This window comes from Micropterus salmoides, unplaced genomic scaffold (assembly GCF_014851395.1).
Source record: "Micropterus salmoides isolate LMB-PRFRI ecotype aquatic unplaced genomic scaffold, ASM1485139v1 Ms_hic_scaffold_9, whole genome shotgun sequence".
In the NCBI taxonomy this organism is placed as follows: Eukaryota; Metazoa; Chordata; class Actinopteri; order Centrarchiformes; family Centrarchidae; genus Micropterus; species Micropterus salmoides.
The window spans coordinates 26,471,735-26,541,303 of record NW_024044681.1 but is presented as its reverse complement, the minus strand read 5'-3'; the positions used below and the strand labels follow the sequence as shown (position 1 = coordinate 26,541,303).

Sequence of the window (69,569 nt, the reverse complement as noted above, 5' to 3'; positions counted from 1 at the left end):
TTGATGGAGCTCCCAGAAGAGCATATTGTAATAAAATAAACTTTTCACCTTTAAACTGATCAGTGGTTGTTTACTGTATCTAAAATTACAATCATGCATGCACATGTGACTATACTGTATTTCTGCTATTAGGAGCAAAGCAATGATGAGTAGTCTACTGCCATCAAGTGGCTTAATACTGAAAGGACAGATTGATTTTCTACATTTCTGTGAAACAATCAGTTTAAACTTTAGAAAGTTCCGAGGCCATTACAGACTGTTCATGTATACCTGATATTAAAAGTGATTTCAGTGTGCAAATGCTGAGGATTTTACTGTATCTGTCATCACAGCTTACAGAATCCATGTCAACCAAAGCACAGTTGATATCCTGAACAGCTTGAAGCTGGGATACAAAATTGATGTCAGAGGCTTGACAGAGTTAAAGGTAAGATGATAAAAAAAGACACTAATAATACACACAGAAGATACACAGTGTATCTACTGGACTGCAATGTTAGCTAATGAATGCTAATGATCATTTATTTTCAGGGAAAAGGGATTGAGAACACATTTTGGTTGGTAGGGCGGGAGGATTTCACCAAGCCTCTGCCTATTCCTCCAGACACTCAAGGGTAAGAGAATGTTTTGGTTACTCCTCCACACATGCATACATGTGATTTGCCTGATTTATCTTTGCATATATACTTATACTGTATCATTTTAGACTATTGCAGCACAACTTAATGTAATCAAACAACCTATTTGTATGAATGGAATGTGGTGCTCTGTCCCAGTCATGGTGAATTAAAAGTGGTATTTTCTATTACAGGGGAAGCAATCATGGTATCAGTTTAGAAGAGATACCTGTTGACAGAAGACAAAAGTTCTTGGATCGACAGAAGAAGATGGGCTAGTGTTTTTTTTTTAACAAATGTCCCAGAATGAAAACTGATATTTTTCATTGAAAGAATACACAGATGTATTAATGAAAGGTTGAACATGCCATAATACCCTATAATTTGTGCTACGCTCAAAGTTAAATGCAGCACCAGTGACACTGGAAATCATTTCTATGCTAAAATAATCTTTCATTCTCTTCATTCACAGTTTTAGCACATCTGTGCCACAAAGAAAAAAACAACTCCAAGATGCAAAAAATTAGCCAAAAACATTACATTACATTACAGCGTGATATGCATATCAAGGTTGACTTACAGGTCTAAAATATGTTGATTTAGAGGACAGCAATTGCCTAACAAGAAGGGACTGTGATGGGTGTATCTACAAAAATCGCAGTATCATTTGTAATACCGGTGTACTTCATGTACTGTATGTATTTGTACTGATCTTTGTGCTTTGGAGAGATTTTATAATGAACACCCCAAGGGTGGAAGCTTTTACTGCTCGACCATTCATCTCTGGTATAATAGTCTATGCTGCACTCACTTTAGAAGCATTAGCCTTTTACAACAACACAGAATTAATACATTAAAACATTTTCACAGTAACTTAAGCTGGAAAGCACTGGGCAGGTCAGTCAGGGTTGAGAGCTCAGGTCTGGAATATCTCTGATTTTGCTTTTGTGGCAGCATTGCTGGGATTATTCACACATTTGATAAATGAAGCCATATTATCAAAAATGGTCTAAACAAAGCATCTGGTTTGTTTATTTAATAATACAATAAATTATTAATATAGAATTTTTTATAAACTCAATAATACTTGACTACGTTTCTCTACTGTGATAAGCCTATTTGAGTTGATTTGACTGATGGGTCTGGTACTAACTTATTAAATTTAATTAAATATGCTCTAAATTTTAGTTTAGATTACTTATTCCAATTGTAATCACAAAAAGAAAATGATGATGGGGCCAAAAACACCTGCAAAGCTGAAATAGATAAATATATTCCAACATTTAATGACAAATAGTTTTGACAATAGAAAAATGCCATGGGACCCACATGATTGACTAATGATGTGCATATATAGTATGTTTCTCTCCCTAATGCTGTTATAACACTACATACAGTATGTATTGCTTTTAACATTATGCTGACATTTTCTACCAAATAGAAGACGTATGCAACAAACAAGACCCAAACTATTGCTTGCTAACAACAATGTAGTTTTACTATAGCTTCACCTACAGTACATTTAGCCTATTATTGTACTGTATGTACTGTACAGCACGCTGTGTGTTCAATGGGGTCTAAATAGGACAGCAATAGGAAGACCTGATTTCTGTGACATACATCTGCTTTGCACTGATATGCAGAATGTCGAAGTCAATTGACTGAAATGATCATCTCCAATAATGTGCTTCAGCAGATTGAGCCTTTTCATGTGTATTGCCATCTTCCAGAGGAAAATGTCTCTCAGCCATTATCTTTTGTTTTGGGCTCTGCTGGACCCCATACAGCGGCTGTATCTGAAGGTGCACTGAACAAATGTCCCTCCCATACCCACCCCCAGGGGATCCTAGTTGAATTTTGAAGAACGTATGGGGGGAAACATGCATATAAAAAGGGGAGGGGAGTCATTTCTCTTTGGCCTGGTGTATGCAGTGTATATACTGTACATGTGTACATAGTTTGTCATTGTCCTGTAGGGACTTTTCAGTGGAGTTTCTTTCTGCTTGAGTTCTCTAAATCCCTGAAACAAAAGGGGAAACCAACAGAACACAAGGGTTTAATCAGAGTGCATTGAAAAAGCGAGCAACCACATTGTGTACTCACTCTCCTTTGGCTCGCTAATTGTCTGCAGCAGCACTGATATTGAAGCAACAACAGGCAGGCAATGTCAGGGTGTGATGTTCCTCTAAAGAGTTTCAGGCTGTGGCCATTTTTTCCTTGGGAGCTAACTGCTGACCACTTCCAACATACACGACTTGTCACAGTAGCTCAGCGTATAGACAAAAAAATGGAGGTCTGATGACTTGATTATCGGGTTGCTTGTGTCTTAGTCTTTCACACCATTAAGTATTTAGCACCAGCACTGGCTCTTCAAGCATGATTAAACCCCTGGCGAAGAGGAAATGCGGGATTCTAAATCAAGATGAAGGACATGGGGGAAGCTGTCTGAATGTTTCCAAAGAACAAAATTAATTATTCTATTGCATAGGTAGGACTTACCTTTTCTAGATTTTTAATCAATTTGCCAAATAGCTAGATCTCATCAAAACTGAATGGACTGTATTGTTAATTTTAAAAGTGATCTCAATGTGTTTCTATAAATAAATTATGGTTTTAGTGAAGTTTGTGTCTTTGTATGTTTGTCTTATTCCCTACTGTTGAGTCTATAAAATTGGCTATTTTCCCAAATGGTGCCAGTAGGCTACATTAAATTCTGAGTCAAAACAAGCATGATATTTCTATGTTAGTGGCTTTTATCTATCAAATATGATTCACAATTTAAGTTTTGAAATAGCAGTGTTGTAAATGGGCAGGGCATTACAAAGGACAAAAGGATCGACATACGTACAACTCCACTCAGTTGTGAAGAAGAGACAGTAACTCAATGGACGTCTTACCTCACCATTTCACCATAACAAGTTGATGCTAACAAGCTTTGGGCTGGTTTTACTTAGTCCAGAATGAATGTTTTATTCTGCTGTGGAACACTCCAATGAAAATGTAAGGAGAGCTTTACATAATGCAATGTGGTAAACACACACTTTGAGGGTTTGTGTGTCAATGTCAACTTCAAAGTGATTCTTATTTCTGCCACTAACAGGGTTGGCTATAAGGACCATCTCATCAATTTGACAGGTTGCTATGCCCATTTTTTTTGTCACTTTCATGGAGCAATCACATACCTGGGATTTAACCACAGACTATATCTTCTACAGTATAAGACTCTAGTCTTAGACTCTCTCACACTGTATGCATTTAATGGCTGTATGAAAATCGACAATACTACTCCACAAAAAATGCATATAGCTGCATTAGCCCTGACCTCTCAAACAGCATGTTTTGCAGTTTCCTCCTTTCTGCCTTCAGTCAGTCGAGTACCCCCCCCCCCCCCCCCCCCCCAAAAAAAAAAAAGCTGATTTACACCACATAGCCTGAACTGTCTGATCGTCCACATGATCACGAACGAAATCGTCCTCGGCTGAACACCGTGTTCTTCTTAGCACCTCATCAGTCCAGAAGCCCCACTGGCATTTGACTGGCACCGGCTGCCAGTCAAGCAGAAGCTGCGTCAAGTCTGCCAGAGAGAGCCAGGGGGAGACCGGAAACTAAGCAGAATGGCTTTCACAATGTAGGTTGTTTGTGGTCACAATAAAACACATTGGAATCCTGGATTGAATCATGAACTTATGAAGCTGTAGTTGATAAGTAGACGCTGTTATTGTTATTACATTTTACTCTGAATGATCAGTTGTTCTTACAGGAATGAGATGCTGATCTGCTCACTGTGACAGAGCAAGATAACTCATTTGGGAGGGATGAAGGGTCAACCTGCTGCTTCTCTCCAGTTAGAGGAGAGTAGTAGTTTTGAATATCTCCTCACATGTCCAACTTTCGGTGTCACTGGCCTATAGCGCTGAGGGAGCTGGAGGGAGAAAGTATGCCTGTGCCTGTGTTGTGATTTTCCTACTTGCCATGTTTTCCCTTTCCCCCGAACAGGATAAGTGATGGAAAAATACAAGAATGGATAAGCAGATGGATAGTTATTGAAGTTGACGGTGGTTTTATTGTAAAAATATTTACCGGAAGTTGTGTTTTTACTCCGCCCAACTTGACAGTGGTGGTTATAGACTGACTGGGCAACCTCAGACAGGTGGAGGAGACGTCCTTAAGCAGCTGAACTGCACCGCGGTTGGACTGGGCTGGGCTGCAGGACGAGCAGCGGTGGACTCTGTGCACGCTCGGTGCGCGGATCCTCCTGCAGATGCTGGATTCACAGTAGGCTATGGAACCAGATCCAAAACATGGTCTGGCTGATTTTCCTATCCTGAGCCTCCGCACACATGCTGGACACTTAAATGTGGACACGGGGAGGACGAGGGATGTAGTTGCAATGGATTAATGAGGACTAGGCTACACATGGATTTTTTCCCCTGAGATTATTGGCTTGTCATATTTTTCGCCCTGCCTTGGCCATGGAGAACCAAGCAGCCGAGCTGCAGAACTATGAAGATGTACAGAAAAGCGGCTATCTCCGCAAGCATAAATCAATGCACCGGCGGTTCTTCGTGCTGAGGGCGGCCTCTGAGCATGGTCCTGCTCGACTTGAGTATTATGAGAACGAGAAGAAATTCCGCAGTAAATCACCTGTGCCCAAAAAAGTCCTGAACCTGGAGACTTGCTTCAACATCAACAAGCGGGCAGATTCCAAGAACAAGCACATGATAGTCCTTTATACCCGCAGCGAGAGCTTTGCCATCGCTGCAGACAGTGAGGAGATCCAAAATGAGTGGTACCAAGCAATGCAGGACCTTCAGTGCAACTGTAAGATATGAAAAGTGTGATGTGATTTCAACTGTCTGTCTCTGCATCAGGCCTCTCCTACCGTAGGCTGTTTGTTCTCCATACACTATTTGGCTCCTCGGCCATTCCTGATTGTTCATTGTAGGCTACAATTCTGGCTCGAATTGTTTGACTATTTTTTGCTACAGGTCTGGTTTCCTCATTTAATTCGAATAAATTAGTCTAAGTAATGCAGTTTGGACGGTGTGGTTTTAACCAAAGGGCAGGTGGATCCGACTCAACGGGGACAACACGCTATGGGCGGCATGTGGTGTGTTTGTACTGCACAATCTCAATAAGCGTTGGTTTAAAATTGTTATAACCTGCGGATTTTCTGGCAGAAAAAAAAATTTGATGCATTAGCAACAGCATGTAACCGTAATATTTCGAGGATCGCCTTTTCTGACTAAAATGCAGCTCATTTCACACGACGGTGTGTTTTTGCATGGCGCAGTGGGCATATAGCAACCATCTAACGAATGCATCATATAGTAGTAGCCTATCGTGGTGCACTCCGCTGGAGCCTGTGTTTTTGTTTTTCTGCACAGCTCTGACTGCCGTTCGCCTAACCTACATTTCTGTTGAACGGCGCTGCTGGTAGGGAGGAGATGTCATCGTCAGTGCGCTCTCACTGGAAAATGCGTTTCAGTTGGTTATCCTCGTGTTTACGTTGTTATCCTTATGCTGGAGCCTGAACATCACCACCCTCCCTCCCTCCCTCCCTCTGCAGTTCAGTTAGTTGAGACTGATGGGCTTGCCCAGCTTCAATGTTGTCACGTTGTGGTTCCCTAAATAGATACACGTTAGAGTACAGACCCCATTTTGTTGAGCTTATTTCTCAGGGACAGCCACAATAACACTGCTCTTAATTTAATTTAATTTTACAGTATTTCTGTCCATAATGTGCATAGAGATGTTGAAATGAAAAACATGTGGGTATAGTAATTCCCATGGGGATCATCTCTAATAAATGTAATATTTTTCTTGAGGATGGGAGCAAACCAGTACAGTTGTCAGTTGTTCAGTGAAGACAACAGTGACTGTGTGGCAAGAAAAAAACAAAACAAAATTATAATTCTGTAATTTGTTATGTGATTGGCATTGGACTGAAACATGATGCACTATTTCACAATCAAACACACTGCTTTTCAGTAGATGTTGGCCTGTTCTATACCTCCTAAGATATTATAGAACTGTAGCTTAAACGTGATGGTGATGCATTAGCTGCAACACAGTTGCCTGTATGCATGTAGCAGTTTAGTAATAACAGAGTAACAAAAGATGAGTTATTGGTCTCATTTTGGTTTTGATCAATATTTCAACAGGTTATCTGTTTTATGTGCATTCTGAGGTTTGGGGTATTTATCTATGTACATATGTATGTACCTATGATGTGTTTAGTCATTTGATGCAATTATCGTTTTTCTTTATTGTTTTCCTAGGTAAAACTCCTGAAGACTATGGCAGTAGTGGAGAGTGTAGTTCTCCTTCTCCTGTTCCAACCTTTAAAGAAGTATGGCAGGTCAAGGTTTGGCCTAAAGGTCTTGGACATGCCAGAAACTTAGTCGGCATCTACCGGCTGTGCCTAACTGACAAGACAGTCAACTTTGTCAAACTCAACTCTGATGTGGCAGCTGTGGTGTTGCAGCTGATGAATGTTCGCAGATGCGGCCATTCAGAGAATTTTTTCTTCATTGAGGTGGGTCGCTCAGCGATTACCGGGCCTGGAGAGTTCTGGATGCAGGTGGATGACTCTGTGGTGGCTCAGCACATGCATGAGACCCTGCTGGAAGCCATGAAGGCCCTAAGTGAGGAGTTCCGTCAGCGTAGTAAATCTCAGTCTGTGGGAACGTCGTGTGGGGGTGGAACTGCTTCAAATCCCATCAGTGTCCCGAGCCGTCGTCATCATCCAAATCTGCCACCGAGCCAGGTGGGCTTCTCCAGGCGAGCCCGGACAGAGACCCCTGGAACAGGTGGCAGCAGCACAAGCACTTCACCTACGTCACGGCATGGATTTCCAAGAGCACGAACTGCCAGCATTGGGGCCAGGTCGGAGGAGGGCGGTGCAAGTGCCAAAGGCACATGGGCCAGCTCCAGCCCAAGTCTTAATGGTTCCTGCTCAACTACGCCGACACTGAGGCCCAAGCCCACAAGGGCCCCAACCCCTGCTAAGATAACCCTTAGTCTTGCACGTTACACACCTAACCCTGCTCCCTCTCCTGCGCCAAGTCTTTCCTCCAGCTCTGGTCATGGCTCAGAGTGTGGCCTAGTGGGGGCAGCAGTTGGAGGCATGACAGTCTGTTCCTACCCTCGTGTTTCTCAGAGAGTTTCTGTGTCAGGTTCACCGAGTGACTACGGCTCCTCAGATGAATATGGTTCCAGTCCTGGGGAACACTCTCTGCTTGTACCCAGTCTTTCTGGACAACATGTACATGGGGAAGGCTCCTCCAGCTATATAGTGATGGGACAGCGAGAGGGTCTCCTTGGTTCCCATCATCGCTCAAAAGGCCGTCGGATTCTGCGGCGCGCATCCAGTAGGGAATCTGAGGCAGAACGCAGACTTCTAAGTAAGAGGGCTTCCCTGCCTTTGGCAGCCCATGAACGACTGACCCAACATAGAAAAGATGAAGATGATGATGATGAAGAATATGCCATCATGTCGCAAAGAGCTAACCAAGAGAGAGATGATTTGCACCATAGCTCAGGGAGCCTGGCAGTAGGAGGTGTGCAGGATAATGTAGTAGGGGAGAATAGGAAGAGGGCTGACAAAAGCAGGGGAGAAGTGGGCACAGGAGCTGCTGTGGATAGTGGCTACATGTCAATGTTGCCTGGAGTGACGTCTCCTCCTGTTTCGCTCTCTCTTGCGATAGGTATGTCTGACGCCAATGCTAAGTCTGGGGCAGATGATGAGTATATGGCCATGACCCCCAACAACAGTGTGTCCCCCCCCCAGCACATCCGCCAGCCCAGCTCAGAGGGTTACATGGTCATGTCTCCCAATAGCAGCAGCTCCACAGACCTGCATGGACTGAGCATGTGGGATAGCAGGGCCAGCATGGAGAGCCGGGCTGCCAGTGACTACATGAACATCTCACCTGTTTGCAGCCGCTCTGCCTGCAGCACACCGCCTTCCCACCCCGAGCAGCACCAACTGCAACCAAAAATGTTCAATTCCTACTTCTCCCTGCCACGAGCTTATCAACATACTCTCTACACTCGCTTTGAGGAGGACTTAAATAAAGGGGATGTAAAAAAGGACAGCAGTGGGCATGATAGTGCTGGAAGGGTGGGGGGAGTGGGATACAGCAAGAGAAACAAAATTGCAGTGGGCTCTGCAGGAGGCTGTCAGCTTTCCATGTCTTCCTCTTCTTTCTCCTCCAGCTCAGCCAGCAGTGAAAGCCTGGAAGACAAGTCCATATCAGCAGGGAGAGGGTTAAGTTTATTAAGAACTGGAGCAGAGTGCAAGAGTGCGGGAACATGCACAAAAGACGGGCGTCCCCTTCAGAAATGTGGATCAAGTGGTAAGAGTCCAAAGCAACAAAGGAGGGGTCGTCCACTTAGTGTGTCTTCAGACATTACTAAAGCAAACACCCTGCCCAGGGTGAAGGAGAATCTGCTGCCATCAGTGTCTCAAAACGTTGGTGAGTATGTCAGTATTGTGTTCAAGGAGGACAATAAGTATGGCGGAGGACAACATGCGGGGTCTGAACATGGACAATCTATGATCCATGGAACTCTCCGGCCCTTGAATCGACCACTCCTCTGCCACGATAATCCTGCTAACCTTCCCCGCAGCTTCTCTGCTCCGTTGTCCACCTCTGCTGAATACGTCACCATGGATTTAGGGAAGTCCTCACTGCCCCTGACTCCTGTTAGATCCACATTCAGCACCCCACAGGGCCCACCAACTGTTGCCCCCAAGGGGCGACATGAACATGGCACGTCTTCTTCTCTGGCAGCAGAAGGCAATGCTGGGTACAGAGCAAAAGTAAAGATGGCAGCAATGCCACTAGACACCCCTTCCCCATTTATAGATAACAAAGGTTCAGAGCCCAGCATTTCAGCAAGACCAGCCATTCACTCTGGTCAATCCTTATCCATGGAGCAGGAGACAGGCTTGGGCTTTTCCCCAGTCAAGTCCTTCCAGTCTCCTGAGCGGAGCAGCAGACTCGTCCGAGGAGACCCGCAGGGACGGCAGAGCCACCGTCCCGAGATATTTAACTCACCTCCATCCGTACCACGCCACGCACCCTCTTCTACCTCCCTCTTCCCAGAGGGCAGCCAGGCAGTGAGCCACCGGCATGGTTTGGATTGCTCGCTGTGGGAGAACAGGCAGGGAACTAGTTTATCTGCAACACCTCCACCACAAGCCTCCACCTCATCTGCTGAACAAGGCCTTAACTATATAGACCTTGACTTGGTTATTAAGGAGAGCCCTCAAGCTGGAGTGGAGCGTACCACTGCCCCCTACAACATTGGGGGGAGTGCTATGGGCAACAGTGCTGGCTCCACCCTCAACACTTACGCCAGTATTGATTTCTATAAGTCAGAAGAACTGCGAGCACACCAGAACAGTAGAAAGGATGGTCAAGGTAAGTGCCTCTGGAACTGCAAATTTCACATCTTAATATAATATCTATTACACAATGGATGGGTAAAGAACATTTTGATCATAACATCTGAGATCTGATCTGACTGATGTATATTTTGTGTTCTGATATTTTACAACTGAGGCTCCATACATTCTTGGAGATATATATTTTATGATATTATAATTTGAGACATCTTGCATAAGGATGCAGTGTCTGTAGTTACGCCTTCATTTGTTCTTTTTGTAGACCAGCTTATTGGCCTCACAACTAAAATACATAGTGGTTACTGCAGCAAACAAGACCACGAGGGTACTTAAAATTCATCGACATAGCAATTAATACTGTAGTTACTTCAATTTAGAAAACATTTCAAAACCATGATAAAATTGTTCCTGATGGGATTTTTGATATATTAGGAGGAAAACACCCACACATGTCTTATATTCCTCGTATTCCTCAGTAGAACAAGCTTGATTAACTGTAATTGTTTAAATTTAGAACACCTAATCAATAAAATAATCTATCTATCAATCAATAATGAAAATAATTGTTCATTGCAGCCCTAATTTTATAAATATATATTAGCAAAAGTAAAAGTTTTAGTCCAAATTACACTCTGTTCTTCAATATTCATTGTCAGCTGAAACGTTAGTCACTAAACAAAATAATTGTCATTTTCTTAAGCAAAAAGGCCAAAATTTAACTGATTATAGATTTATAGATTGGTTATAGACATAGATAGAACACAAATATTTGCTGCTTTTCTTAGTCCTCTGTGATAGTAAATTGAATATCTCTGGGTTATTGACTGTTGATCTGACAAAACAAGTAGATTAATTCAATTCAACTTTGGCTTTAGGAAACTAGGATTTTTCATTAATTTCAAGAAAATAATCAGCTGATTAATCAATAATGAAATAATGGTTTGCTGCAGCCCTAACAAGTGAAAGTGAAAGAAGTCATTCAAAATGGATGAAAGGAAAAACTATATAATTACTGGTAATATTTGTCTAGCTAGATGTAAGCTCTTTTATGTGCTGTGAATAATCCACAGACAAAACTCATATCTGGGTCTTAGTCACTCCTTCTCACTCTCCTTTTCATCCTTTACTGATGTGTACCTTCGCTTCAAGCTGGAGGACCGCTCTGTGTTTCCAGGCAGTGGGCTGTCTGTAGAGTCTCTTATTATTGCGTGTGGGTGTTCCAAAGCCAATTGATTTGTCTGCTGGTAATGAGCCATTTCACATAAATGGAGGTAGAGGGGACAGAACACGGGCCAGGTGTTTTTGTTCATGTGTGGGTTTGCTTTCAGCTGCAGGGTTTCACATGGCAGCTCTGAGGTTTCCCTTGCATTAGACAGATGACAATTATTTAATGATTAATGTTGGTGGCTGAATGACATTTTTAATGGATGTACAGTGAAATACATAGGAGATTCATTGCTTTCACATGTCATGAAATAAAAGCTGCAAGAGGATGTATGCTAAAATGTAATATACAAGTAAATATAAATATTAATCAGAGGACTAAATGGAACAAAGAACTTATGCACTTTATTTATTCAGAGCAGGTACAACATTTGCATAACTGATTCATGTAATGTTATTCAATCTCTATGTGTACATGGATAATCATAATAATTGCCTTATTATTTCAATTGGTATAGTTTATATACGCATCTAACATACATATCAAGGGACAGCAGGCTATGTTAGTATTATAAATGTAATTTTTAAATTTTGTTTAATGATTGAATGTGCCTCACCTCCTAAGCTAAAAACAGGGTTGGATATAGGGAGGATGGTGGCTGCACTGCACTTAATAAAACCTCAAATAAACAGATTTGGTTCTCAAATGTCCAATCAGCACTCATATTATTGTGCTTATATCACATTACTCAACCTGTTTAATTACATTGAATTAAATGTTTATTACAATATCAAATTTAGATAAATGTGTTTATTTGTGCCCCATGTTTTAATTATATCATTGTCACATCAGCATTATATGAATATAGGTGAAGACGTTTCAGCTCTACTGCCACTGAAAGTCAGTTAGTCTGAGCAAGATGCAAAGTCTGATTCAATGATGTAACTTAAATATTCCAGGCTGTCTAATGTTTGTAAATAGTTTATAATCTTTATTTAATCTATTTACAGCAATATGAGTAGTTATCAGTGAAAAAAACTATAGCCGATCCATTTCTAGCACTGAGGACCTTCTTTTCATTCTTTAAAAAAGTACAAAATTGTAATAATGAATATCTGCACTAACACAAAAATCTATATACATCAGTGTCATCAGCTTGTTAGAAAACCATAAAATGCAGAGAAGAACCTTTCAACTTTTCTTTTTACACAGCAGTGTAAACACAAGTGTTAAGGTTGCAGACAATGATTTGACTCTGAAAGAGGATGAAGCAAGTGGTTAGACTGACTCAGAGCTACTCAAACCACAGGTTGGGTTTATCAGTACTTGTGTCTGAGCTTCCCTTGATGCACAAACTGTGGTTATTCTTTAATAAAGTTATTCTGTAAGGTAATATTTCTTGTCTGTAGAACATAATAGAAAAAAAATCTTTGTAGCAGTGAGCTATTTGACAAGACACATAATATTGACATATGCGACAGTGTGCATGAGACTCCAATCAGAATATCCTTTTAGAAAGATATCATGCGTCATGTGATATTTACCCAAGCAGCAAGCAGGATCTCTAGATTCAACATAAGCAATATGCTTTTGAGAATATATAATCTAGTCTAATCTGCTTTACCTTCTGAAACATTTTGTGCGGGGAGACTTAAATTAGATTTACTGTGAATTATTATGTAAACTATAATAATGGCTAACACACTAACACTTTAAAAATCCAAATTATTGTTAACAGTAGAAAAACCTTTGTTTCGAAAATGTGTGATTCAAATTCCTGCCTACTTTTGATTCTTTTCTTCCAGATTGTTGATCTCCATCCGCCTCTTTTATCAGAGCGTGACGCCGGTGTGACAGCTCCACTCGGCGGCCCGATCTGTTGCCACAACAGAACTGTAGACTGAAGTCTGAACGCTGAAACCCCTTGGAAAACTCATCCCCTTCACGTCTGCTGTTTTCTGTCAACCAAATGTGTGCCAAACACACACACACACACACACACACACACACACACACACAGGTTAAGGGAACGGTTTTTTTTTGGACTTGTTTTGAATAAAAATGACGTTTGATCATCATTTAACTTAATATCAGGGAATCACACAAATGGCAAAAAAAAAGTCCATCTGTGCATCTTTCAAACACTGTTGCTTGTGATTGGTGCATGAGCCAATCTTTTTGAACTCTTATGAATCACTCTCAGCTGCATTGTGGAGTGTTTTTATGTATTGGGTCCCATGGCAAACTTGAATCTTCAAGGTTTATGTTTTACATATACCCTTTATACACATCCTTTGTCCATATTTGAAGTTAAATGATCATCAGGAGTCATTTCAACTCAGAAAAAAGAAGGAAATACAACTTGGCATAGGTTCGATATCCTCATACACGCTGTCAGTGTAAACATATATGATTTATTATTTACAGTTGCCCAAAAAAGCCTTTACACTTCTTGACCACTTTTCTTGTGCTACTGAAGGACTTCAAAATGTGCTTAAAGCTGGGGTAGGCAACGTTGGAAACACTAGCAAGAGGCAGCTAGATTTTGAAAGTATCCCCCCCCTCGCTTCAGGCCTCTCTCAAAGCCACTCCCCAAAAACACATTTTCAACACATTTTTGCACAGGTAGGCAGTTAGGCAGGTAGTCAAGCCAGCCAGTCATCTGCCACAACAGCCATGATACCGTTTTTTTCCTTCATTTTCGTGTCAGTGCATTTGATTTATTGTGTGCTGTCGAGATGTAAAGAGATGAGATGACAAAAAATGCTTTTGAAATAAATTGCCTACCCCAGTTTTAATTTAGGATGTATTATAAAGAAGAGTTTATGGACATGGCAGTGTAGTCGTGTTATACAAATTAAATTTAGACATCATTTTTATGTTTCCCATCAGCTTTTCATAAACGAAGAAAATGGCCGTGTGAAAATCCCACACATCTTATGCAATAGAGTTTACAATCCACAGGAGTGTAAACTGTATTAAATAGGACACAGTATGATTACAATTTCATTTTCACATTGCAGTTGATATCCCATTGTTGTACTTGTGCTCAGAGTTGATCTTTGGGTTGTAGTTGAGGGATGAGAACAATGGCTGTCTTTTTATCCTCAATTTTCTGTGTTTTTTCCACACAGAATTAAGTTTTATCCCTAAAGCTCCAGATCTGCAGTCGCACACAGGATACATGTTTATACAGCCCCAGCTTTGATTATGCATAAATTAAACATGTCCTTTCATGTCCTGTGGCTCACTCTCAAATGGTGCCAGCGTGAAAGTCTAGTCAGTACATCTCAGTGGAGGATTCAATGATACCGTAGGTAGGGCTCACCTATCTGTACAGTGTACACACAGTGGGTATTCTGTCCTTTTTATAACTGATTCTCCATTGTATTGCATTATAAAACTGAACAAATCTTAGTTATTTTTATCCCAAAATACAAGTGACCATATTTACATATACATTTACATAACACATTTCAAACCATCAGTAACTGCAGCTGTAATTTCACTGGACTCACATATGCTGTTATTTGTGCTGCAGCTAAAATGCAGCAGGAAAAGTCACATGAAAGTCATGCAACATGACAGCATTTTAGGGAAACGATTGATGTAATAGATCCTGGTGCATAGATACACAACAATACCATTTATTCAATAATCACGTTATGCAACATTGCATAAAAACGGATTAACATAGCATTCTTCTGCTACGCATGTAAACAGTTTAATCTAATTGGCTTCCAACAGCCAGTATGGATAATAATTAGATTGTATGTATGTAAATGTTCTCACTGAGATGTGCTGAAGGGACTCATAACAGACTCATAAATGAGGGAAGCTGATTACTACAGTTTTGAAAAGAAAACATATTAAAACATTTTAGGGACGGTACGAAAATGATTGGGGTGGGGAGGGGGGCTGAATGTTATTTTTAATTTTATTAAAAAGCAAAATCCCACTCTCCACACATCTCAAAACATAGCGAAACTGTGATTATTCCAGCCACTCTTTATTTTTGAATAAACAGCTTCTAAGTCAATGGCACTTTTGACCCCCCCGGACTCCACTCAATAACAATATATCAATGACATGATGCCTGGATCACATGTAAATAAAAATATTAATCAGAGGACTTACAAACAACTTCTTCACCATATTTATTCAGAGCAGCAACAAAATTTGCATAATTGCATAATTGATTCATCTAATGTTATTGTTATTCAACCTCTATGCCCCCCCCCAATAAGTTTTTATACATATTTAATAGTAAGGTGACAGAATATAAATCAGATAATAAATTATTTTTTCTCTATTTGAATTTTAAACCTTTCTGACTGTCTGTCATTTCCTTTCCATCTCTGTATAAAATTATTTAGCATTTGAATTGATTTCGATAAAATAAAATCTCATATTAATGCATTTTGACCTATTGTGTAGCACAAAATCTTTTAAATAGTCAAAGTGTAAATACTTTTTGGGCAACTGATCTTTTCTATTATAACTGTATATTATACTGTAGTATATACTACAGTATACAAGTAGAAGGACAGAAACTATAGTACATACTGTAGTTTGTTTTCAGTTAACACAATAATAATATAAAGTGACACATTACAATGGTATATAAAATATACAGTATACATACAGTATAATGACCAATACTATATAGCCTAGATATCTATATACTCTTTTATAAAGTGCCTAATTTTCGATTGTAGCTGTTTTTACACACATCTTAAAATAGGTTGTGAAAATGGGAAAAAAGTGTTGTAAAAAAAGTCTCTACTAAGTCTAAATTGCGAATATGTTGAACTTTACAGAAGACAGACCGGAAACTTCTATTGCTATCAGTCAGCCATAATCAAATTGCCTTACTGTGTTTTATCAGAAACATGAAGAAAAAATCCAGTTTTCTTTGCAGTGCCTAACACTTCAGCCACAATGTAAGCACTAACTCGCTCTTTTGTTTGGCTTCGTCAAGCTAAGGTTTGGCCCCCTCCCAAAAAAACAAATATCTCTCTACTTTCACACCCTGGGACGTGTCCACTTCAGACCCTACTGTAGCCCTACCTACCTACCTACCTACCTACCAGCCACTTGTTTACTTTTAAAGCTGATGGCCTGTTGAGGCAGATGCTCCATCTGAAGCAGATTGTTAACGGACAGTGTGCAGCAGTTAGGTTGCAGAAAAAAATAACAAATGTACAATATTGTAATTATTTTCTGTCTTTCAACTTTCTGTTTTTACCCCAAGAAATGAATACAGCTGCCCGTGTATTTCCTATAAAATAAGTTGTCCTTAAATAGGATTGTCCTAAACTAGGATCTTACTCAGTATTAGAAAGAAAATATAAATATGATAAATACGTGCACTAATTTACATGCAGTACATTTTGAACAAACGTGAGGAGGTGATTTTAACTTCTCAGAGCAGCCAGTACTGGTGGCTGACTGCTTATGTGGGCTAAAACAGTATTAACTTGCTTGTGCGTTGCTGTTATTGTTTGGATGCAGATTATCTGGACGTGGCTTCAGTTCCCAGAAGGTGTGAATAGTGCTACTTCTCTCACGCTCTCTCTTTTTCTCTCTCTCTACACTCAAACACGGGACTAAACGATGAGAAGGTGCCATTCCTGCTCACGCTCATTACTTTCTCATTTATTCCATTTTAACACTCTGCTGCTGTCGAACATATTGCCAAAAAAAACAACAAAAAAAAACGTCTTACAACAATTCAAAGGTCTACTATAAAGCTAATTTGCAAAGAGTAGACACAAAATCAGTCATAGATCTGATTTTTTTTTTGATTCTCTTTTTCACTTGACAGCCACTAGGCCAAAAAATATGCTGTTAAAATTTAAATGGAGTCAAACTGTTTTTAGCAGTGTTTTTCTTAAGGTAGTGTGACTTATAGTTTATGACTGGTTGCGTACTGTATCCAGAGCCGCTGATGTAGAGTTTGGCCATGTTGTGACATTGGTGATACTGTACATTGAACAAGGACGTGTTAATATAAACAAATTGTCAACTCGATATGGTGTTGAAATGCCAAACACATCACTAACTGCAGTGACCAAAATCTTTCATTCCAGGGCTCTGGCTGTGTGTATACAGGGTACAAATGAAGAAGGCTTTCTTGATGTATTTTTGACACTGGTAGCTTTTCCCACATTTAGATTGAGTTTTTATTTTTCACAGGGCCGTGGTTCGCTAACCAAATCATTTTGACCCTGTTGCAGATATGAAATGCTCAACTGCTACACAAAAAAAACAAATTTGGGTGTTTTAAAGAAGTGCATGTATCTACTATGCTCAGTCCAGATGTTCCTCACTGACTGACCCAAAATACTGCGACAGCCACAGAGCATTTATTGATTTCTGTTGGGCTGTAAAGAGAATTTCAATAAATATATAACAACAACAAAAAAAGCTTCTGAAATACGTTGCCTACCCCAGCTTGAACCGTGTTTAAATGATCGAAATGCATAGTTAGAAATTCAAACTTGCTCCCAGAAAAAAACAGTCTTCCACACATTTCTTCAGTACTTGGAGATTTCCTTTGCCAAAGTTTTATGGGCAAATAGTATTCTCACTTGTGACCAGTGACCACGATGCAGGGTTCACACCAAGCTAATGCAAAGTTTCATTTCGATAGTCAGTCTTTTTTCTTTTTTACAAATTTGCCAGGCACTTATCAGTCACTGTTTTTAATCCTATGAAGTAGAAAATGTATATTGATTGAGCACAGCCCACTACTGCCAACAGTTTGTGCTCAGTACTGAGATCTTTATTGCCAAACTCTTGTATTACAAATCCACACAAATCAATGGAGTATTCCACTTTTATAACTTGTGTTACTCTCTTGCTGAAGTGATCTTTTATATTATCTTTGTCATTCTTTCAGTGTTACTCTTTTAATTTGGGATTACCGATTCTCTGACTGTACCTCATAATCTCAAACTCGAGCAGACGTAACAGTTGGTAGTAAAGCCCCTTGTAGAGTCTGAGAAGGGTTCAGGATATTACTGACGTCAAATCGGAGGAACGCATAACTAAAAGCTGTGGATTTGGGTTAATATAATTTAATGAATTGTGTATTCAGTACTACACTCTCTACAGTGTTTCCATTCTCACGACAAACAGCGGTTGTGCAAAAATGCTTCTCATCTACGAATCATCAGAAGTATTTTGATTTATTTTGAAATGCAGAGACTTGTGTTGTCTCTTAAGAATATTTTGTAACAACATGTTGAAAACGAGGCACATAAATTGCTCCTCAAACTCTAACTGTGGGAAATGATACTGTATGTACAATCAGGATGGCGATTATAATAACAATGGAAAGAGCATTGTATGTATTTTAAAGCTATTGATACTACTTTGATAATGATGAAAAATGCAAAAAGACTGGACAGGAATTATAGATATGTAAAGTATACTGTGTATAGAGGAGTTTGCTCCAGGGGAGGGATGGGCATGGGGTTTATTCTGTTCATGGCGAAATTGTTAAAAACAGAATATTGATGATTCCTGTCTGTGATGTAGACAACGTCAATGTTGTTTTTTTTATAAAATGCAAAGTGATATGAAAAAAGGATAAATGTGTGTCTTTTTCTTGGCTGCATGTCAAAAGTCTAACCTGATTTTTGAGGTGACAACGTGTAGTCAAGTGAGTCTAGACTGTTGTAAGCCATTGCTGGTCTGAGTTTTTAGGGATAAGCCTGTGGACAGAGGGCACATGTATTTAATCCCAGGCTACACTTTAAACAGATGGTATTTTTGCCTGCGTTTAAGTTGAATAACAACAATGTGACTTTTTTTTTGTACACAAGGAGCAAAGGACTGGCAAAACTTGCTATATTACCCATTAAGTCAGTGCAATTGGTAGTTAAATTAAATATATATATATAGTACATCAAAATGTAAGGGAATGAATACTGTTTTTCTAAAGCTAATCACTCCTTCATAGTGCCTTTGCTTTCCCTACAAACACAACACAGAAAAAAAACAAATCTGATTTGTCTTCCAACGTATTTAACACTAAAAATGAATCAGATAAAGATTAAGATACATTTTTAAGCATCTTGTGGGAATAAAAAGAGCAAACAAAACTAAGTGTGATCACTAAACCTGACAAAGAAAGATTCAACTAAAACTTTTTTAATCTAAACTTAAAATTTTTTCAAATAAATCACCCTCCTGTTCGGACTCATACACTGTACATTTAACTAGACAAATATTTAGTGGTTGCTTTAACATTACCATCAGGATTTGATTGTTCGTGTCAATAATGTGGGGGAGTCACACTGATGTGGTTATAAGTGTAGTAAAAGGACTTTAATTGATTAGCTGTCTTGACCTTTGTCAACCACATCATCCGCATAGCAAGTTAAGCTGTTTTTGAAATTCCTCGTTCAACAGTTCCCCCTCTGAAGTTGATTAGATTGTTAAACTAATTAATCTGGCTAGTTTGAACCACTGTGAACTGTTTGCAAAAGATATTTCCAGAGCTATGGCATTCATTCCTTCGATAGTCCTTTTTCATAGACGACATTCTGACATGTTGCATTAGGATAGAGACAGATGTAAATAATAAATTTAATGAAGGCTTAATCACATATTGCTGGTTAAGTTTCAGGATCCTGGTATTGTGCATGCTGGCTCAATGTCACATTGTCATGACTTACAGGGACACTTGAAAAGAACAGAGCTGTTAATGTTATTAGTAACACCTGTGCTTTTCCTAATGTGACAAGTCAAAATGTCCATGCTGTGAAGGTCTATTATTACTAGCACTTTTGAATAACCTGGTTCATGTGCTTATACCTCATCTTACATGATTCTGGATAATAGGCAAATATGGGCCATAGTGGAATAACAACACAAAGTCAAACAAGGGATCTGAAGGATGTGGTTTTTAACCTCCTCTTGGCTTAGAAAACATGACAACGCACAGAAACTGTTCCTTAACTGCAAAAACTGCAGGTGATATGGTGTAAAACTATACTATATCTATAATTAGAATATCATCAAAAAGGTGATTTATTTCAGCAATTCCATTCAAAAAGTGAAACTTGGATATTATATTAATTCATTACACACAGACTGATATATTTCAAATGTTTATTTCATTTAATTGTGATGATTAAAACTGACAACTAATGAAATTCCAAATTCAGTTTCTCCGAAAATTTGAATATTACTTAAGACCAATACAAAAAAGGATTTTTAGAAATGTTGGCCAACTGAAAAGTATGAGCATGTACAGCACCCAATACTTAGTTGGGGCTCTTTTGCCTGAATTACTGTAGCAATGCGGCGTGGCATGGAGTCGATCAGTCTGTGGCACTGCTCAGGTGTTATGAGAGCCCAGGTTGCTCTGATAGTGGCCTTCAGCTCTTCTGCATTGTTGGGTCTGGCGTATCGCATCTTCCTCTTCACAATACCCCATAGATTTTCTATAGCGTTAAGGTCAGGCAAGTTTGCTGGCCAATTAAGAACAGGGATACCACGGTCCTTAAACCAGGTACTGGTAGCTTTGGCACTGTGTGCAGCTGCCAAGTCCTGTTGGAAAATGAAATCTGCATCTCCATAAAGTTGGTCAGCAGCAGGAAGCATGAAGTGCTCTAAAACTTCCTGGTAGACGGCTGCGTTGACCTTGGACCTCAGAAAACACAGTAGACCAACACCAGCAGATGACATGGCACCCCAAACCATCACTGACTGTGGAAACTTTAAACTGGACTTCCAGCAACATGGATTATGTTCCTCTCCTCTCTTCCTCCAGACTCTGGGACCTTGATTTCCAAAGGAAATGCAAAATCTACTTTCATCAGAAAACATAACTTTGGACCACTCAGCAGCAGTCCAGTCCTTTTTGTCTTTAGCCCAGGCGAGACGCTTCTGACACTGTGTCTTGTTCAAGAGTGGCTTGACACAAGGAATGCGACAGCTGAAACCCATGTCTTGCATACGTCTGTGCGTGGTGGTTCTTGAAGCACTGACTCCAGCTGCAGTCCACTCTTTGTGAATCTCCTCCACATTTTTGAATGGATTTTGTTTCACAATCCTCTCCAGGGTGCGGTTATTCCTATTGCTTGTACACTTTTTTCTACCACATCTTTTCCTTCCCTTCGCCTCTCTATTAATGTGCTTGGACACAGAGCTCTGTGAACAGCCAGCCTGTTTAGCAATGACCTTTTGTAACTTGCCCTCCTTGTGCAAGATGTAAATGGTCGTCTTTTGGACAGCTGTCAAGTCAGCAGTCTTCTCCATGATTGTGTAGCCTACAGAACCAGACTGAGAGACCATTTAAAGGCCTTTGCAGGTGTTTTGAGTTAATTAGCTGATTAGAGTGTGGCACCAGGTGTCTTCAATATTGAACCTTTTCACATTATTCAAATTTTATGAGATACCGATTTTGGGGTTTTCATTAGTTGTCGATCATCAAAATGAAAAGGAACGAACACTTGAAATATATCAGTCTGTGTGGAATGAATGTATACATTATACAAGTTTCACTTTTTGAATGGAATTACAGAAATAAATCAACTTTTTGATGATAATTTAATTATATGACCAGCATCTGTATATGTTAATGCATGTGAAACCGTTTTGAGGAGAGTGATCGATGACTTATCTCATCAAATGTTGTGAATGTGAATTTATTTAGACCAAACTACAGTTGGTTTGTTTGTGGGCCATAGCGTAGGTTTGTTTTGGTCTGAGATGCTGGTGCTCTTCTGCGACATTTAGTGGCAGTGAATGTGGCTTACAGCGTCTTAAAGAAAATATATTTATTAGCTAAACTACTGTATATGATAACAATCACTCATTGCTTATTTTTTTAAAAGAGCTTAAATGCTCTTTTCTAATTACTTTTGAAAACATTGACATTCTGTGTGATGTACTCACCGTCGTACATCGCTATAAAGTCACCAATGTGTTTTAGAAAAAAGAAACATGTCCATCAAAAGAAAGCGATGCGCTGCTCAACAACAGGATAGCCCACTGTTAATGTATCAATATTAATTCAGTTTTCATCTGACTTAGATGTTACAGGGTGTGGTCTACATTTGTTCTGCAGAGACTGCTTTTAATGCGCCGTTAATGGAAAGAGAAAGTATTTCACTTGCCAGCTTGAGAAAGAGCGACGCAGGCTGCTTTCTAACCCTGGTGTGCGCTCACTGGATTTCAATTGTATTAGTAGAACAATAAAGTCTTAAACTGAAAAGGTCTTTGTCTGATTTTCTAAATATTTGCATCGGCTCTGCTCTGTGACTGTGACAAGCGCCCGAGACCAGCTGGGCTCTTCTGCATAACTGCGCACAGCCTGGATGAGCTCATTTCGGTTAATGAAGCAAAATGTAGATTACAGACTGGTAAAGCTATGAAGTTATGAATGGAAAATGTAACGAAATTAAAAGTAGATTACTGACCCAAAGAAAATACTGGAGTAAAGAGTAAAAATACAGTTTTAAAAAGAAACGTGAAAAGTTGCCAACGACTTATTTGATTTGATTTATTTATTTAGCAAATTTGCGTTTGGTTACTTGTAACAAGTTACTACCCACCCTGCTGCAGGCGTCCTCACTTCTGTCTTCAGGTAGGCTACATGTAACAGCAGCACTAAAGAAAAACTCTGTAATATTGAGGCACTTTGTTGCACCTGCCACGAGCTACCTCTTGTTTCTCCCTCAACTTTTCAGCACCACCTTTGCGTGTTTTCTAATTATGTCTGATGTGGAGTGTGCGATTGATTGACTAGTCACTCATATGGCCTACTATGCGCCAACTTCGAAATGGCCGGAGGCAGGCAGGCAGGCAGGCAATGCGAAATAAAAGTTTACACTACATGTCCATGTATTATGGCTCCTACGCGTATGGTTCTTCTATTAATACAAATAGGCTAATTATATGGTGTGCTTCTGCACCATCTTGCTGTGATCTTTTTGTCTCGTTGTAAAAGAAAAACTGCATTACCTGCACAGTGATGTTTAGTCAGCACTTAAAAGAGTTGGGACAGATCTAACAGAAGGTGGATAACAAACGTGGGCGTCAAGTAGTAAAGGTGCTTTATAAAATGAATTGTTCATCTAAAAATGTCAATTTAATTCATTCCTTTAAAACTACAGGGATGTTGTGTGTATTTGCAATCAAGTGGACACTAAATGACTAGATGTCGTTGGGAGTGAAGAACTTTCCTGTTGGAAACCTGAATTAACCAAATTTAGGGTTTTGTTTTCAGGTCTGACTGTTGCTAAACAAGGTAGAACAGAATTATACAAAGCTCTAAATAATTATGTATTTTATTGTAGAAAAATGTATACCTTTTAACCTGCATGTGAATCTGAAGCAGATGTAGAAGATTGTTGTAGCAGGAGTGTAAAAAAGCTGCTAAAGTTAAACGAACAAACATGACTTGCAACATAATCTGCTTGGGGGTGGGAGGTTTAAAAAAAGATCAGTTGAATAACTGGAATTCCTCAAACACAAAGTAAAACAACCAGCAGGGGGCGCTGTACCACGATACCCTCTGAAGAGAGTTTATTTTGAAAAAAAAAAAAGAATGTGAACCGGAAGCGCTAACGTTTGTGCTCGTTTTGTCTCATAGATCTTAAACTGAAATGATCACTCAGTGTCTACATTTGTGACGTTATATTATTGTATCTGAAACATAGACTACCGCATTTCACATTTTATTGTACAGACATGTACACTTACAGAGACGTAAAATGTTAAAACTGTTGCAGTCAATGTTATTGACTGCAACAGTTTTTGGCATTCTTCCAAACATTACGCAAATTGTAGTAAATGCGTTGTTTTCCGTGCAAGCTTATCAGCTCAAGATTAATTGTATTCAATAACACCATATTTATTGGTAATGTTCAGCGCACGCTTATAAAAATGTAACGTTACGAATGAGTGGAAACGACTAGATTAATAAAGCGCAGGCGGGTTTGATACCTGCGATTGGGAGCAGAGTGAGAGCTCGCCTCTCTGGTATCATCCGCCACCTCTAGCTTCTCCTCAACACCGCTGATGGCCGATCCATTCATTGACCACAGCGAGTAGATGTTGCATATGAGATAACATTACGATAAACTTTGGATGTTTGGCCTAGTGAGTTAGTATGCAGTCACCCGTGGACGACGTTAGCATCGGACGGCAGCTCGCTCGGTTAACGTTAACGTTACCGTTTATATGTTTGCCAATGACAGTTAACGGGCACAGACTCTAACGTGACCTCATCTCGCCAGCAGCGACACTTTTATGACCCGAGTTGAACTCATCGCTCCCCTGTAAGGTTTGTATTTTGAAATTATTACTATCCACTTGCCTGCCTGGATAATACTCACAAACAAACATTGTCTAACGTTATATAGACAACAGTAACTTTCCTGTGGTTTTCTGTTAACGGTAACATCCTAACGGTATTGTTAATGTATGTCGACGTAAGTTAAGTTACCTGTCAAAGGGGAAGGTTGTCTGACATTTTACTCTTAATTTTTGTTTCTGAACGACGGGGAAAGCATACACATGTCCTTTTGGCTAATGTGATGTTTAAAAGATGGTACAAAGAATAGCATTTTGTCGCCCTCTGGTGGTCGTAATCTTGTGGTAACAGAGTAATTACCTTCTTTTATGCAGTTTATGGTAACTACATAAATCAGCTGTGGAAGGAGCACAACTCCCTAAAAGTAGAAATATATAGTGTTTAGACTGGAGAGCTTTGCAATGTGTCATGTTTCACCATTTTAAAAGACTGAGTGCCTACATTGTTTTAGGTCAAAACAAGAATATTGGAAATGGCAAAACAAGTTACAAGCACATTATGATTTTCATCCTCATTCAGTCCACAGTTGTCCAGTTTCTGTTAATGCAAATGTGTCATTTGGACTATCGAATGGTTGTCGGGAAGTTACTTCTACCCATACTTTTTTATAGAGCTATTCTGTTTTCATGTAAGTAATTACTAATGCTATACATGAGTGCCGGTTTTATTGCTGTGAACTTTATTACCCAGCTACTGCCCAGGACCCTGGTCCTTCTGGTGTAAGAACCGTTATATTCACTTGCTCAGGGGGAGTATTTGAGAAGAAAGAAGAAACAAATGACTGATTATATTCTGTTTGTCTTTATAGTTATTTATTTAACTGCTTTAATATGATGTAGTTGTGTGTGTTGTGAGTGCAGCTAGGAGGTTCAAGTGTCATTTATTAGTTGTTTTATTCACCAGGTATCTGTGAGAAAGAGAAACTTCTTGAACACCATGGCCCCACACCCGGTGGTCCAGGCCGTTATTGACCTCTCGGCAGGAGCCGTAGGTAAATACAGTGTTTTGGCAAACAGTATAACAGAATACACCATGCGCAATATTTATTCTCTGGTGAAATAGTCCCGCTGCTTTTCCACTGCAACTCACTAGCTATCACTGACATAGCAGGTGTTTTTGATGACTCCTGTGTTTTTCCAGCTCATTTCTTTCTGTGTTCCCATTGATTGTTTGTACTGCTCATGTAGTGCCTCCCTCTCTGATTCTTATCTCTCTTCAAAGCGCATATGTTGCGCACAAACTTGGATTTTCCTGTAATTTTGTAGCCATGCTGTTGGATCACTTCTGCTGTTGACAAGGTTATCTCTTCCTCCAAGGGGGAGCTGCAGCTGTCTTTAGTGGGCAGCCTCTAGACACAGCAAAGGTCAAGATGCAGACCTTTCCTACTCTGTACCGGGGTTTTATCCATTGCATCTCGTCCACCTACAGACAAGTGGGTCTGATTGGTCTCTACCAGGGCACCACACCGGCACTAGTGGCCAACATCGCAGAGAACTCTGTGCTCTTCATGAGCTACGGCTTCTGCCAGCAGGTCATCCGTGTCACGGCTGGACTGCACAGTGAAGCTGTGCTGAGGTAGGGGGATGTTTACCAGGCTGTCCTTAAACATGAAGCCAACTTTACCCCGAGAACACATGGAAGATCTCTAACTGTCTGGTGTTTATCCTTCCCTGTGCGTTAGTGACATGCAAAAAGCCTGTGCTGGCTCAGTGGCATCCATCTTCTCCTCGCTAGTACTCTGCCCCACCGAACTCGTCAAGTGTCGGCTGCAAGCCATGTATGAAATGGAGGCATCGGGCAAGATTGCTAAGAGCCAGAAGTAAGTGGTTTTTAACACACATTTTTGGATTCTATTCTAGGGTCATTTACTCTTACATTACATTTTATTATTGTTGATAAAATTGGCCAATGTCTAGGAGATTGGGTTATGCTGAAAAGAATACGTTTATAACACATCTTTATTACATATTAACTAACATTATGCAAATAAAATGGAATTTATACTAAACAAAAATTATAAACGCAACACTTTTGTTTTTGCCCCCATTCATCATGAGCTGAAGTCAAAGATCTAAGATTTTCTCTATGTACCCAAAAGACCTATTTCTCTCAAATATTGGTGACAAGTCTGTCAAAATCAGTTAGTGAGCACTTCTCCTTTGCCTAGATAATCCATCCACCTCACAGGTATAGCATATCAAGATGCTGATCAGCATGGGTATTGCACAGGTGTGCCTTAGACTGGCCACAATAAAAGGCCACAGGCTCAGTTTTGTTACGTGTGTGTGTGTGTGTGTGTGTATATATATATATATATATATATTGATTTATTTTTACATTATTCTTGTTAAAAACCAGAAGAGAGAATTGGTAAAAAAATTCAGAGATTCGGAACTTAAGAAATCTGAATATTTTACCAACCTGAAAACAAATCCAATTATTAAAAATACATATAAAAAACACAATGACTACACAATGATTAATGATAAATTGCGTTTTCTTTGTAAAACCATGAATATTTAAATGGTGATTGAGAGAAGACATTAAGATGATTCACTGATTCACCACAGTGATTGGCTAACCATACCATATATGGTATTTGGTAATATTTATCTGGGTTAGTATGTCATTCATGTAGTTGTGTAACTTTGGACATGTCAATCTGCATCTACTACTGTAGCATGTGTGTACTGACCGAGCCATACTTCCCTCTGCTCTGTCTGAAGCACAGTGTGGTCGGTGGTGAAATCCATTATGAGGAACGAGGGACCGCAGGGCTTCTTCCAGGGCCTGACCACCACCATAGCCAGAGAGGTCCCCGGTTACTTCTGCTTCTTCGGTGCCTATGAGCTCTGCCGCACAACCTTCGCAGACTACATGAAATGTGACAAAGACAACATAGGTACTGAGAAAATGTTCTGTCTGCACCCACACCCTGTCGAAAAAACAGACGTGTCAGATTTTGATTACAGCTTATAGCGACATTAGCAACCTAAACTAGAACAGTTGATCACAAATGTGCTCACAGGTTGATGATATAATGTATATGGAATTTTTCTTTAGAATCAATATTGCTGCAATTATTCACTAATGTTACTTTAATATTGGACTTTAACTCTGAAATAGCAGTTATGAATGAAGGTTTATTACCCACCTAATGTGTTTTTCCTCTTCCTTATATTTGCTCTCACCTCACACACATCTGATGCACAGTATTGAGGTGTTTGTGTGTAATGGGTGTGACTGTGTATGTTGAAGGTGTGGCTCCAATCATGTTCAGCGGCGGTTTCGGGGGGGCGTGCCTGTGGCTGGTGGTCTATCCTATGGACTGTGTCAAGTCTCGGATCCAGGTCATGTCCATGACGGCCAAACAGGCAGGGTTTTTCAAAACCTTCATGACCATCGCTCGTACTGAAGGTAGGCAGAAGGGGGGTTTGATGTTTGCTTTATGAACTCTTTCAGGGTGAAAAAGAATCAAAAATCTTTTCCCTTATCAATCGCAATGTAATCTTTGCTGGGGTTTTTTTGTTTAGGTGTGAGGGCGCTCTACTCTGGTCTTACCCCCACCATGGTCCGCAGCTTTCCTGCTAACGGCGCCCTGTTCCTGGGTTATGAGGCCAGCCGGAAGCTCATGATGAAGCAGTTTGACAGCTAGAACATGCGTAACACTAATGAAGGAGTGGTGAACTGGAAGTGAGGTTTTAAACACTCCAGCTGAAGGGGTGCCTGGTGCATATTATGTATCAAGACTGAGTTTACATCTGCAGCCTGAGGTCAAGTCCGCTTATAGTGTGTACGATGTGGTTTTTACCATTTCCTGCCTTTTGTTAAACTTACCAAAAAACTGCCACACTACATCTCTCGCACCCCTGACATAGTGTTTCTTCATACCGTAGTAATTAATTTTATTGATTTATGTATTGTATTGTATTGTTTTCAACACTCAAGAAATGCTATTGCCAACATACAACGTGCGCGTGTGTGTGTGGCAAAATTTAGCAACCTTAATCAGTGTCTTTACAAGGAATGGTCACAGTCTAGTTTACTACCTCAACAGCGTCGTATACGCACGAGATATTTTTTTCTCTGCCAGACAGATCAAATCATTCTTCACTTGCTCTGTATTCAACTACATGAGTAAGAAAAGCACTCCGTTAGGTCGTGAGGTTATTGTTGCAAGAAGAGTTTATAAAAAAATATGAAGTGGCATATACTAATTCCATTAAATTACCTACAATGTGATGTGATCAAGCTCAGCTAAGAGTGCACCTCTGTTTTGGATCTTTGGACGCTAAACATTTGCTTACTCCTCACAGTGGGCAGTGTTACTTTTCAAACAGCCTGGACTGAAGTCTTTAGAGGATGCATTAGCCTCAAAGCAAAACATCCAACACAGCCAGCAGGTGGTTTTACATTTTTTAATCATACTGAATGTTTGTGCATTCTCGTGTTAAATTTCCATTCCTGTTGTGATTAAGTTTTCACCCTTTTGGGACCCAGTGTCAGCCTTTGAAAACCACTACACTTTGCCTTTTTTGTTGTGTATCCCTTTATTGTTATGTACAAATCAGTGAAAGAAAATATCAACTGCCTCATTCAATGTACCATTTGCACACTACATTCTATGTGCAGTTTATTTCCCCAGTGCTTAGTAGATGACAGAAATAAATCTCTGTCATATTATTTTAAAGTTAATTAAGAAATATAGGTATTTTGGAATGCTAACAATTTGCAGTAATACTGAAATGATTGTACAGATATCAATACTGCTATTCATTGTAGTAATACAATCTACATTAAAGGTGTCATTGGAGAATAACTTTGTCCTGTTTTTCATTTTACAAGCTATCTCTTGAAGACAGTTGTTTAAAATGGAAGGTAAAATAAACCAAAAAGGTTAATATTGTTGTAAAATGCCAATTACAGTGTTACAAGACAGCTGTAGCTGTGAATCAGCTTTTTAAAAACAATTTATTCAGAATTAACCAAATAACTAGAATTGTTTCTTATACTGTGCCATTTTTTTTATTACACTGCAAATAATTAAGATTTCTGTCTTTTATTATAATAAAGTATTAAAGCATCATGAAATACACATAAAAAAATATGAAATCTGATGTCACAAGACAGCAAGTTAAGAGCGAATTATGTTTAGCAGATGCAGCAGGGAACACTACTCTCAGTCTTCCAGCAGGGAGCGCCAGTCAGCTGTCAGGACCTCACAGCGGCTGTAAGCAAATAAAAAAACAAAACCAAACACCAGGGGAGGAAAGATTTAATTAAGATTCTCTGATATTACAGAAGTTATGAAACAACAAATCCTGACAACTGGGAGAACTGACTGTTTTCATTTCAGATCCAGGTTCAGCTTACCCCTTTGTTGGTGCAGGTTCCACACAGGCAGCCAAAGAGCCCATTGATCATCTGAATGGCGCAAAGAATCACCTGCAGAGCGCTCGTGGCCACCAGAGTGCCAAACAATCCAGTGTTGAACTGCACGATGTTCTTGGGCTCTGTGCATGTCCCCCACCACGTGTCGTCGGTCAGGTAATTCTTTTGGCTGTGCAGAAGAGGGAGGGGGGTGTTATGAATGAGCAGGACATTTAACACAGGCGTCTTCAGAAAGTTACTCACCTGTTTTTAAAAGGCGTTGTCCAAATCAGAAGAACTTTGCAGAGGGGCCCATTTTGCAACCCGAGCACTGCCACAATGAAGCTGTAAACTGCACCAGCCACACCCACTGCAGCGAATGCAATTGATAAGAACATCTGCAGAGATTAGATGATAAGCAGAGGTCAGAAACACTTCTGTTACAGTTTAGGACATGGGATGTTCATACTGAATCTTTCCCCATGCTTAATACCCTCCTCCTCTTAACAATTCTTTCGTGCTATTGTGAAACGAGGTATTTGTTAATTTAAGGAGAAACAGAGTCTTATTGTCTGCTGACATTTGTTTAACCACTCACATTCGTCACGTTCGTGTGTGTTTTGTTTTTCTCAACATGTTCAACCTCGGGGAAGACCCAGGACTAGGTGAAGAGATTATATTTCCACACTGGCCTGTACGCCTCGGGATCCCTCAGTCAGAGCTGGTTAATGTGGCTCGAGAAAGAGAAGTTTGGGGTCACTAGCTGGAGCTGCTTCCGCGACGCCGACCCCGGATAAGCGGATGAAGATGGATGGTTCAACCTTGTAAACTACAGGCTATTCCAAACTTGCTAAAACTGAGCTTGCACTAGCCTGTTGGTAATATTTTCTACTTTTAGGCTCACTACTATATTTTACTGGTACCTACTGTCATACTGCACCCACACGTGACATCAGAAAACGTTATCATAGCTCTAAACCCAGGAAAAACAGGAACACAATTCTAATCTTGGTGTTATTCTAAGACGCCATGTGATAATTTTATCAGTAGCACTGCGAGTTCAAAACTCATTTCAGTAAATATTTTGTGCATGTCTTATCTAAATGAATGTGTTATTAACAGACTGCATTCTTTACGTGCACAATGCAGTGTGACTGTGGTGTGCTTTTTCTTCCTTAAGGAAGGTACTTTTCTCAGCTTTGTACATGTTGATAGTAGGCTATATGCTACTGCTCGTTGTTGTATTGTTAGTATTTTTAGTTAGTTTTTTTTTTATTTTTACATTTTGATAATCTTCTCGGGGTCTTGGAGCGTCACTCAGTGCAGGAGCGACGCACTGCTGTGAAGTTGGGCATTTTAACTTTGGGTCTGTGGGACTGACTCGCGTCTCAAACTGCATTTTGGCGCTTCCTCGTTTATCATTTTTCAGTCCCGGAGGTGTCTGTTTGGGGTTATTAACTGTGATCATGTTTCTCTGAGGCGTCATATGTGTACATTACAAACAAGTCTTTTCAGTCACCTGTTTCTATTTTCACTGATTTATATCGTGATCCACTCTTTCCTGACAATTAACAACGTTCAACTATAAGCTGGTGAAATGCATGTTTGCATACATACAATTTAGTATAATTTATATTGCTGATAATTTATATTGTTAGTCATTTTACAATGTAGCCTACATCAGCCCTAATCTTTCACTGAGCACTTAAAACTTCATTTGTAACACTAATTTGTATAATTTCTTTGTCATTTCTTTTTGAAAGAAATAACAGGAAAAATGTGTAGGATACTGTGCTGTGATGAAAATGAAGCATACTTCGATTTCCCCCCCATGGTTGGTTCATTCTTAGCTTTAGGCTACTTGTCTCCATTAAAAACACGTGCATTTAGGCTACTTGAGATTGAAAGTTCTTTTTGACCTTAGAAATAGCATGTATATTTCTGACCTACTCACCCCACAGCGATTCCCACAGCAGCCCTTTTCCCCAGTCAAGTGGATGTAAAGTGCTGGGATCAACACCTGTGGCAGGGCAGACCAGTTGATAGTAGTTAATATTCAATTCGATGTAGTCATGTAACATTTTCACTTAATCTTTATAGGCCTAAGTCAAAGCTTTCGGGGGAAAACTGCATCAAACTCAAAAGCTTGAAACTGCTTCAGTCAGAATGACGTATCAGCACAAGATGGATCTTGAAGCACAAAACTAGGAGTCGGGAAGGAAAGATGACCTCTGCACAACATGCAAATAAACACAGCCTATAAAGCCAGCATTTTCTGTTTTAACTTTACATAGCCTATTTAACCAACATTTTTCTGATGCTGCACATTGGCTTACATTTCAGAAAAGGATTTGCAGCAACTTGTTGTCCAGAGTCACACCCTTCACAAACAGGTTACAGATAAGACGACTTACCAGTAAACCCCCTCCAACGAGTCCCCCCATGTATTTCACCTCCTCGGTAATGTGTCCATCTTTGGCGTACTTGACGTCTCCTCCAGGAAAGAACAACACTATGTTACAGATGATGGATATGACCACTAATGGGTACAGAGTAACAGCAATGCAACGGGAGCATTTTCCAGTGCACATGTTGTCAAAAGGAAAACTAACTAACTGCTGTCAAACTTGTTCTGTGTGACTGAGCTGAAATTCTTCCTGTTGTCAGACAGTTTTGCTTGAAGCTGACCCAGCGAATGAACTGTGTCTCCGTGAGCAGAAAGTAAATAGCCCAAGTTCGTGTGATTTTCAGGGTGTGGGAAATAATGGCAAAAAAGATAACATGGACTAACAGAGAGCCCGGGATAGGCCGCAGAAGCATAGTGACTCATGCCAAGGTAGGCTCTGATTGAAAGACAACACGCCCAACAATGAAACGTCACTCTGAAGGTCCTTCCCGAGCGTCCTCCAAACGTCACTGTGTCAGGTCCCCGTGTTGGGTGGACAATATTCCCCGTTTGTCGGAAATTGTTTTGTTTAGTCAGATCATAGTCATAGGTCGCATCACTATTAAGCCTACATATAGGCTGCATGTGTAGTTCAGTGAGGCACCCAATATGCTTAGTTCCTTGTAATAATGCCTATTAATAGTAAGTGCTAGATTGCCTGCCCTTGGTGGACCGTTGAGGAAGCAGGGATTTCCTGTGAGGGATCTGTTTCAACACCATTAATTGCGGTATTCTGGTGTAATGTAGCCTATTGACATTGTGACTGCAGGATCACAGCACGGGTGGACATTAGTCCTGCGTGCAGCAGGTTTGGGAGAGCAAGAACAATGTGTCATTGACATCAACTGCGAAAAGTTGATAAACGACACAGTGTGGGTGGTTAAACACTGACGGTACTAGGCTACAATTTATTTTAGAGGTCATGCTTCCCAAAGCACGCATTGTCTCCAAGCAACGCTTGGGTGAGGCAATGCTCCTCATCAGTGATTAAGGTGCTGATTCATTTGAGTTTCACACAAACAATGAACAATAGTATCGTTTGAATCCGTTACTTAAAGCAACACGCAACCACCATCATTTACAACAGAGTCATAGCCAGAATAACGCGGATGGTAAGATGGTGCCCTTTTTTATTCCAAGTGTCTGTAAGATTCTCATTCATTGAAAACATGGTCTGATGAGGATGATGTTCAAAGGAGGAAATTAATGGAAACAACTCAAACACACAAACAGTGGGAGATTTAATTTGCACTCTCTCTCTTTACTTAGTATTTTCTGTCCAGCCTGACATTTTCAGTGGGATCAGACAGGCTTGAAAACAAACAAAAACAAAAAACTAAATTAAATGCCAATAAATACATTAATATGTCATTATTCTGCATTGCGCTGGGATGAAACAAAGCCATCAATGATAATTAACTTTTATTAGAAAATACCACAGCAGTGACTGGCTTAGTAAATGATTGACCTTTATTGTAGGATATGATCACACTTGTTTTACTCACTTTTGTTAATTCTTAAGTGCTGCATCATGAAAGATACACTTTGGTCTCTTCATTTGCTTGAAGCCAGGGCACTGTGGAGCAGGAAGCATCCTGCATGTGCCCCCCATTATTAGGCAGCAAACGAAAGAAAAGCAAACGTTTGGGTTGTGATTTCCACCATCATGGTAAATGGCAGTTGCTTATACCTCGCTCTGTCTTGGCCTATAGCATCTAAATGCTGCTGAATGTATGAAACTGTAACCTTACAAGACAATAGAAGCTCCTGTTGTGACATCTAACATGTTGGCTTTGCTACCAGGGAACAGCCAGCCAAACAAAAGTAAGTTTATACATCCAACAGTCTGAGATAACTGAAATAGATGTATAGATGTAAATGCTGAAACAGTATTGAGTGACATTTATAGTCATGGAATCAACATGAAATGTGTTACTGAAGAAGAAGTCGTGGTATTTATTATTTTGCCTGAAATGTACAATAAGCCAAACAGTTAATATTACTGTAAAATGCTAAATGTGATTAAACACAACAAAGAGCTGTAGCAGTGGATCAGCAGCTTATGTTTTAAACCTATTTATTTAAAATTGAGCATACAATTAGAATGAGTTTTTTTGTAATACTGTGCTTGTTTCACAGCATAACCTAATATAATGCAACCTTGTGAAGCTTCACGAGATACATAAAATTGTAAAATCTGTTATCAGAGAGTGGAACAATTTCAAAGTGAATGCTGATTCAACCAGTCTCAGCCTTCCAGCAGGGGCCACCAGTCAATTCTTCAGATGTGGGTCAGAGGCATCCTTATCATGGTTCCTATATGTTAAATACAGAGAAAAAAGCAAAAAAGCAAGGTGAACTGAAGTTAAGATTCTCTTAAATGACACACCTTATGTGAGAACTAGCTGTATTCAGATATCCTAACATGGAAACTCTGTGTGACCTCTTTGTCTTTACCTCTTTCTTGATGCAGGCTCCACACAGGCAGCCAAAGAGGCCGTTGATCATCTGAATGGCGCAGAGAATCACCTGCAGGCAGCTGACTACCATCAGAGTCATGAACAATCCAACGTTGAACTGCACCACATTCTTAGGCTCTGTGCAGTCTCCCCACGACTTATAGTCATTCAGGTAGGAAGAAGTACTATGTAAGAGAACAGGCTAATAAATACTAGAACTTCTTTTATGCAAACAAGTGCCGTAAAAACAGTTACTTCTGTTTGTACACTGGAAGGACTTGTAACTTGGCGTTGTAACTTTTTATTTAAGTTGTATCCTTAATTGGCAAAGTAAGGATAAAAGCATGGAAAACATGGAAATTGTCTGTTATTTGTGTACAACCTATAAACATCTACAGTAGCCTATATCACTAATCCATAAAGCTAGATCTGTATATGTATCTATTTCTCCATTTTTCTCTAGTAAAATAATTACTGCTTACCTTTTTAATGCCAGAAGAGTTTTTGTCAACTTTAAAACTGATGATACACGGAGCAACTTTTAGAACAATGGTGCTGGGCAATGTTGCCGTCAATGGTAAAGAGTAAAGATTACTATCGTAATCCTCTTCCCCCATCACTCCGCCATCCTCCCCGCACCACCGCTATCCGTTCAAAACATAGTCGGACTTGCGACCAGCAACATTGCTCAAAAGGTTGCACCGTGTATCATCAGCTTAAGGGAATAGTAGTTATTGTTAGTGTTCAAATTGTTGCAATAAATCTCGCCAGATGTGTAGGAGCTCTTAGAGTAGATGTTTTACCTCTTCGATGCAGCTACATTCAGTCTCCCTCATGTTTTTGCCCTAATATTACTCTTCAATAAAAAGTAATCCCTAATGTCCCTCAGATGAATATCCAAAGTATCTGAATTTACATTTCACCACAGCGTCAATGTGCTTTGCTTATTGTTACTTCTCTTGAATGTTTGATCTTCACTGTGCAGAATGATGTTATGTGCAGACTTTACAAGTCAGTTATAACGTTAATCTGCTGAAGAGGGAGCGTTTATTTGTGCTCACCTTGAATCTGAGTTTAAAATGTGTACCTATACAAAGCATGATTTTGTGACATGATACATTTGGAAACCAAGCATGATCCAATACAATCGTCCTGTTTTTGTCACCTGTTTTTGAAAGGTGTTGTCCAATCCCCACCAGCTTTGCAGAAGGGCCCGTTACTTAAACCAAGCGCTGCCACAACGAAACTGTATAGTCCACCGGCCACCCCCACTGCGGCGAACACAATGGATAAGAGCATCTGCAGAAGGTAAATTATAAGGTTAATGTTTAAATATTTTCTGATTTATATCAGTAGTATAATAGTAGACCTTTTGCAAAGGGTTTGAACTTAGATGTCCTTTTTAATGAAAGGAAAGGAGAAATGTACTGTGCTGTGTTGTGATACTGCGGCATTATCTTATCTAAAGAGGAAATGTTGTGCAATTGTGATACAGCACCATTTAGCTTTTTTGTTTTTTATCATTGAGTAATTCTCAGCTTTGCTGGTCTCCATTAAACACTTGCATATATTTGACTGTGAAAGTTCTTCTAGACCTTAGAAATAATAATTTGACAAAATAATGTTAACTCAAGGTATGTTTTCCCTTTATCTTTTACTGACCACCTAAAACATCTACTTCTGACCGACTCACCCCAAAGCGATTTCCACAGCAGCCCTCTTCTCCAGTCAAGCCAATGTAAAGTGCTGGGATCAACACCTGTGGCAGTACACATTCATTGACAGGGAACCAGATGCAGCATCAGTGTCAATCATGTTCAAAGTAGTTCATATATTTTGTTTGTTTAAACAATTCAGCACTTTGAGGAAGTTAGTCCTCAGTCAGGTTTTGAGGAATTCCATTTCAAACTGTGGCATTAAAAGTTTGAGACTTGTAGCAGTCAGGCTGAAAGGTGCATCATTAAAATATGGGGTACCTGATGACACTAATCAATAATGCAACGGATCTGAAATGTTGCTAGATTAAGAGAATCACTGAAGCACAGATTTAGGATCCAGAACAGGTGAGGTAACCACTGAGAAACCAATAAAAACATATGCAAAGTATAAAGCCAATGTTTTTCAGTTTTACCCAATGCTGCACATTATATTTCAGAATCAAGCTTAGAGCAGCTTTTAGTCCAGAGTCTCACACTTTAATAAGAGGCTAGACAACTTACCAGTAAACCCCCTCCAACGAGTCCCCCCATGTATTTCACCTCCTCGGTAATGTGTCCATCTTTGGCGTACTTGATGTCCCCTCCAGGAAAGAACAACACTATGTTACAGATGATGGATGTGAGCACTAATGGGTACAGAGTGTAGGCAATGCAACGGGAGCATTTTCCAGTGCACATGTTGTCAGGGTGAAAACTCACTAACTGATGTCAAAGCTCTCGCTTATAAGGTTTTGGCTCATGTCCTTCCTGTTTCCAGAAAAGAGTAGTCCCACTCACACTTGAAAAGTAACTATTTCCACTGGCAGCTAGCTACTAGTATGATGACTAATTGGTGTAGAAGGTGTAATAAGGTGATGAATAACTGAATTACATGTACTTTGTTGCATGCACTTTTGTGTAAATTATTGTTCTTAGCGTAGCTTACAGCAGACTCTGTACTCTCTGTACTATGGGTGTCTAAATGTGTCTTTTAAAGCGCCAGTTCCGAATTCCTACATTACACTGGATTTTTTATTTAAGTTGTCTCCACAATTGGCAAACTAAGGATAAAAGCTCAAGAAGATGGTCTATTATTTATGTAAAACCTACAATTAATTATGTTTATATCATATCGTAGTGTGGAATAATTGTTATCTGTAGCAGATATGTTGTGTGATAGGCATAAATATATTTTATAGTTGCCAATGCCTTTGTTTTTAGCTGGGCGACCAACGTTGCATTGGTGTAAGGAATCTGGTGTATAGTTCACTGTTGTGTGTTTCTGTTTCTGTATTATATTGTATGTTCATGTCATATTTTCCTTTATTTTTTTGTTGAATTAATATGCCTGCCGCAGCACAAATTGCCCATTTGGGACGAATAATAAGTGATTGATTGGTAAAACCTACTAAATATCTATGTCACTGTTCCATCAGGAAGAGTGTATTAATGCTGGGTAATCCACTTTGGCACCATGTGCAGTCAGTGGTGTGCTGAATTCAGTTTGCAGTGCTACACAAGAGATAACAGCCAGAGTAGGAGATGAGACCTTCCATTGATAGATGCTTCTAAGTCAATAAGTGTCTCCAAATTTTGCTAACTACTGCACAGATGAGCGAGCGGGCACATCAGGTCAGTGGCCGTGGAAGGTTAGGGCAAAACCTACACCCGACCTGTGGCCCTGCTGGTGACTCTACTCACTCTCCTGGCTGGAGATGGCAGCCATCCACCTTAGGATGTTTAGCTTTGCATTGAGTGGTCTTTTTTAGGAGCAAATGTACCTCATCCAGTTGGGAGCGGCTGTCCAAAAGACTTTTGTTAAATATTTATTCCTGATACATGTCCAATATCATAATTTCACTTTGTCTTGCACCTTTGTGCTCTTTAGTTGAGGCAGTGAGATAGAGGTTGGGTTGGATAAATTGGTGCTGTGAGTGAGTACGTTGCTGTGGATTAAGCTGAACCATCCTTCATTCTCAACTCTTTTTGTAATTTCCTGTGTGATGTTCATGGCTATGGTCATGCTGCAGAAATTGAATCCTGGCTTAAATTAGTGTTCTGGCCAACACTCCAGGTGGAGAGCTGTGATAAATACTGCTGGTGCCTTACAATCCTACAACGCAGCAGTTTTCTCAAGTAGGCATATTCTTTCCCAAAGACTTCTCCTTCGCCTAAACCGTTCTGATGTAATCACGCAGCAGCAGGGCATCAACACAGCAAAGGTGGTTATATACTAGTTTTTCATCCGGGCATACTCACATGTGAGATTTATTTAAGCCGACCCTTTAATAGGCAGTGATTAACAATTAATAAGACACTTATAAGACCTTATAGGCTGCTTATAAACATTAATAAGTCAATTTAAATGTTAATTAAAGCCTAATTAACACATTTATTATAGCTTATAAGACAATTATAGGCTCTTAAAAACGTGTTAACAAGTTATATATACCTCATGAACCTTAATAAGATGTTTATTACCATTAACTAGAGACTTAATGAGTGTTAGTAATGTCCTAAAACACATTTATTATTGCCTGTAAGATATTTATGAACACTTATTAGAAACTTGTTAACAGTTTATAGATAACTTATCAATGTTAATAGGATGTTTAATGACAGTAATCAGACTGTAAGAAGTTTATATTACTGCCTTAAAAAGGCTAATATATCCTTATTTAAGCACTTATTAACCATTAACAATGCTCCTTTGCAGCTACCTAAAGTGGGTCAGTGTCTTATTAAGGTGAGTAAATGTTTGTAAAAAGAAATAATACAAGAAGGATGTGGAAAAATATTTAAAAAGTTAGTGTTATATTATACAAAATCCTCCCATCCTCCAGCCCCACGAAGATCTTCTAAAAAACCTTAAAAGTCCCACTAAGTAGGTGAAAGCCTGCGCTACAATGGGAATACCAAAAAGGACCATTGCTCCTGCGATGGCTATTCCACCTTGCTTTTTAAGACCTCCCTCCCTGATTTTTCTCGACCACAAATATGTTGAGTGCAAATGAAGGGAGGGCCTCTTGGCTGAATGATGAAGGATGGCTGAGGAATCGTTGTCATCACAAACCTGTGAAATATACCAAAGATAATTAAACCTGCTTTTTTTGCTAGATGTTAAGAACACATATAGCTCTTTACTCTCTCTCTGAACCGGAATCTGGATGGGATTATGTATTTTCTGTGGTAGCTTTGAGTGTTGTTGGCATTTAAGTCAAGAAATATGTGTGCACATCAGAAATACCTTTGTGAACCTTTATTATGTTTTTCTCACATGGATTTGCCTACATTTCTAAACAATAACTATCTTCTTTGAATTGAAAAACACTTATGTGGAGAGAGTCATGTATATATAAATCAAGAAATACATTTGCGAGTCCTGCAGTGTGCATTAATAAAAGGTGAGAGGTCATAAAAATTTTTTTTCTTCATTTGGTAGTCCTTGATTAACGCCTCTGTCTTTTCATCAAGGTAGAGAATGAGGCCTCTGATCACAGCTTCTCTTCAGGACTCAGCGCTGCTGTCCTACAAATATATGGAATATGAGATTATCTTACAGTACAGATATCAGAATGCTCCAACATTAAACTAACAGCTACAATACCTCATTTATGATGTCAAGGGTCTCATCAAATTTCTTCCCAACAGCTCCTCCCTTCCAATCTACGTGTGTTTGTCCAACTTCCCTGGGAATGTGGACTTTAGTGGCTTCGGTCTGTTCCTTGAGAATTCTTCCTTGATCTGAGAAAGAGACTGAGAGAGAGAAAGAGAAAGATCATGAGATACTGAGAGAAAAGAATTAGAGACACAGGGAAAGAGAAACAGAATACCAAGAAAAAGTAACCCTAGAACATAACACCATGGTATCAACAAAAATAGATTACCAAGGTAATGGGTCCAACTCCCGCACAATCATTTTTTATACTGAGTAAAAAGGTTTGTTGTGTGTGTGTGTATGTACCTAAGAAGATTGACTGTGATTACTTCATGCATTTTGTAAAAAAAAACAAATGCATATTAATTCAAAACTAGATATATTTATGGAAGCCCTAAACGGGCATCGATTAAATTTTTTTTTAATTCCGTTTTCCCATGATAACGGGATAATTTTCTCGTAATCTCGAGATAACAAACCATATCTAAATACAGGGGTTGGCCGGTGCCTTTCTTTATGATAATTTCACCTGGATTTGCTGAGTCAGCAGTTATCTGTCACGATCCCCTAGTCTTGAACCCTTGTCCCAGGCCCTTGGTATGTGTATGCATGACTTTTGTTTATTTTTCCCTCTTTGTGCAATTGCGGGATGCTTGGTCTGTTGGTTTTTTGTGTTGTCTGTCTGTGTTCTCCTTCCCTTTCCCTGCAGTCGTCGAGAGGAGGCATGTCCTCGGATCTGGTTTACTCACTCACCTGCTCCCCATCCCTGATCACTCACCTGCTCTTCATCAAGCAATCTCCTCAGCCTTCTTATAATGCCTCCAGCCATCCAGTCGCCGCTGGATCGTTGTGTCATTTGTGTATGCACTCGCACCAGCCAACTTCAAGTTAACTTGCTTTGTTGAGTTAGTCTGTCGTTCTGATCCTTAGTAACTTTGTTTCTCTCCGTCCCTAGTCATCTACACCAGCCATCGGTTTTGTTATCCTTGGACCCAACCCTTGCCACTCTGCCTGCCCGTCAGCACCCATTTCTCGGACCTCAGCTCAAGTTCCCTGCATGCCAGCCACCCTTACGCCATGCTTACCATCCACCTATTGTTCCCTGTAATAAACATCCTGAACTGCTCTCTCCGTCTCTGGTCTGCTTTTGGGTTCTCTTTAGGAAATCCTGACATTATCTCAGTTGGTAGAGCCCAGGACTTGCATCCCAGGGTTTCCAGGTTTCGTTCCTGCTCCCTGAAAAGTTTTTTATTCTTCTTTATTGTTCTTTGTGTGTTTAATCATTCTCTTCAACAAAGTTGTTATCAAGAGATTTAGGGGAATCCAGTGACACATTTCCCGACGGCTATTTCAAAGGTCCTGAAATAGCCATCAGGAAATGTGTAGTTAAATGGATTCCCCTGAATGAGAAGTGGATGAATTTCCTCTGCCTGGGAATGATGGGGAAATGAAAAGTCCATAGGTTGATGAATGTGGACCAATCACTGGGATGCGCACACTCCAGCACGTGCTTAATCGTGAGCATGTGAATCAATTATCTTCATAACAACTTTGTTTGAAATGAATATGGAAAAGATAAAAATAAACAACAAGTCTCTTATAAGGATCAAACTCACAATCTTATGACTATGAGTCCTGTGCCTTTCCATCTGAGCTAATCAATGTTGTTTACAAGAGTTTTCAAGAACGTTTAGTTATCTCAAGATCACGAGAAAACAACAGTCGTCATCTCGATCACGAGATAATTATCCCGTTATCCACGGAGTAAAATAAAGATATGAATCGATGGCCGCTTAGGGCTTCCGCATAAATTCATGTAAAGATACAAACTTAACATTTTATTGTTAAAATAAAATATTATATTACATTATATTACAACATTTACTCCTACTTGGAATTTGGTGCAGTCTTAACTTGTCAACAAGTTTCTAGTAAGTGCTCATACGGATGCTGAAAAGAAATAAGAAATGTGTTTATTCATATTTTGAGAAAATATTTAAAACTTACAGTCTTATCAATGTTAGTAACGATGTGTTTTATAAGCTGCCTATTAACATTAAGATTTTTTTTAAATAAGTTCACTACAAGTGTCTTTTCAAGGAAATAAGAACTTTCTCAATAACCAATCCTTGTAAAGTCTAATTAATGTTTATAAACATCTTATTAATGTTAATGACAGATATATAAACCATCAACAAGTTTCTAATAATAAAGTGTCTTATAAGCAATTATAAATTAGTTAATTGTGCTTTAGTTAACACTTATTTGTGTTTGTAAGCATCTTATAAGGTCTTATAAGTGTTTTATTATTTTTTAATTACTGCTTATTACAAGCACCTTAAAATAAAGTGTTACTAAAGATATTTTAAAAATCAATCATTATGACGCTGTCTCTTCTTTACACTATAAGATCACATTAGGATTCACATTCCCGTGATTGAGTAACTTCTGTAACAACAGAGACAACCATCCATCCAACGTGATGAAATCACAAAAACCTATGCAAAAGCACACATACTTCCACAATTCATGAGAACCTAAACTAGCCACAGGCAATTTTGTATGGATATTGAGAAGTTGTTTTGCAATAGGCTAACTACATGCACTTGTCTGATGCGTGTAGCATCTAGATGATATGCTTGCGGAGAATAGTATATTAAACTGTAACCTTCTCATACAATAAAAGCTGCTGTTGTGATATCTAACATGTTGGCTTGGCCACCAGGGAACAGCCAGCTTTTCAACAGTAAGTTTATACGCCCAACAGTCTGAGGTAACACTGCAACATTTATATAGATGTGAACACTTAAACAGTATTGAGTGACATTTATTGTAATCATACAATCAACATAAAACGTGTTACTGAAGAAGAAGGCGTGGTATTTATTATTTTGCCTGAAATGTATAAGCCAAACAGTTAATATTACAGTAAAATGCTAAATGTGATAAAACACAACAAAGAGCTGTAGCAGGGGATCAGCAGCTTGTATTTCGAAAACCACTTTAGAGTATAATTAGCATGAGTTATTCCTGAAACTGTGCTTATTTCACAACATAAACTAATGCGTTGCAACCATGTGGAGCATCATAAAATATACATAAAATGTTAAAATCTGTTGTCAGAGACTGCAACAATTTCAAAGTGAATGTTTTATACAGATTCACTCAGGAACACTAGTCTCGGCAACAGTCGTCTTTTCAGATGTAGTATAATTGTACACGATCAGAGCTTCCTGACCATGGTTCCTGCAAGTTAAAAAAAAGAAAAAGAAAGCACAACTGAAGTTAAGATTCTCTTAAATGACACTCTTTATCTGAGAAATATCTGGATTCAGATATCCTGACATGGAACCTCTGTGTGACCTCTTTGTCTTTACCTCTTTGTCGTTGCAGGTTCCACACAGGCAGCCAAAGAGGCCGTTGATCATCTGAATGGCGCAGAGAATCACCTGCAGGCTGCTGACTGCTATCTGAATGATGAACAATCCAACGTTGAACTGCACCACGTTCTTAGGCTCTATGCAGTTTCCCCACAACTTGTCATCAGTCAGGTAGGAAAAATCACTATTTAAGAGAACAGGCGTATAAATAACCAGGATTTCTTATATCATAATAAGTTACATCAGACAGTTACTTCTGTTTGTCACCTGTTTTTAAAAGGTGTTGTCCATTCATCACCAACTTTGCAGAGGGGCCCGTTACTCAAACCAAGCACCGCTACAAAGGCACTGTAAAGGCCACCGGCCACACCCACTGCAGCAAATACAATGGATAAGAACATCTGCAGAATTAATTAATATCGGTATATATCAGCAGATTTTTTATGAAGGTTTCAAACTTATAAATAAATGTCCTTTTTTAAAGAAAGAAAAGGAGAAAGAAAATGTTTTGTGCTGTGGTTATGATGACCATTCAGCATATTTCACTTTTTTTAATTAATTTTTTAAATAATTCTCAGCTTAACAGGTCTCCATTAAACACTTGTATTTAGTTGAGTTTCTTCTTCTTGACCTTAGAAACAATAATTTGATGAAATGTTAACTCAAGGTATGTTTTCCCTTTATCTTTTACTGACCACCTAAAACATCTACTTCTGACCGACTCACCCCAAAGCGATTTCCACAGCAGCCCTCTTCTCCAGTCAAGCCGATGTAAAGTGCTGGGATCAACACCTGTGGCAGTACACATTCATTGACAGGGAACCAGATGCAGCATCAGTGTCAAACATGTTCAAAATCATTCATAAATTTAGTTAAAACAATTCAGCACTTTGAGGAAGTTAGTCCTCAGTCAGGTTTTGAGGAATTCCATTTCAAACTGTGGCATTAAAAGTTTGAGACTTGTAGCAGTCAGGCTGAAAGGTGCATCATTAAAATATGGGGTACATGATGACACTAATCAACAATGCAACGGATCTGAAATGTTGCTAGATTAAGAGAATCACTGAAGCACAGATTTAGGATCCAGAAAAGGTGAGGTAACCACTGAGAAACCAATAAAAACATATGCAAAGTATAAAGCCAATGTTTTTCAGTTTTACCCAATGCTGCACATTATATTTCAGAATCAAGCTTAGAGCAGCTTTTAGTCCAGAGTCTCACACTTTAATAAGAGGCTAGACAACTTACCAGTAAACCCCCTCCAACGAGTCCCCCCATGTATTTCACCTCCTCGGCAATGTGTCCATCTTTGGCGTACTTGATGTCCCCTCCGGGAAAGAACAACACTATGTTACAGATGATGGCTATGACCACTAATGGGTACAGAGTGTAGGCAATGCAACGGGAGCATTTTCCAGTGCACATGTTGTCAGGGTGAAAACTCACTAACTGATGTCAAAGCTCTCGCTTATAAGGTTTTGGCTCATGTCCTTCCTGTTTCCAGAAAAGAGAAGTCGCACCCACACTTGAGGACACAAGTATAATGGCTAATTGGTATGGGAGGTGTAAAAAGGTTATTAATAACAGAATCATATGTAGTTTGTTGTGTGTACTTTTGTGTAAATTATCGTCCTTAGCGTAGTTTTAATCAGACAGCAGACTTTGTGCTCTGACTTGAGTAGGGATTCTGTAACTCTAAGAGATGTGTTATCAAGGTATTTTAATTTACATTTCATCATGAATGAATGCATCAGACTGAAAGAAAATCAATGACTTTAATAACTAGGGTAAAAGCTATTTAAAAGATACCCTGGCCACTGAAAATTTGTTTTGCTCATTGTTACTCCACTCCAGATTTAAGGCAAACACTGTGCAGAATGATGTTATGTGCAGAGTTCACCTGTCAGTTTTAGAATTCATCTGTCAAAGCGGGATCGTTTATCTGTGCTCGCTTTAAATCTGAGTATAAAATGTGTACCTATACAAGAAGGATTTTGTGACATAAGTTTGGAAACCAAGCATGATATGAATACAGTTCTCCAGTACAAATATTGTGGATTTTACAATGAGGAAGAGGGAGCAGACGTAATTTAAATCAAGGGTTTTCAAAGTCTGAGATTGCGGGCCTCCTTGCAGACAAAGCTTGGAAAATGGTGCCCCCTTCCCCACCACATCTTTAGTTTACTTGGTAAGTTTCGCTCAATTCCTGGATGCCTATGGGATCATGATTATATTATTTGATCCCATAGACACTAAACATTTGAGCCAAAATAGCCAAAATAGCCTAACTTCTAACTTAACCCATAACTTCAGACTACACCAAATAGTTAAAAACAAACAAAAAAAAAAGATCTGTCCTAAGGCATTTATTAGTTTCTGACTCTGATGGGGGGAAAACAGTTCCCCAAAACTGAACTCTCACACATAGTAGGCTATACTATGTGATCTCCTGTTGATAACTAATGCAATAACTAATGTAGGCCTAATATTGTTTCACTTCCATTCACTGAGCCCCCCCCCCCCCCGCCACACACTTTGAAAAGCCCTGAATTATATGATTCTTGATAATATAATTATCAAATGACAAGGCCTATTCGAAACAGAGAAAATAGGCGATGTCATGAAACCTGTCTGAGGACGCCATGGAGAACTCCGTCCAAAATGTTTCAATGTTATATTAAAAATCCATAGGGAAACATATTTATCCGGGGGGAAAAGGGAATAAAGAGGCTAGGTGCATTTTTTATGAAACCGTGGACTTCCGGACACGTTTACCCTCAGAGATAACAGCTGGACGGACAGACGGGGTCTACACTCCGCTGTAAATATTGGGGATCCTTTGGACCACTCCCCCTGTTACTGAGCAGTACTCCTGGCTGCAGCTGATCCACGATGGCCACGTCTCCTGTCAAACACTTCCTGGTTACCTATTTAATGCCAGAAAAATGTTATGAGGAGATTTGCGTCAACTTTCACTTGCACGGTGAGGCTTGTTGTTGTTACATTTCGGGTAAAATGGGTGAAATGTTGCGAGAAATCTTTCCAGATGTGCGGGAGGTAGAGTCTTGGAGGGCTTTCGCCTCTCCCACTTAGCCTATACTTATACATTGCAAACTTTTGGTAACCTATAACTGTGATATTATATGTTACGTCTGTGTTATTCTTTCTGTAACTCGTGTACAAAATCATGTTTTAGGCCTCTCACTGTGTTATCCAACATTAGGAGTTGGCCCGAGTGAACATCTGCAGTGATTGTTTTAACATTTTTCATTTGTCCCAGTGCCTTGCCTAAAGTTTGTGCTGAACAGAACTGTCGGAGTTTGGATCATTCTGGACACTTTCTTGTGTAAGACTTCCCTTTAACCTATCTGATGTAATCACGTGACAGCAGCAGCAGCAGGGCATCACAAACAAACACAACAAAGATTACATAATAGCTTTTCATCAGGGCACACTCACATGTGAGATGTCTTTAAGCAGACCACGAGAAAGAAATCACCCAGTCATTATTTCACTAATATGTCTCTTCTCACTAATCACATCAGGATTCACATTCCCATGAATACTATGTAGATAACCAGTCCTGGTGGTGATATCACAAAAAAACCCATGTGATCTATGTAAAAGCACAGATATTTCTCACTTCATGAGAAACTGCACCATCCTGACTTCCTGTCTGTCATCTCCTTGCAGCACAGCTACCTCAGCTGTTGAAGATACTGTGGAGAGGAAGTGCAGTTGGCCTGAGTCTGACTTCCGCTCTGCTGCAGCTTTATGCCCTCTCATGTCCTGTTGTGTACGCAATGGCCAACAACTTCCCTCTCTTGTACGTATTCCCTATGTCAGAGTTCTTGGTCTGGGCTGCTTTTGCCCTGAAAGATCACACCGTGACTCAGTGTTGCTTCATAATCATGTTGCTAACTTCTCTAAACATTCATGTGAGATGTAAAAACTTTAGAAACGGACAGTTGAAGTTAAAAAAAAAAGTGTCAGTCTAAGCACTGTTTTTGTATTTCATCCATAATTTAGTTATGGTTATCATGAATTCTCTTGCCACTTTTCGCCAACATTTCGTCATAAATCCCAAGAGTTCATCTGTGTCTGTGATGCTGGAAACTACACCAAGTTTAATGCTCAACCGGTTTTCTCAGATTGATCATTCTGTATGAATTCACCAGCTGTGGAACTGAGTCGTTTGCACAAGGCCCTGGGTGTAGCCTATACTGGTGACATCCAGTCAATAAATATATGAATGATGTAGACTACACACCTTAATGTAAGCTTTAAAGACAAGTGCATAAATGTACATACTCTGCAGCTGAGAGCATGAATCTATCATCATAGATGTGTGCCTTACATGTGTTTTACCTGAACTCCTCCGCAGTGCTTGGGGTGAGAGGCTCTTCACGTTGGCCCAGACAGCAGCGATTGTCTTCCTAATCCTGCATTATCGTGGTGATTCTCTCAAAGGTTAGCACACATTTTTCTAGATTCACAGACTGTACTGTGGACAGTAGGCTACACATTCCAAATAATGTGTAGCCTACTTTCTGACTTTATTCTGTATTTTTGTTATTGTCATCAAATTGCATGAAAAGACCTAAACCAACAATGCATTAGTTCGTCTCTAAATACTTTGAAATGAAATACACAAATAGAATGAAATATAATGAAAATACAACAATGCAGTGAAAGTAAACTGTAAGATTAGGAAATAATAATGTAGTAAATAGGCAATCTCAGGTTTTTTTACAACCAGACTGAAACTTCTCAAATATAAAACTGAAATTAAGGTAATAATTTAGCTGTTAAGCTGTTTTTTTAAGAATTAAAATTTTAATTTATCACTAAAGGAGCCAGATTACTTTTCTTTGGAAGAGATTGCACAATAGCAGTTCTCAGTGCCAGTGGGAAATACCAGTTAGCAGGGGAGAGATTTACAATCGCTAGCACTTCATCCTCAAAACACAGTCTTTAAAAAGGTGGTGGGGAAAGGATCAAGTGAGCAGGTGGGGAGCTTTAGTTGCATTACTTGGTTCATGAGCATGACTTTATCAACAGTAGCAAAGTCACTCAGTGCAGTGGGAAAGCGTCCAAAGAAAGGGCCCATGCACAATCTTTATACCATGGTTTAGATCTGACCTGATTTTTGTTATTTCGTCTCAAACTCTTCACATTTTTGAGGTGATGAAAAAGTGGATTTTTGGAGCTGGATTAATGAGGATGTGAAAAAAGGCATTCTGGGATTACCATGATTTTTAGAAATCAGGGTTTGTTAAAACTGTCATAATGGACTTGCAGCTTAGTTTTTCTCCATTGACGCTCTGCTTGTCTAGATTTTAGATGTAATCTTCTTAGGTTTGGCTGGTGCTGCAGGGTCAGTGGTAGTCTTCATCTTAGTATTTATAAATGGCTAACAAAATTCTCTAAACTAAAGAACTTCAAAGGTGAGATAACGTTTGGCTCAGTAACAGAGCTAGATCATAATAACATCTGAAGGTGGATTCAGATAACAAGTTCAGATAAGTATTGCTTTTAGGCAACACTTACAATGTACCACTTACAAGGGAAAAAAACATACCAGCCATATCGGCCATGTTTTTATCAAACCACTTGCTCTAACACATGTTTCCTCACACTAGTGGGACTGTCAACTGTCCAAAGATATTTTGGACATCATAACTTCAGTGTTTCAGGTGGCTGTCACTCACACAGTCTTCCTATTTCATTTTTGATCAGTGCTTTCCTGGAGCACCACCTTGTGGTGTCACCACGCGATAACCTTTTCACAGACCTCTTTTTTTTGGAAGAGCAATGACAACACTGGTTTAACAGCCGGTTTAACTTTGTAGGTTGAGATGATTCATTCATTTCAACATTTGTCAGATAACTATTCATTGTGAAAGTGAACATTCTTGCTATTAAATGTTTGAACGCTTCTTGTGTGGCATTATTTTCTTGTGCATGAAGTTTCCAACATCTTATCATCATGTTTGCATGACAGGGATGTTGTTCCTCTTGGCCTACGGTGGTGTGATGTTCCTTCTGGGCTCCTATGCAGCTGCAGGAGTCGGCTCAGTGATGCAGTCCACAAGTTTGGCAGCTTTAATAGCAAGCAAGGTAGCAACTACGTGGCTTATGTTGTCTGTACAGCTCCATTTCTGAGCTTTCATGAGACATGTGAACTTTGAAGTGATTATGCACAGAGGAGAGTGAATTTATTCACTAGGTTTGTTGTTTTCAGGGTCTCCAGGCTGGAACTAACTACTGCAATGGTTGCACAGGGCAACTGTCCACTCTGTCTGTGTTACTATCATGGATAGGGTCTCTGGGTGTCTGGTTTGTGTCTCTACAGGTATTCAGGAATTGCACACAAACATAAACATAGCTGGACGACTGTATATTTTACTCCAGTCTGTCAGTGTTGCCTTTACTAACTGAGATTGCCTCCAACATGTCTTGTAGGAGACGGGATGCTCATTTGCTGCTCTGTCACACATACTGTCAGTCTGTTTCAGCGGTGTCCTCCTGGCCCAAGTCTTCTGCTACAGGAGCAGCACCACCACCACTAAAAAGGAAGACTGATTCTGTGCCAGATGTTGGCATATCAATAACTGCGCGGTGCAGAAGTAGCAGTAAATGTTTACCGGGTATTTTCATACAAATATATCTGTGCTGCAGAGTCATGTGCTCTGTGTCTGTGTAAATGAAAACTCTTATTGTCTTAAATTTGGTATCTGCAGTTAGTTTCCCATTATTGTAGGAAAATATGTTGTCGCCCCCTAGTGAGTTAAATAAAAACTACACACCTGGGTAATATTTTTTAATAGCATCTGCAGGTGACCTTCAAAATAAACTTTGCGTTTTTAGGTGTATTTAAAGTCACCTGGTGGCTAGTTTGTCATACCATTTTGAAATTTTTGGTTCACTAAACTGCTTTCAAGTACAAGTACACACTGATCATTTAAATCTAGTTACAGGAACAGTAAGGAGTCATTTCTAATACACATTCGTGGTTTTAAACTGGGGAAGAAGTGCAATCACGCGGCAGACACGAGTGAGCACATAGGCTTTTCCCCGATTAGTTCCTCCTCTGTGTCCTCTGCAGATGATTCATGTCAGGGCAGATTTACTGTTGACACTGCTGACTGGGAAAATGTTCATTTAATAATAATAATGGTAATTCCATTTAGACTAATTGTGTGGTAACCTCTGTTTTTTTCTATTTGACATCACATACTGATTCATTATTTCTCTTATATCCCTTTAAAGATATTTGTGACTACATTTTGTTAAAAAAAAACCTGTTGCTGTCCATGTTTTTTATTTTATTTTTATATTTTTATTCATTGAGGCTCACTGAGCATGACCTGCCCAATGGCTCGTTTCCTACTTGCACAGAAATTTACACACAAACATTTACACCTGGGAGCTGCCCATTGCTGCACTGGAGCAGCTGGAGTGAAGGGATAGGGCTGGAGGTTGTTTTTTTTTTTTTTAGAGATGATTGTTAGTCAGTCATTTCTCTGTTCTGTCAGTCTGAGAGATTGAACGCCATCAACCTTGAAGTCACAAAAAGGGCAGTAGAGTACTATGGAAGCTACAGTAAATCATGTCAAAGACGATGAATAAAATAAGATTTTTTTTACGTACATGTTAGAATTGGAAAATACTAAAACCATTAATGTTTAATTTCTTCCTAAGGACCAGTTTTGTGTGTAAGAACGCGACTGGCTTCTGAGCTTCAAGCCAGCCACCGTGGACAAAATGTCCAGTGTTCCTCCGTAACACTCCACAAATTGACAGGAGCTCTTGTCAAAACACACTGAAGTCCCAATGGCAGCACATGTAATACCAGTGACTGCTCACCAGCTACAATACTTTTTTTAGGTGTTACTTTTCAACATGCTGTGTTATACGCTCATATTTTATGAGCTGTACTGTGGACTGAATTTAATGATACTGTGATCATTGTCTCTGTACAGTCAGTAATAAAAAACAATGTTGCAACAGAATAGTCATTTGTGAAAACATGTAGAGTTAACAGAGCTGTCGCCTTCAGTCACCTTTGTGTCAGGCGCATTCAAACGTTATCTGTGTGTACATAAAATACATTTCCCTCTGGGTGTCATGTCACAACTCAGGCTATGTTGTTATGTTTGCATTTTCACACAGCTGACCTGCTTGTTTCCAAATTAATTAGTTCCTTTCAAATAATTTTGTATGCTAAACACTATCGGAAATCTTTGAAATGCATTAGTGATGTGAAAACAGATGGCTGCACTTTCTGTTCTCTAATAATTCGATCAGCCGGTGGGGAAATTTACCAATTGTTCAATTTTGTACGCAGTGGTGAGAAGATTACTGTAATTCTTGTAAACTCAAGGAAATTAACCTCAAGCCACCGTCTTCTCAGCTGTGTAAGACATTAGTACTAAAGGTTGAGTATAATATGACAGAAAATTAACAATTTTCATGTCTCATATTCAATTCAGCCCATAAATAACAAGTGAGTAAAACCACAATGTTCGTCAATAAAAAGTCATAATTTATTTGTTCAAGTCCGTTGCACAGACATGGTGCAATTAGTAACACATTTGTGAGACATTGCCACGCCACTGCATGTAACAGCCATTATACATTTGCAAGTCATCAGCAACTTTACAGTGGAACCATCTGCAAATAAGCAATCTCCTGACAAATGTATAAAAACTAAAATTAACATTATTGCATGTACTTGACATAATCAGTCCTCCCACAACCTCTCTCCTTCATTCCCCAGGCACTTAAAATATATAAATTATCCAGTAAGTTTGGAGTTTGGAGTCATTGTAGACCACTGTTAACAGGTTTCTATTCATTTATTTATTCAAGGTAGTGGACTAGTTCACTCCTGAATAGATTTTACTGAGGGGTCTTTTATGTAGCAGTAATTGTTCACACAGTCTAGTTTCTAATCTGTTTCAGCCAGTTCAGTTTGGAGTTTTCAGTACTACTTGGTGTCTGAACCACTGAAAATTGTTCATTTGGCTTGATGTGAACTAAACGAACTGCAAACGTTTTGGCACAAAGTTTGTTTTGACAGGAATCATTCACAGATTAACTGCATTACATCGAGAAGTTACAAAGTCTTACATGGCAATATAAGGAGACCAAAGCTTCATAATACAAATAAACTCAAGTAACATTGTCTCCTGTGTTGTATTATGTAAGACGACAAATATGTGCTCATAAAGCTACAGTACATTTATAACACGTCATGATAAACAGTGTTCACAGTGTTAACACAGTCCATTTCACGGTGATCAGAATAATCTGCAAAAGCTTCACAAAACCATTAGTCTACCGCACACTGGAGCTGTACCAATAATGACACAGAGTTGTTGAAGTCAGTGGAATGCCCTTTTCTAACTGTGTGAAGAAAAACTCAACTCATCATGTCATCTGCCTTTACGCTATAAGCCTATTTTAAGCTGCTAAGTAACATGCTCATGCTGAGCTGGACATCGTAAAATTATAGTAGGTATGATGAACATGACTGACATGACTGATATTCATTCACATCAATACCAAAATAATTTAAGATTAGTGTTTTTAACTCCTGTCTTGAACTGAATTATTTTTCAAAGGCCATAACAACACACTGTAATAAATAATGGCTTAAATGTTAGACAGTAAATATTATAGTAACAATATCAAATACATCAGGTAGAAGTATTAATTTTGATGATTTCATTATCAATTGATTAGATAAAAGTACCAAACAAAAAATAAATAAAAGAAGTTACAATTATAAATTTGATTTAAACCAAACTTGCAAGTTCAACTTGAATTACAAAATATACTCTTTGACAATTTTTTAAATTTATTTCATTCTGGATTAAGGCACACTATTTTGTAAGTAGCTTTTCGTATCAATGCTATTTTCACAGTTAAGATTGTAAATTTATTTTGGTATTTACATTTTTTTGTCAACTTTGAACTGAACTGATCTGGCAACCTTGGAGAGTGCTCTTTGTAAGGAGCACTGGAACGATGTTCTGAATCAGGATGATCTCAATATACTAAAAGGTGAATGAATGAATTAATGGATATTAGTGGTGGGACAGGAACAGCAAGTATCTCAAATCACAGATTTTGCAAACATACAGAAGATAATTTAGTCAATTTAAACGGAAACTTACACATCAAACTGCACTGGCAAGCTTCTCCTGGCATGACCCTGTACATGATTATGATAAAGCCATGTAGCACAAATGATACATGAACTTAAAGTCAATTAATTTAGTTTTTAAGTTAAAAATACCAGGTCTTTCTTTATCTACTTTTACTGTACTTAACATTATCTACTGTTTTTCTTGTTAGTGATTTTATCGTCTATTCTAATATTGCACTATTTATTATTCTAAAAAAGCCCATCTAGGCATAAGTGGTGTAACAATCAATAACAATTATGTATTTGTCCCTATAAAAATAAACAAAGATGCATAAAGAAATAAAATAAATCTGTGAACAATGATGCACTAAACTGTGTTTGTACATATCAGTACGCTGGTCAGAATGATTGATATGTACAATATTCACCAATAAACTGGACGATACAGCATATTGAAGGCATTTGTAAAAAACAACAATAATGTAACTCAAATCTGATGTCTTTTCCCTTTTTTCCATTTGAGGTTCTAAAAAATTATCCATACTGTGATATATACAACATAAATTAATATATTCTGTTCCAGTTATTTAATAAAAGCTATATGATGTTTACACCGAGTGAAACATTCAAAGTCAGGACTTCATTTTATAAACATTTTCTCCAAAACTCGGCCTAACATATTTGATGCATTTGGAAACTCCATAAAAATGTAAAATAAGTTATGTGGGTTTGAACAAAGTTTATACTGACTAGATTAGTTATAAGCAGGTTCTCTTTGCTTTAAGAACACTTCTTACCTTGAAGGCAAAGTTGCTTACAGGAAATGCCCAGAAGTCTTACTTCTGTTGACATATTACACTCTGCGTTGCCTCCAGTAAATACAAGGCTACTGCAGGTCATTTGCTTTTGTATGACTAGCACATTTCTTTACTCTTGATTAAACAGCAGCATTTACTTTTATCTTTGTTTCATCATACTGTATGTTTCCCTTTGAATACACTAGTTTAGACTGTTACCTGTGTTAACATGTGTTGGCACAATCCATTAATTTTCTCAGGAAGGACCAGTTCAGAGCAGATTATTTCATATATTTTGGAGAGCTTTAAAAGAGCCATGAGGTTTTGTTGCATTTGTCCTGGAGGACATCAAGTATGAGGTCTATTGCGTTATCTTCTAAGTTCCTATATAAGTTATCTTCACATCTGTGCATATTTGTCACTAAGTCAAATCTTTTATGATATCTGTCTGATATCCGTTTTGACATTTTCACCTTCTCTCTGATGCATTTTGACTGTGTTTTCTCATTGGAGTGTATAATGTAACCTTTGCTCTTTCTCTTTCCCTTTAAGAAAGGACAGTAGCATCGCCTGGTTTTTCTTTTACTTCATAATAGTGAACTCATTAAATGAGGACTCATTTAACATATGCACTCAGAGCTTAATGAGTTACCCATTTCCCATTTCCTTGTCCCTGATGTTATCTGAACTCCTGGTACTGCTTGCGCAGTTCATCCCAGAAGAACAAAGACAGAATGGTGTGTGGCCCAAGCCGGAAATAAGACGCTCCCAAGCCTTTGTAGAGTCCCATCAAGCCCTCCTTCCTCAGCGTCTTGGAAAAGCAGTCAGCAAATCCTTTATAGAGCTGTCCCTAAAAGATGAGAAAATGAAAGTCAGCCTGGATCTGGTCAGCTGACTGTCCCAGCTGGATGTGAGTGTTTAAGCTCCTTATGATCAGTCATTACTTATAAGTTATAATCCTTCAAAGAGTACTCCACCTGTTTAGCTATGAAATTGCTGACAATTTCATAGCTAAACAGGTGGGACAATTTTAAAAAAATTTAATAAATCTATGCAGCATTACCCACAATGCAACTCGACCACCAACAGTTTGGTAAGAGATTCAGGTGTATCGTGCTAGTAGCGGCTAATGTAGCCTCAACACATTGATTTAATAAACTGCAATCAACAACGTTGTCTGACATGGTAATACTTAAATTGTGATCGAATGTTCTGCATGAAGTGAAATACGCACATGCACTGGCTTTCTGCATCGACTTCATTATTCAAATATATATATTCATGTGAGACCCTTGTGCGTTGGTGCAAAATGAAATAAAATTTAACATATTCCTCTCTCTCCGCACCTTGCCCAAGTGATCCACGGGCTGGTTGTAGAGTCGCGTGCTCACTACATCAAATGGCGTCATAGCCATCACCACCACCACACTGCTGATCATGCCGGCACTTAGGGCCACCAAACAGCTGTCCTTTGAGAACACCTTGGAAAGAAGAAAATAAGAGGTGAGGCAACAACCTCAAACATTGTTATTATGTCATCATATTACAATGTTTACACTGTTGGGAAACTTAATGCAAGAAAACTCATTTGAAAGAGTTTAGCCTGGAAGGGTGTTGAAACGTTTTCCTGTGTATGCATATTCTGGGAAGGTCAATACTATAGTGGCACAACAACGGGATATGTGTGGAGGAGGCTTAGATGCAGATGGCGGATGTTTGAGATGTTGTAATGTACAAAGGATAAGCTAAGAACAATATGTCTTTAGTCTAGAACATGTCATGACCATGTACATGTACACGTGCATCTGTTGTTGGCTACAGTTAATGTGTGTTATCTCAAAGTACTGGAAGAACTGAGGAGAGACTGCCTCCCCTCAGTCATGTAATGCTGATCTAGCCTATTGAGGATTCAAATATTGTGAGATCTGGAATTTGACTGCCAACTCTCATTTGCACTAGAAGAGAAGAAATATTTCACAATGTTTCCACAACATGTGAGGGTCTGGTAGCAGTACGATAGGAGTGAGAAATTACAGGATAGAGAACCCTCTTTGCACCAATGCAGTGATATGAGACCAGTATATCATCATCAGGGCAGCCCCATGTGTGCAGCAACTTCTAAATTTAACTGTTCATGATCTCCCTGCATGCAGTGAAACAGAAGAATGGTTCCATAATTAGTGCCTATGTTAGATACACACTCCAATTGCTAAAGCTAAACCTGTTTTCTATGCGAATCTACTGTGTTACAACACAAAAGCATATAAAAGATAACTGCAGAATGCACAGAAGAGGAAGCATCAAGCTATAAACAGGCAACATAGCAGCAGCTAAACACTTTTTACCTCTGAACATTGTGGAACAGACAAGTTGGCATATTGTCAGCTCTATCTTAACACTGATTAATACAATGTTAAAATCAAAAACTAAGCTGCACTTCAACAGAGTAATACAGCAGCTTGTGCGACTGGAAGCGAGAGTGTCAGTGGGGACGTTGGGAGGTGTGGACAAAGCGACCTCCACCCTCACTGGCCCACCAACCAATTGAAACAGCCCAAAAAGGAGTCTGGGAATTAAAGAAAGAAGTACAAGAAAACTACATGTGTCTTTTCTAAACATTTTTGCAGATTGGTCAGTGTAATACAAACACTATTTATTGTTTATGATTGTATACTTTTGAACTAGAGCAGGGTCAGTGTCATGTAAACTGGTGCACCAGTTGTGTAAGCTCCATGTTTTAAGCCAGAGGGGCCAATGAAAGGTGTCGCATTTCTATTCCAGAAGAGTCCAACGCCTCGCGCTTTGTTAGAGTCACAATGACTGACTTTGTAATATGTGCACAGCTACAGACTACAGCTTATCTCTTCTCAAGACTGTGTCTCTGAGTTAAGGGCAGCACTTAATGATTATTTTCATGATCAATGAATGTTGATGATCATTTCTCAATTAACTGCTTAGTCTAGAGTCTAGATAAGAGGTTTTTCAAAGAGTGAGGCGGACCTATTCAGGGGGCTTCGAACTGTCAGGGGAGGCTCAGTGAATGGAAGTGAAACAATATTACATTAGTTATTACATAAGTCATCAAAAAAATAAATCACATAGAACAGCCTACTTGTGTGTGATTATAGAGTTCAGAGATGCAGTAGTTTTGGGAAATGGTTTTTCCAACTTTATCAGAGTCAGAAACTAATTTGGTAGTTTAGGTTAGAACTTTAAAAAAAAATGTATTTGGTGTAGTCTGAAGTCATGTCAAACAGCAACATTAGGTTATCTTAGCTGTCTATGGGATCAAATAACATAATCATGATCCCGTAGGCATCAAGAAATTGAGCGAAACTAAGCAGGTAAACTACAGGGGCGTGTGGGGGTCGCTTTTCCCAAGCTTTGAAAACCCCTGCTCTAGATAATATCAGCAAATAGTGAAAAATGGCCATCACAGGTACCCAGAGCCCAATGTGATGTCTTCAAACTGATTGTTTTGTCCAATCAACGGTCATAAACCCAAACATTTTCAGTTTACGTCATGCTCTTCTCATATAGACAAAGAAAGAATGTGAGTTATGCCAGAACCCAGTGCGGTCAAAGGGATGATGTGCACACATGGTGGGGGGAGGCTGAGGAAACAACATTCCCTCAGTCAGCCTGTTCCCATTCCTCACCACTGCATTTAGACGACTTTCACGTTAAGATGTAACCTCAGCGAGCCTACTCGGGAGTAGCAGTAAAATATTCTAACCTGTAGGTCAATCACAAGCTCCTTGGAAGAGGAGAAGGTAGAGAGTTGTGTAGCTGACCCCACGCTGACCCTGGGTACAGCAGCACTGGAGCCCCTCCACAGTCCCAGAATGCCATGCTGCCTGTAGATCGCTGCCAGAGCTTGGACCATTCCCTGGCAGGAGGAGGAGGAACTTGTGAGGAAACTGCTGATGCCCCATATTTTATATAATCAGCTTGGGGTTATTCTGTTAACTTACCTGGTGTTTATACTGATGTCCCACTGCAATAGAGGAGGTGGACTGACTCTGCAGATGAGTCTTCACCTGTCAATGGAGACACTTTCTGTTTACAATCGTCATACTTCCAACACTTATAGCAGCTGATGAACCTTTAAAGAAACAAATGAAATGAAGTGAAGTCTGAAATATAGCAAGGTACTAACTGACCAAGTATACGGGGCTGCCCATCACGGCTCCCACCACTCCGGCCACTGCCCCCGCTAACGTGGTTTTCACCGCGCTGACCCGTCCGTTCGTGTGGATGTAACCGGAGGACTCAATGATGGCGTACGAGCCGAGCCGGACTCCATTCATAAAGAACTGATACACCAGGCCGGGCGCCAGTCCTTTCTGTAAGCCGGCCAGTCCGTCCACTTTACCGATGGTGTAAAAAGCGTGGAAAACGTTACGATAATAAACCTGGTAAGTGCCCCGGCTCTGGAGCTCTCCCTGGAGCTGCATTCGCGTTTTGACGACCTCCAGCGGGTTGGTGAACAGACATGCTCCGCACGCCGCAACTCCGCTCAGCACGAAATCCATCGCGGGAGGACAGATGTGAAGTTCAGGACTGCAGCCGGTCCAACATGTCCTTCCTGTCTCTTTGCCCAGTACTGATTCCTCCACCATCAGTACGCACATATAGGAGCACTTCATGAGCTCCTCGTAAACTCGTAATTCCGACAAACGAGATGGTTGATGCGACTTGTCTGTTAATCAGCCTATGGTTGATCACCACGAACTGTTTAAGTAAATTCAAAGAAGACATATTAGTGTAGACTTGTAGTCAGCCAGTTTCATATGTATGTATTTTATTTTGTAATTGTCCTCTATCTGTAAAAATGTTGTGTGTTGGAGGCTATAATTTTCCATCAACCATTTTAGTTTAGTTGCTTCCCATTTATGTTGTGATTAATTTGTGTAATGGTTTACTACTGAAATACATTTCTATTTCAATTTCAGTTCGCCTATACTTTGTAGAAAAGAAAATTCTTCAGAATCCAGTCAACAATATTTTTTATTTCAAACAGTTATTAATAATTTACACATTAGGACCAACGTTTGAGAATTTATAACAAACTTTTAAACATCCCAGAGAGAACCACTGCATGTTCCTCAAGTGTAACATGCTAATTGAATTTAGCTGGAAACCTGTGACAAATGCAGGTTATTTCATAAAGAGAAAACGTGCTATAATGAATATATTTAACCAAAAAATGCGTGTCAGATATAACGTACATAAAACATATATATATAATTATTTACATGGACGGGTAACTGTCAGAATAGTGGCGATAGTCAGTTTAATTATAAATGGTCCTAAGCTCCAACCGTCCCCTGAACATCTCATCTCTCCGGCACATACGGGTACTTCAACGTAAAACGTCATGGCCGCGAACCTTTTCGGGAACTAGAAAACCGAATATCCTGCCTGTTAAACCTTATTGCGGTGTGTTCAGCGCTTAAGTGGAAAAGAAAGTAGGTGCCAGTTCACCCTTTATTCACATGTTGTCGTGTGTATCGGTGTAGTGTTAGGGGTTTCTCTTCTACCTACCCTGTTCCTGCTGAGATTAGCAGGCAGGCGAGAACAGGAACAGGTGAGCGTCACACAGTGCCCCCTGGGTAAAGCAGTTTATTTAGGGCCATATGAATCTCCCAGAGAATCGGACATGGAGAGGGCAGAAAAGCTTGTGAAAAGTGCCAGTGAGAGAAAGAGTCAAGCACTGGGTGTGTTTGCGTTACCATTTTGACACATTTCGTGTCAACCAAGTGTTTGTTTTATCGACATGTCTTACAATTATTTTGAGATAATTAAGGTTGATAGGTCAGCCGACATGCCCTATGGCCCTTCAGTCTTCCGAGTGCATCAATGATCCAGCAAGCCAGATATTGATTATCTGGACATCTGAAGCTATGGAGTCATAGGAGTGCCATAAAAAAAGAATATATCTGTAAAATAATAAGAAAATAATTATATTAGTGCTGGTCAACTATAACATTTTTTATTTATTATTTAAAATTTTGTTATGTCTTTGTTTTTTCAAATGTATTTATTTATTATTTTTATTTATTTCTCTTTATATTTGTACATTTATTTGTTTTATTATTTTACAGATTTATTCTTTTTCATATATCACCAGGGTATCTTTACTTTCAACCTGTTTTAAATCGAACTGTTTGAGCTAGGCTATTTATTTGAAGAAGACAGTCCTATGCTTCTACTGTACTCCAGCGGTCAGTCTCACTTACTAAGCTAAGTTGAATCAACATGTTCTTGTTAAGGACACCTACCTGGATTTTGCAATACCTTAAAACAAATCATACACCAACTGCTCCTCTCAACACAGATGGCTCCAGTAGGGTGTCAACTGAGTTGATTCACTATGTTTTTGTTTAGGGCCCTTCCCTAGTTTCCTCCTTCTCCTCTACAGACAAAATTCAATCATCTGATTTAATTCCTGTTCAACTACAACTCATAAATACCAAAAAACAAATAATTCACCATCTTTTCAGAGCTGCCCGGTTGACTGTTGCACATGCCTAATCCCAGAGCAACAACAATATAATTACTAACAATAACCTTCCCATGGCATGAAAATCTCTGCTACACAACTAGATTCAATGCTGAACAAAGACATCCTTCCGCATGTATTTGATGAACCCAAGCCAGTGATAGTAACGTTTCATGCTGTGCGTACAGACTTAATTAGTTGAGCTTGCCTGTGCAGCTATACCAAAGATGTGGGTCATATGTCAGTAGACAAGCTGTTGTTACTCTGGTTAGGGAATGATTGTCTCAGTGAGAAACTAACAAAAACTAAAACTAGTACTGTGTCGCTATCAAAAACTCTGCTCATTTAATTATTTTTTTCAGCTGTTGGTCAAATATGTCTTATCTTACGTATCTGTTTAAATTTCAGAATAGTACTACCGACATTTCTTGATATTTAACAGTTGACCTTCAACTGATACACATCATTCAGTATTTCTATTGAAATTGTACTCGGTGAAGTAAAGTGACAAATAGTTGGTCGCCAGGGCAGCACCATTGCTCTCAATTAGATATAATGGTCTTAGGGAGACCAGTGACTTCCAGTGCTGTTTTTAGCCACATCTCTGTTTAATCAGCTGAAGAGCACTTACAGCTCAGCTGCCCACACACATTTTGACAACTCCAATGTGTGTGAAAATGTAATGGGATTTTTACTGCACACTGAATTAATCAGGAAAAGCTTGATATACCTGCTTGTCTTAAAAGCACAGTAAAACATCAACATGTCATTATTTAATCAAGCCATTGTGAATGTCATTGTAAAACAATTGTAGCAGTAAATGATGGCAGTAAGAGCTTAAACCCAGATGATGTTTGATATTGATATGTTTCGAGGGGATTAAAGATGTAGTGACACTATTTCTGAGCTACTTGTCTGGGTGGATTTGTTCTTCGTCACTGAGCAATTTAAAATCTGTTTCACCTCTACCCCTGTTAAATAGGATTTGTGCTCAGGGTCTTTGGGCTTTAACAGGCCAAAATAGGACTACATTTTATGTTTGGTTTGTTGTTCAAATGTTTGTTCTATTGAGCCAACTATTTGTTTTGTTTTGTGTCTTTCTGTTGTTCAAATTGTTTTACTTTCCCGAACAAATGTGCTTTTCTTTGCACAAAATAATGACAGTATTCCTGTTGGGCCAAACATCCTTGACAGTTTCTGATGGTGAAACTACAGCACCTGCGCAAAATTTCTCAGTCCTCAGCATACCATACTAACAAAAGTTTCAATGCTCATATTACTAAGGTCACTTAATCAATGCAACATGTGCTTTCAAAGACATTTTTCTTATTTTAACATCATCACCCTCATGAGCAGTTTTGCAACATGAGTAATTACATCACCACCACTGGCATGCATTTGAATTGTATGTAGAAGGAAATGGAAAAAAAAAGGTGATACTTCGTGTCTTTTGATTACTGTCAAAATGTTGCAATGTATTGAGTGTCTGTTATAGTACATTGTTGATTACACATACAAGTGATTGAAATGAGGTTTGGTGTCTTGAATAAAAACAAAATTTGTGGTCGATACAGAACAGAAAAAGTAAACTGGTGCTGTGAATTATAGTCAAAATTATCTTTTTATCTTGTCAAATTGTAGGATTTACTATGTTAGATTTTGAAGAGTGTACCATTTTCTATTATGCTAATTGAAACTCTGTTATCAAAGCTCAGCCAACACTTTTTCTAACATATGGCAAATGACATCCTGCCTGGACTTGTTCAGCTGCATATCTAAATTCTCATACAGATATACATATGTTAAAGATAAAACAAAGAATTGAGGAAAAGTTGTGTTCTTAGACACTAAGAGGAGACAATCCACTTTGGCTCTACAGCCTTCTTCTGAACCCGGCTGTCAGATTTCTGGCCAACGTTAAGAAGAAATTATGGTTACTTCCCTTTGCCGGGTGTCTTAGCTTTCATTATTCCTCATCGGAATGATTCAAAACATAGTAGCTTGGACAGGGAAAACAATTCAAATGATCAATTAAGACTTATGTCAATTAAGAGTCAAGGTTAATTTTTTTGTATGAAATATGCATTCCATGAAACCAAGCATGAATTCATTGTTGAACAGTCGAACGATGCCTACTGAGTTATCACTTACACTAATAGCTTCTGCCTCTAATAACGTTAGGGTGTAATCCTCACCAGCTAATGAATGACCAAGTAAGATTTCAAATGCAGGGTAAACCTCAATCTGATGCCCCTACCTTTTCATCACACCACCCTGGAGGAGCGAAGGCGAGAGTCAGTGACTTGAAAGAAAGCATGTTTAACAGGACAGAGATGATATCTGTTTGTTCTGGTTGATAGAAGGGGAGATATAAATATATGTTGGATGCTGACCAGTTGGATTTACTTTATTGCTTTCAAGTCCTCAGTTGACGTCCTGCTACAGCAATAAAGTACGGTGAGTGATGGTGTATCAAAATTAATTAAAAATTGTGTGTGGGATGAACTTGATGTAAAATACTGTTTTTCTTAAATAAAACAACTGCTTATTGATATGACATTATTAATTTGTTAATATTACATATTAAATATTCCCTCAATATAGAGTCACCTTTTCATAATAATATTTCATAATTAAAAGTAAAAAACATTGATATCAATTAAATTCTGCTAAATTCTGCAGTTTCCTGTTTTAAAAAATTCTACTCCTACTAAGTTTGCTTTCTTTTGATTTAATAAGAGCTGCACTAAGATCCACGTGGACCAACCATAACATTTTATCTGTTATGCATCCTCAGTTTTGTTTAAACTCATTATAAACATGTTTAAAAATGTAGGTAAATTTACAGGGAGCTCAATCATCTATGTATAAATCTCTGGTCAGAGTTAATTGGATTGGTTGTAGAGTCAAGAAAGCAGCTGCCCATGCCAACATTTTCAGCGTTATATGTACCAGGTCAGGACAGAGTACACACACAAAATCCACACCTAGATAGACTTAACACTGTGATCCAGCGACCATTTCCTGTCCCATTTTGTTGCATGCATTTTTCTACACGGTGCGCTGCACACACAAAGAGCTCAGCATGCAGTATGAGACATTGTTTGCAGGGTTTTTTTGAACAATGCGGAGAGCTCCGCCAACTGAAGGTTTAAAACAATTAAACAACAAAAACAGGCCAAGGACTAAATGTTTCATCTGTTTGCAGTATATTTCAGCATGGAAAATGCCAAAATTGTAGTTCAAATGTGGAAATTTGCAGAACTGAAAGGACTGAAAGGAACCAGGTTAAGGAAGTGAGAAGATCTTGGGCGGCGATGCTCTCTTTTTGACCTTACTGCTCCCAAAATGTCTTGCCTTGCGTGAGTGTGTGCACAGCAACTTAATTTAATGCCATGTGTGTAGCATCTGAAATAAAAGGCCCTCTTCGGTGACTTTTGTCTTTAGAACAGCAGGGTGCAGCATATTACAACATCACTCCTTCTACACCTTCAATATTTTCTCACCTGGAAAGTGATTCTTATTTAATCACAATGAATCCCAAAAACATTGTTTTGTATTACAAATGTCAAGACATTAAGAATCAGTTCATCAGAACAAAAACAGTGTACAGTGATGGTTATGGGAGATCCCATGCTGGCCCTCTTGGTTAATTAGAAGTGGTAAATATTATCACATTATGGTAACATGTAAAATCAACTGCTGAGTGCAAAATAGACATTTTCAGCACTCTCATTAACTTCCTTATTGGTTTTGTGTGTGCCAGACAAAAGTGCAGCCATGGACATCGGTGGTTTGGAGACAGTGGTGGCAAATTCTGCCTATGTTTCAGCCCGTGGCAGCGTGGATGGAAATGCAGCATCAGCCATGCGTGACAAGAAGATGCATGCCAGGCTGAAACTCCCACACCTGAGAGATTGTGAACACATGAAGGCAACTGTAGACACAACCTTTGACAGCATGTGTGTCCAGCAGCCCATTGGCAAGCGTCTGTTCCAACAGTTTCTGGAGAGCGATGCAACCTACAAAAATGCAGGAGAGCTATGGAAGGACATTGAAGACTACACCGTATGCCAAGAGAAGGACAGAGTGCAGAAGGCCCAAAAAATAGTCAATAAGTACTATGACTCAGCTTCGAAGAATTTCTGCAGCTTCCTGGAGGAGAAGGCCATCACTCGAGTTAAGGAAGACTTCAAGAACATCCGTGGTGACCTGTTCAAAGAGAGCGAGCGGCAGCTGTTAAAACACCTGGAGAAGGCCAGAGATGGCTTCAAGAACAGCATGTACTTCTTGCGTTTTGTTCAGTTCAAATGGCTGGAAAGCCAGCCTGTTGATGAGGAGTGGTTCATGGACTTCAGGGTCCTGGGTAAAGGAGGTTTTGGGGAAGTGTTTGCTTGCCAGGCTAGAGCAACAGGCAAAATGTACGCCAACAAGAAGCTGGAGAAAAAGAGGCTGAAGAACCGTAAAGGCTACGAGGTAAAGCACTAATGTGGCATCTAATGTTCCACCCATAGCCGTTCAAAGTGTCAATCAAAAGAGTAAGGACACAAAGTGAGTTCATTCTACAGGCAACCTCATGATGATCTACAGCAGGAAATAAGAAAGAACAGGTTGTGAGAGAAAATTTCTCCATGCAGAGGTTTAGTTTTTACCACAACAGCTCAATGTGAAGAAGCTTGTGCTGCTCTCAAAGAACTCACAAAGCAGCTCAGAGCCAGACTCGAAGACAGGACACTACACTGAAGCCCACTGCCTCTAAAGGCATCAGTGTATAATGAGGACTTTTTAAAGCTAGGTGGGGCTTACCTCGCAAAACGAATAAAAAACTCCCCATCTATGTACTTGATGTACTAAGAATGGACCCAATTCTCAAAGCACATATGTAACTAATAACATTAATGGTGGCTCAGTTCCATCGTACAGTACCAGCAGGGGTTTTCATGTGTCATGGAGAGCTAACAGTCTGCAGGTTTTAAAACTAACCAAAGACTCTGCAAATAATTGCTTCAATGATATCGTCCCATGCTGAGGTGAGATGTTGCAATGAAAACCTGCAGACTGAGGGCTCATCATGGCACATGGGTGGCCATCCATCGAGCATGCTGCGCCAGAGAAGCAACATTCAAAACACTTTGAAATGAAATGTAAGGACCTGTGTTTAACAAGTCAAAAGAACGAGCGTCCTCAGACCAAGTCTAATCAGGCATCATACCCATGTGGCTGGACAGTAGGTGTTTAATTCTTTCTAGCTGCTGACATTGTACAGTCTTGCTTTTGTTGGATTAGTCATGTTCTGATGTTTGATTTGTGTTTAGGGAGCAATCGTGGAGAAGCGCATCCTTGCAAAAGTTCACAGTCGCTTCATTGTGTCGCTGGCTTATGCCTTCCAGACCAAGACTGACCTCTGCCTAGTTATGACCATCATGAATGGTGGAGACCACAGGTGCTCTATATAAACACCAAAAACAGCTTTACACACACACACACACTGATATCCAAAGACTGACTTCAACACTGTTCCTTTAAAGCACATGCTACATACAGGTTTCTGTATTTAACGACAGTGTTACACTCATCTCATCTCTTCTAATCAGCCTAAGGTAGATAAACCTCACAGCTAATATACAGACTAGACCCTCAGGTGCATCATGCTGCATGTCAGAGAGTAGCTCAAGTAGCTTCTCTTCCCTCTTCTACTTTTCAGAGAGGCCTCTGAAAATCTGTGAAACACCCTAACTGTATGTTTCACAGGTTTCATATGTACAATGTGGATGAAAAAAATCCTGGTTTTGAGTAGCAGAGAGCACGTTTCACCACAGCTCAGATCATCTGTGGGCTGGAGCACCTTCACCAGCACAGAATCATCTACAGAGACCTGAAACCAGAGAACGTACTGCTGGATGATGCAGGTGAGTGAGTTTTCTCTGAAGCATTTCATGTATCTATATGCACGTGCTGATACTACATGTACAGTCCCAAAGTCAGTAGAAACGTAAATTTGTTAAATCTCTCTGGGGCCCATGTCACAAAGCAAGACTGGTGGCTTAACCAGATAACTGGCTTGACCCATGACGCTGGCTCACTTTTAACCACAGGAAATCACCATGGCCACTAACTCTAAGCCCATGTACCAACTAATTAAATCACTGGGAGAATGGAGGTGTCACCACACTACAGAATCTAAAAAAGTAAAATATGATAAAGAACAAATAAAAAAAAAAAGTAAGACGTTGTTAAGCGCACAGAGCAACTTAAAGATCAGACAAATAGCTTTGCTTCAAAACAGGGCTTTTAAGATATAGCACGGATCTAGTTTGTTCTAATAACACATGACATTCACAGTCACCTTGCTGACATTGTAAATACCAAAAAGATTCTCCTCAGTGATTAAGCCTATATTTTGCACTTATATTCCACCAGTGCAGTTCAGTGAACAAGAACGATAAGATTTTATTAAAAGATAAAACTATGTTTTATTATGTTTCATTAATCAGGCTTGGAGTGAAAACCTTCTGAACACAATAGTAGGTTGTCTGTTCAATAGCCATATGCCACTGTTGTAATTGAAGCCTTTCCACTCAGGACACGTCCGCTTGTCAGATTTGGGTCTGGCTGTTGAACTTCCACCAGGAAAAGATAAAACTTCGGGATATGCAGGAACTCCAGGTAAGTGAACCGATCCAATATTCAAAAATGAAGTTAAACAATTCTGACCCTGAGGAGGGGAAACACTCTCATCCAGGTCAGCATTACAGAAGCAGTCTGTTGTGCGTGAGATCTTATTGTCTATGATTATAGGTTTCATGGCTCCAGAGCTGATCCAGAAGAAGGAGTATGACTACACGGTGGACTATTTTACTCTGGGAGTCACCCTGTTTGAGATGATTGCCGCCAAAGGGCCCTTTAGAGTACGAGGAGAGAAGGTATTAAACACGTGTGACACATCAGGTGACCTTTGAGGGCAAAAATATCTTCAACTCACCTGTTCGCTCTTGTCTAGTGCCGATTCCCTGTTGCCAAATCATACATACAAAAAGTTCTCTTTCTGCAGGTTGAGAATGATGAGGTAGCTCGCAGAATCTTGAATGATGCAGTTTCATATCCACAAAGCTTCAGCAAGGAGTGCAAGGATATTTGTGAAGGCCTAATGGAGAAGGACCCAGCAAAACGCCTTAGATTCAAAAACAATGACTGCGAGGAGCTCAAAAATCAAGACTTCTTCAAAGATATTAACTGGGGACGTCTGGAAGCAGGTGGGCATCATCACCAAAATCAACCACACACAAATATATTGAAGCACTTCTAAACAAATCATCATACATGATTTAAACAGCAGTAGCTTTAAACGAGAACAAACATCAGGACACTGTGCTCCTTCTAGCAAATATCTTATTAATTTCACCTGTCAAATCCTACTGGAAAGGCAGGTTAAAGAGGGAATTCCAAACCTTAAGAAATAAGATGGCACAAAAATGGGGTGAAATATAAAAAGAATAGGCATTTTCAGTATGCCATATTTAAATTTGTTTATGTCCTCTGTGTTCCATCTAAAGGTATGCTACCTCCTCCATTTGTCCCTGACCCTAAGATGGTCTATGCCAAAGATATTAGCGATGTGGGCGCCTTCAGCACAATCAAAGGTGTCGTCCTGGATAACAAGGACACCGAGTTCTACAATGACTTTGCTTCTGGCAACGTCCCAATCCCCTGGCAGGAGGAGATGATCGAGACAGGCGTGTTTGGAGAGATGAATATCTGGGGAGAAAACGGCAAACTGCCCAACGACCTCGACCCAAACTACGTGGAAGCCAAAGGTGGAGGATGTGTGCTCCTTTGAGTGGAAACAAATAGAAACAGAGCAGAGGGAAGAACATCTATTTAGATTTGGTATGTGCTTATTTGGTGCCACTTACTCATACTCTGTTGGAATAAATTAATATTATTTGTGTATTTATATATTAATATACATATTATGTACCATATTTGTTATATTTATAGTTTAACAGTAAAAGTGGCAGCATGGTAAAAAATACATCACAGATCTGAAATATTATGTAACAAAAGTGTAAATATGGTTGCACTAATAATCTTTTTTTAGTAAGTACAGACAAATTAAAATAAAATATTTTATATAGAAACCACATGCCATGTTTATATAATAAATTGTTTGGACCAAAGAAAAGCCACTGTATTGACATTGTACCTTTATAGAATTATTGTTTATTTATTTATTATATAACAAATAGTATTTTAGTTATTGTTATGGCAAACATTGTTGATAGAAGAGTTAAAAGCGATCAATAAAATCTGCTGTTGTTGTCTGATGTGTGCTGTAAAAACTAATTCCTCCTTGGGGATAATAGAGTCTTTTAAAAAGTCTTAAATGAGGCTGCTGACAAATGAAGAAAAGACAAGAAGAAAAATGAAAATAGTAAATTTCACTGGTTCTAAATTAATCTCTCTTTGTCCTCACACCACAAGGAGGGATGATTGAACACTAAGTCATACAAAAAAGTTCAAATTAAATAACTATATTTGAAAATTTGATAATATTATGGAGAGAACTTC

The 69,569-nt window shown here is 39.3% G+C and overlaps 9 protein-coding genes across 9 annotated transcripts in view; 5 read left to right on the top strand and 4 right to left on the bottom strand.

Annotated features, from left to right (window-relative positions):
* gucy2d (guanylate cyclase 2D, retinal) overlaps window positions 1-1,582 on the top strand; it is an 8,990-nt gene extending 7,408 nt beyond the window's left edge. The window contains exons 16-18 of the mRNA XM_038707543.1: window positions 333-427; window positions 532-614; window positions 812-1,582. Coding sequence (XP_038563471.1) covers window positions 333-427; window positions 532-614; window positions 812-896 — 263 coding nt within the window. The 3' untranslated portion in view covers window positions 897-1,582. The remainder of the gene's footprint in view (window positions 1-332; window positions 428-531; window positions 615-811) is intronic.
* A 3,187-nt stretch (window positions 1,583-4,769) lies between these two features.
* si:ch211-284e13.4 (insulin receptor substrate 1-B) lies at window positions 4,770-11,404 on the top strand. Its single transcript, XM_038709651.1, has 3 exons — window positions 4,770-5,438; window positions 6,899-10,048; window positions 11,361-11,404. Exons 1-3 carry the CDS (start codon window positions 5,090-5,092, stop codon window positions 11,402-11,404), a joined length of 3,543 nt encoding a protein of 1,180 aa, XP_038565579.1. The 5' UTR covers window positions 4,770-5,089.
* A 12,534-nt stretch (window positions 11,405-23,938) lies between these two features.
* On the top strand, window positions 23,939-29,352 carry slc25a15b (solute carrier family 25 member 15b). Its single transcript, XM_038707436.1, has 7 exons — window positions 23,939-24,503; window positions 25,437-25,524; window positions 25,850-26,108; window positions 26,215-26,352; window positions 27,260-27,435; window positions 27,792-27,950; window positions 28,067-29,352. Exons 2-7 carry the CDS (start codon window positions 25,470-25,472, stop codon window positions 28,186-28,188), a joined length of 909 nt encoding a protein of 302 aa, XP_038563364.1. The 5' UTR covers window positions 23,939-24,503; window positions 25,437-25,469; the 3' UTR covers window positions 28,189-29,352.
* Window positions 29,065-32,729, bottom strand: tm4sf21a (transmembrane 4 L six family member 21a). The gene is made up of 5 exons (XM_038707437.1): window positions 32,318-32,729; window positions 31,858-31,923; window positions 30,168-30,301; window positions 29,907-30,093; window positions 29,065-29,761 (listed from the first exon to the last, which is right to left on the bottom strand). The coding sequence occupies exons 1-5, from the start codon at window positions 32,492-32,494 to the stop codon at window positions 29,753-29,755; spliced, it is 573 nt and encodes a 190-aa protein (XP_038563365.1). The 5' UTR covers window positions 32,495-32,729; the 3' UTR covers window positions 29,065-29,752.
* An 844-nt stretch (window positions 32,730-33,573) lies between these two features.
* On the bottom strand, window positions 33,574-37,248 carry LOC119894769 (transmembrane 4 L6 family member 1-like). The gene is made up of 5 exons (XM_038707435.1): window positions 37,028-37,248; window positions 36,502-36,567; window positions 35,974-36,107; window positions 34,807-34,993; window positions 33,574-34,665 (listed from the first exon to the last, which is right to left on the bottom strand). Exons 1-5 carry the CDS (start codon window positions 37,202-37,204, stop codon window positions 34,657-34,659), a joined length of 573 nt encoding a protein of 190 aa, XP_038563363.1. The 5' UTR covers window positions 37,205-37,248; the 3' UTR covers window positions 33,574-34,656.
* A 5,724-nt stretch (window positions 37,249-42,972) lies between these two features.
* On the bottom strand, window positions 42,973-46,044 carry LOC119894768 (transmembrane 4 L6 family member 4-like). The gene is made up of 5 exons (XM_038707434.1): window positions 44,792-46,044; window positions 44,270-44,335; window positions 43,811-43,944; window positions 43,541-43,727; window positions 42,973-43,409 (listed from the first exon to the last, which is right to left on the bottom strand). Exons 1-5 carry the CDS (start codon window positions 44,966-44,968, stop codon window positions 43,362-43,364), a joined length of 612 nt encoding a protein of 203 aa, XP_038563362.1. The 5' UTR covers window positions 44,969-46,044; the 3' UTR covers window positions 42,973-43,361.
* Window positions 46,045-46,301: 257 nt separating this feature from the next.
* On the top strand, window positions 46,302-51,682 carry LOC119894767 (mannose-P-dolichol utilization defect 1 protein-like). Its single transcript, XM_038707433.1, has 7 exons — window positions 46,302-46,526; window positions 46,824-46,889; window positions 47,237-47,369; window positions 47,928-48,013; window positions 49,548-49,663; window positions 49,788-49,898; window positions 50,009-51,682. Exons 1-7 carry the CDS (start codon window positions 46,436-46,438, stop codon window positions 50,126-50,128), a joined length of 723 nt encoding a protein of 240 aa, XP_038563361.1. The 5' UTR covers window positions 46,302-46,435; the 3' UTR covers window positions 50,129-51,682.
* A 388-nt stretch (window positions 51,683-52,070) lies between these two features.
* On the bottom strand, window positions 52,071-59,260 carry slc25a35 (solute carrier family 25 member 35). The gene is made up of 5 exons (XM_038707431.1): window positions 58,660-59,260; window positions 58,471-58,536; window positions 58,233-58,385; window positions 55,843-55,977; window positions 52,071-55,346 (listed from the first exon to the last, which is right to left on the bottom strand). The coding sequence occupies exons 1-5, from the start codon at window positions 59,143-59,145 to the stop codon at window positions 55,176-55,178; spliced, it is 1,011 nt and encodes a 336-aa protein (XP_038563359.1). The 5' UTR covers window positions 59,146-59,260; the 3' UTR covers window positions 52,071-55,175.
* A 5,408-nt stretch (window positions 59,261-64,668) lies between these two features.
* grk1b (G protein-coupled receptor kinase 1 b) lies at window positions 64,669-69,292 on the top strand. Its single transcript, XM_038707546.1, is given in 7 exon segments — window positions 64,669-65,477; window positions 66,317-66,444; window positions 66,753-66,910; window positions 67,584-67,667; window positions 67,800-67,924; window positions 68,053-68,254; window positions 68,555-69,292. Coding segments are annotated over 7 exon segments (1,677 nt in total). The 5' UTR covers window positions 64,669-64,781; the 3' UTR covers window positions 68,839-69,292.
* Window positions 69,293-69,569: the final 277 nt, after the last annotated feature.

Excerpts from the sequence above, each read along its gene's own strand:
- slc25a15b (XM_038707436.1), top strand. The coding sequence starts at position 25,470 with ATGGCCCCACACCCGGTGGTCCAGGCCGTTATTGACCTCTCGGCAGGA. Across the intron at positions 25,525-25,849 it reads CCTCTCGGCAGGAGCCGTAG|GGGGAGCTGCAGCTGTCTTT; the intron begins GTAAATACAGTG and ends TCTTCCTCCAAG. Across the intron at positions 27,951-28,066 it reads GACCATCGCTCGTACTGAAG|GTGTGAGGGCGCTCTACTCT; the intron begins GTAGGCAGAAGG and ends TTTTTTGTTTAG.
- LOC119894769 (XM_038707435.1), bottom strand. The coding sequence starts at position 37,204 with ATGTGCACTGGAAAATGCTCCCGTTGCATTGCCTACACTCTGTACCCA. Across the intron at positions 36,568-37,027 it reads TCGTTGGAGGGGGTTTACTG|GTGTTGATCCCAGCACTTTA; the intron begins GTAAGTTGTCTA and ends GTACTGCCACAG. Across the intron at positions 36,108-36,501 it reads GCTGTGGAAATCGCTTTGGG|ATGCTCTTATCCATTGTGTT; the intron begins GTGAGTCGGTCA and ends TACCTTCTGCAG.
- LOC119894767 (XM_038707433.1), top strand. The coding sequence starts at position 46,436 with ATGGCCACGTCTCCTGTCAAACACTTCCTGGTTACCTATTTAATGCCA. Across the intron at positions 48,014-49,547 it reads TCGTGGTGATTCTCTCAAAG|GGATGTTGTTCCTCTTGGCC; the intron begins GTTAGCACACAT and ends TTTGCATGACAG. Across the intron at positions 49,664-49,787 it reads CAGCTTTAATAGCAAGCAAG|GGTCTCCAGGCTGGAACTAA; the intron begins GTAGCAACTACG and ends TGTTGTTTTCAG.
- tm4sf21a (XM_038707437.1), bottom strand. The coding sequence starts at position 32,494 with ATGTGCACTGGAAAATGCTCCCGTTGCATTGCTGTTACTCTGTACCCA. Across the intron at positions 31,924-32,317 it reads TCGTTGGAGGGGGTTTACTG|GTGTTGATCCCAGCACTTTA; the intron begins GTAAGTCGTCTT and ends GCCCTGCCACAG. Across the intron at positions 30,302-31,857 it reads GCTGTGGGAATCGCTGTGGG|ATGTTCTTATCAATTGCATT; the intron begins GTGAGTAGGTCA and ends TAATCTCTGCAG.
- si:ch211-284e13.4 (XM_038709651.1), top strand. The coding sequence starts at position 5,090 with ATGGAGAACCAAGCAGCCGAGCTGCAGAACTATGAAGATGTACAGAAA. Across the intron at positions 5,439-6,898 it reads GCAGGACCTTCAGTGCAACT|GTAAAACTCCTGAAGACTAT; the intron begins GTAAGATATGAA and ends TTGTTTTCCTAG. Across the intron at positions 10,049-11,360 it reads CAGTAGAAAGGATGGTCAAG|CTGCAGGGTTTCACATGGCA; the intron begins GTAAGTGCCTCT and ends GTTTGCTTTCAG.
- LOC119894768 (XM_038707434.1), bottom strand. The coding sequence starts at position 44,968 with ATGTGCACTGGAAAATGCTCCCGTTGCATTGCCTACACTCTGTACCCA. Across the intron at positions 43,945-44,269 it reads GCTGTGGAAATCGCTTTGGG|ATGTTCTTATCCATTGTATT; the intron begins GTGAGTCGGTCA and ends TTAATTCTGCAG. Across the intron at positions 43,728-43,810 it reads ACAACACCTTTTAAAAACAG|TGATTTTTCCTACCTGACTG; the intron begins GTGACAAACAGA and ends TCTCTTAAATAG.
- slc25a35 (XM_038707431.1), bottom strand. The coding sequence starts at position 59,145 with ATGAAGTGCTCCTATATGTGCGTACTGATGGTGGAGGAATCAGTACTG. Across the intron at positions 58,386-58,470 it reads GACATCAGTATAAACACCAG|GGAATGGTCCAAGCTCTGGC; the intron begins GTAAGTTAACAG and ends TCCTCCTGCCAG. Across the intron at positions 55,347-55,842 it reads CCGTGGATCACTTGGGCAAG|GGACAGCTCTATAAAGGATT; the intron begins GTGCGGAGAGAG and ends CTCATCTTTTAG.